A 72,089-nucleotide genomic window follows, 5' to 3' on the forward strand; every position below is an offset into this window, starting at 1 on the left:
TAAATTTAGCCCCAACCCTAACCCTAAATTTAGCCCCAACCCTAGCCCTACCCCTAACCTAACCCTACCCCTAACCTAACCCTACCCCTAACCCTACCCCTAACCTAACCCTACCCCTAACCCTACCCCTAACCTAACCCTACCCCTAACCCTACCCCTAACCTAACCCTACCCCTACCCCTAACCTAACCCTAACCCTACCCCTAACCCTACCCCTAACCTAACCCTACCCCTAACCCTACCCCTAACCCTACCCCTAACCCTACCCCTAACCCTAACCTAACCCTACCCCTAACCCTACCCCTAACCCTACCCCTAACCTAACCCTACCCCTAACCCTACCCCTAACCCTACCCCTAACCCTAACCTAACCCTACCCCTAACCCTAACCTAACCCTACCCCTAACCCTAACCTAACCCTACCCCTAACCCTACCCCTAACCCTACCCCTAACCCTACCCCTAACCCTAGCCCTACCCCTAACCCTAACCCTACCCCTAACCCTACCCCTAATTTTAGCCCCAACTGCTGTTCTCCTGCCGGCCGGCACATGGAGACAGATGGCGGGCGCACTGGGCATGCGTCCGCCATGTTCTGCTGCCGGCGGCCAGGAGGAGCAGCAAGAGGATCCAGGGACCTAGGTGAGTATGCTAGGGTCCCCGAATCCCCCTATTTCTCTGTCCTCTGATGTGCGATCACATCAGAGGACAGAGAATTACACTTTACTTTTTTTTTTTTTTTTTTTGCGGTCGCCGGTAAACAGTTAATTACCGGCGATCGCAAAACAGGGGTCGGTAATACCGACCCCGATCGTGCTCTTTGGGGTCTCGGCTACCCCCGGCAGCCGAGACCCCAAAGATTCTCCCGGTGCCGGCCGGCGGGCGCACTGCGCATGCGCCCGCCATTTTGAAGATGGCGGCGCCCACCGGGAGACACGAGGAGCATCGGGGGAGCTAGGTGAGTATTGGGGGGCCACCTGGGACCCCTTTTCTCTGTCCTCCGATGTGCGATCACATCGGAGGACAGAGAAATTAAAAAGAGATCGCTTTTTTTTTTTTTTTTTCTTGCGATCGCCGGTAAACGGTTAATTACCGGCGATCGCAAATGCGGGGTGGGTTAAAAACCCCCCGAATCATGTTCTCTGGGGTCTCGGCTACCCTCGGCAGCCGAGACCCCGGAGAAAATCGGCCTCTGGGGGGCGCTATGGACTTTTTCCACAGCGCCGTTAATTAACGGCGCTGTGGTTTAAGTACCCTTAGCGGCCGCCGTTAAATGGCGTATCGGCGGTCGCTAAGGGGTTAAATTGGTTCCAGGGGTACACGGGCAGCAGTGGTGTGGTCAGTGGAGGCCTAGTGGAAGGAGTGACCGCAGACAGGCATCGAAGGCCTAAAATAATAACACATGGCTGTAGGCAATTTTAAATTGGTTCCAGGGGTACACGGGCAGCAGTGGTGTGGTCAGTGGAGGCCTAGTGGAAGGAGTGACCGCAGACAGGCATCGAAGGCCTAAAATAATAACACATGGCTGTAGGCAATTTTAAATTGGTTACAGGGGTACACGGGCAGCAGTGGTGTGGTCAGTGGAGGCCTAGTGGAAGGAGTGACCGCAGACAGGCATCGAAGGCCTAAAATAATAACACATGGCTGTAGGCAATTTTACATTGGTTCCAGGGGTACACGGGCAGCAGTGGTGTGGTCAGTGGAGGCCTAGTGGAAGGAGTGACCGCAGACAGGCATCGAAGGCCTAAAATAATAACACATGGCTGTAGGCAATTTTAAATTGGTTCCAGGGGTACACGGGCAGCAGTGGTGTGGTCAGTGGAGGCCTAGTGGAAGGAGTCACCGCAGACAGGCATCGAAGGCCTAATATAATAACACATGGCTGTAGGCAATTTTAAATTGGTTCCAGGGGTACACGGGCAGCAGTGGTGTGGTCAGTGGAGGCCTAGTGGAAGGAGTGACCACAGACAGGCATCGAAGGCCTAAAATAATAACACATGGCTGTAGGCAATTTTAAATTGGTTCCAGGGGTACACGGGCAGCAGTGGTGTGGTCAGTGGAGGCCTAGTGGAAGGAGTGACCGCAGACAGGCATCGAAGGCCTAAAATAATCACACATGGCTGTAGGCAATTTTAAATTGGTTCCAGGGGTACACGGGCAGCAGTGGTGTGGTCAGTGGAGGCCTAGTGGAAGGAGTCACCGCAGACAGGCATCGAAGGCCTAAAATAATAACACATGGCTGTAGGCAATTTTAAATTGGTTACAGGGGTACACGGGCAGCAGTGGTGTGGTCAGTGGAGGCCTAGTGGAAGGAGTGACCGCAGACAGGCATCGAAGGCCTAAAATAATAACACATGGCTGTAGGCAATTTTAAATTGGTTACAGGGGTACACGGGCAGCAGTGGTGTGGTCAGTGGAGGCCTAGTGGAAGGAGTGACCGCAGACAGGCATCGAAGGCCTAAAATAATAACACATGGCTGTAGGCAATTTTAAATTGGTTCCAGGGGTACATGGGCAGCAGTGGTGTGGTAAGTGGAGGCCTAGTGGAAGGAGTGACCGCAGACAGGCATCGAAGGCCTAAAATAATAACACATGGCTGTAGGCAATTTTAAATTGGTTCCAGGGGTACACGGGCAGCAGTGGTGTGGTCAGTGGAGGCCTAGTGGAAGGAGTCACCGCAGACAGGCATCGAAGGCCTAAAATAATAACACATGGCTGTAGGCAATTTTAAATTGGTTACAGGGGTACACGGGCAGCAGTGGTGTGGTCAGTGGAGGCCTAGTGGAAGGAGTGACCGCAGACAGGCATCGAAGGCCTAAAATAATAACACATGGCTGTAGGCAATTTTAAATTGGTTCCAGGGGTACACGGGCAGCAGTGGTGTGGTCAGTGGAGGCCTAGTGGAAGGAGTGACCGCAGACAGGCATCGAAGGCCTAAAATAATAACACATGGCTGTAGGCAATTTTAAATTGGTTACAGGGGTACACGGGCAGCAGTGGTGTGGTCAGTGGAGGCCTAGTGGAAGGAGTGACCGCAGACAGGCATCGAAGGCCTAAAATAATAACACATGGCTGTAGGCAATTTTAAATTGGTTCCAGGGGTACACGGGCAGCAGTGGTGTGGTCAGTGGAGGCCTAGTGGAAGGAGTCACCGCAGACAGGCATCGAAGGCCTAAAATAATAACACATGGCTGTAGGCAATTTTAAATTGGTTCCAGGGGTACACGGGCAGCAGTGGTGTGGTCAGTGGAGGCCTAGTGGAAGGAGTGACCGCAGACAGGCATCGAAGGCCTAAAATAATAACACATGGCTGTAGGCAATTTTAAATTGGTTCCAGGGGTACACGGGCAGCAGTGGTGTGGTCAGTGGAGGCCTAGTGGAAGGAGTGACCGCAGACAGGCATCGAAGGCCTAAAATAATAACACATGGCTGTAGGCAATTTTAAATTGGTTACAGGGGTACACGGGCAGCAGTGGTGTGGTCAGTGGAGGCCTAGTGGAAGGAGTCACCGCAGACAGGCATCGAAGGCCTAAAATAATAACACATGGCTGTAGGCAATTTTAAATTGGTTACAGGGGTACACGGGCAGCAGTGGTGTGGTCAGTGGAGGCCTAGTGGAAGGAGTCACCGCAGACAGGCATCGAAGGCCTAAAATAATAACACATGGCTGTAGGCAATTTTAAATTGGTTACAGGGGTACACGGGCAGCAGTGGTGTGGTCAGTGGAGGCCTAGTGGAAGGAGTGACCACAGACAGGCATCGAAGGCCTAACATAACAAAAATGTCAATACAATGGTATTGTCAGTGGCAGGCATTGAAGGATGTCAGCGCATAGACTAAACATTGGTGGAGCTGTGAGATAATTTTGCAAGTGGTAGAGCACTGTTTGAGCTGGGGTGGGGGGAAACTGTCTTGTGGCCGGCGGTACAGGCCCAGGGCCCCTCATATTACAACGGTGTGTCTGACGTTGGGTGCGCACCACCACCGCCAGAGACACTTTATTGTACTAGGAGGGACCCAGTGGCAGTGCCGTCGACCAAAAGCGGGCTCACCCACCTCTTCAGACAAACTGCACTCTCACGGGTGCTGTCGCCAAGTGTCGATACCACGGCCCCGTGTGGGGAGTTTGGCCATTTAGTGAGGTGTAAACATGTCGTATGCTGGACAATCAGGTGCAGAAAATTACGAGATTGGAAAAGGCATTCAGAATAGTCCACAGGCAAGACCTTTTCATAGGAAAGCTAGGGGTCAGCCGGGCAAGGTGGGGCAAAAGATTTCGAAATCCAGTTGTGGTTCATTTTAATGAAGGTTAGATCATCTACATTTTGGGTAGCCAGACGAGTCCTTTTTTCTGTTAGTATTGAACCTGCAGCACTGAATACTCTTTCTGATAGGACACTAGCTGCCGGGCAAGCAAGCTCCTGCAATGCATATTCTGCCAATTCTGGCCAGGTGTCTAATTTTGATGCCCAGTAATCAAATGGGAATGACGGTTGAGGGAGAACATCGATAAGGGATGAAAAATAGTTTGTAACCATACTGGACAAATGTTGTCTCCTGTCACTTTGAATTGATGCTGCAGCACCTGTCCTGTCTGCGGTCATAGCAAAATCACTCCACAACCTGGTCAGAAAACCCCTCTGGCCAACGCCACTTCTGATTTCTGCCCCTCTAACTCCTCTGGTCTGCTGGCCCCTGCAGCTCGTGTGAGAACGATCACGGGCGCTGTGTGCAGGGAATGCCAGAAGCAAACGGTCAACAAGAGTTGATTGTTTGGTTGCTAATATTAGTTCCAAGTTCGCATGTGGCATTATATTTTGCAATTTGCCTTTATAGCGACGATCAAGGAGGCAGGCCAACCAGTAATCGTCATCATTCATCATTTTAGTTATGCGTGTGTCCCTTTTGAGGATACGTAAGGCATAATCCGCCATGTGGGCCAAAGTTCCAGTTCTCAAATCTGCGGTTGTGCTTGGTTGAGGGGCAGTTTCAGGCAAATCCACGTCACTTGTGTCCCTCAAAAAAACAGAATCTGGCCTTGCCGCGCCACCAATTTCCAGTGGCCCCGGAAAAGCTTCCTCATTAAAAATATAATCATCCCCATCATCCTCCTCGTCCTCCTCCTCCTCTTCGCCCGCTACCTCGTCCTGTACACTGCCCTGGCCAGACAATGGCTGACTGTCATCAAGGCTTTCCTCTTCCTCAGCTGCAGACGCCTGATCCTTTATGTGCGTCAAACTTTGCATCAGCAGACGCATTAGGGGGATGCTCATGCTTATTATGGCGTTGTCTGCACTAACCAGCCGTGTGCATTCCTCAAAACACTGAAGGACTTGACACATGTCTTGAATCTTCGACCACTGCACACCTGACAACTCCATGTCTGCCATCCTACTGCCTGCCCGTGTATGTGTATCCTCCCACAAAAACATAACAGCCCGCCTCTGTTCACACAGTCTCTGAAGCATGTGCAGTGTTGAGTTCCACCTTGTTGCAACGTCTATGATTAGGCGATGCTGGGGAAGGTTCAAAGAACGCTGATAGGTCTGCATACGGCTGGAGTGTACGGGCGAACGGCGGATATGTGAGCAAAGTCCACGCACTTTGAGGAGCAGGTCGGATAACCCCGGATAACTTTTCAGGAAGCACTGCACCACCAGGTTTAAGGTGTGAGCCAGGCAAGGAATGTGTTTCAGTTGGGAAAGGGAGATGGCAGCCATGAAATTCCTTCCGTTATCACTCACTACCTTGCCTGCCTCAAGATCTACAGTGCCCAGCCACGACTGCGTTTCTTTCTGCAAGAACTCGGACAAAACTTCAGCGGTGTGTCTGTTGTCGCCCAAACACTTCATAGCCAATACAGCCTGCTGACGTTTGCCAGTAGCTGCCCCATAATGGGAGACCTGGTGTGCAACAGTGGCAGCTGTGGATGGAGTGGTTGTGCGACTGCGGTCTGTGGACGAGCTCTCGCTTCTGCAGGAGGACGAAGAGGAGGAGGAGGGGGTGCGAACGGCTACAGCCAATTGTTTCCTAGACCGTGGGCTAGGCAGAACTGTCCCAAACTTGCTGTCCCCTGTGGACCCTGCATCCACCACATTTACCCAGTGTGCCGTGATGGACACATAACGTCCCTGGCCATGCCTACTGGTCCATGCATCTGTTGTTAGGTGCACCTTTGTGCTCACAGATTGCCTGAGTGCATGGACGATGCGCTCTTTAACATGCTGGTGGAGGGCTGGGATGGCTTTTCTGGAAAAAAAGTGTCGACTGGGTAGCTCGTAGCGTGGTACAGCGTAGTCCATCGGGGCTTTGAAAGCTTCGCTTTCAACTAACCGGTAGGGCATCATCTCTAACGAGATTAGTCTAGCTATGTGTGCGTTCAAACCCTGTGTACGCGGATGCGAGGCTAAGTACTTCCTTTTTCTAACCATAGTCTCATGTAGGGTGAGCTGGACTGGAGAGCTGGAGATCGTGGAACTAGCGGGGGTGCCGGTGGACATGGCAGACTGAGAGACGGTGGGAGATGGTATTGTTGCCACCGGTGCCCTAGATGCAGTGTTTCCTACTACGAAACTGGTGATTCCCTGACCCTGACTGCTTTGGCCTGGCAAAGAAACCTGCACAGATACTGCAGGTGGTGCGGAAAATGGTGGCCCTACACTGCCGGAAGGGATGTTGCGTTGCTGACTAGCTTCATTGGCCGAGGGTGCTACAACCTTAAGGGACGTTTGGTAGTTAGTCCAGGCTTGCAAATGCATGGTGGTTAAATGTCTATGCATGCAACTTGTATTGAGACTTTTCAGATTCTGTCCTCTGCTTAAGGTAGTTGAACATTTTTGACAGATGACTTTGCGCTGATCAATTGGATGTTGTTTAAAAAAATGCCAGACTGCACTCTTTCTAGCATCGGATACCTTTTCAGGCATTGCAGACTGAGCTTTAACCGGATGTACACGCTGTCCTCCAACAGGTTTTGGCTTTGCCACGCGTTTTGGGCAAGATACGGGCCCGGCAGATGGAACCTGTTGCGATGTTGATGCCTGCTGCGGCCCCTCCTCCTCCGCTTCAGAACTGCTGCCGCCTGCACCCTGTTCCCCCAATGGCTGCCAATCGGGGTCAAGAACTGGGTCATCTATTACCTCTTCTTGTAGCTCGTGTGCAACTTCGTCTGTGTCACCGTGTCGGTCGGTGGTATAGCGTTCGTGATGGGGCAACATTGTCTCATCAGGGTCTGATTCTTGATCAGCACCCTGCGAGGGCAATGTTGTGGTCTGAGTCAAAGGACCAGCATAGTAGTCTGGCTGTGGCTGTGCATCAGTGCACTCCATGTCAGATTCAACTTGTAATGGGCATGGACTGTTAACTGCTTCACTTTCTAAGCCAGGGACGGTATGTGTAAAGAGCTCCATGGAGTAACCCGTTGTAACTGCATTCTTCTCTGTTGTTGTTTTTGCTGAAGAGGACAAGGAAGCGACTTGTCCCTGACCGTGAACATCCACTAACGACGCGCTGCTTTGACATTTACCAGTTTCACGAGAGGAGGCAAAAGAGCTAGAGGCTGAGTCAGCAAGATAAGCCAAAACTTGCTCTTGCTGCTCCGGCTTTAAAAGCGGTTTTCCTACTCCCAGAAAAGGGAGCGTTCGAGGCCTTGTGTAGCCAGACGACGAACCTGGCTCCACAGCTCCAGACTTAGGTGCAATATTTTTTTTCCCACGACCAGCTGATGCTCCACCACTACCACTACCCTCATTACCAGCTGACAATGAACGCCCCCGGCCACGACCTCTTCCACCATACTTCCTCATTGTTTTAAAAATGTAAACAAACTAACGGTATTTGTTGCTGTCACACAAATTACACGGTGAGCTATAACTTCAGTATGATTTAGCTACCCCTTTACAGGTGAGTGAGACCACAACGAAAATCAGGCACAATGTTACACACTCTGTTGTTGGTGGCAACAAATGAGAGAGATGCCACACACGCAGGACTGTCACTGAAGCACAAATGTAAATATCCAGGTGCGATGATCAAGGATGTGACCGATAGGATACCAAAGCTCTTCAGCTCCAAGGACGTCCACCCATTTCTTCTGATACATGTTGGCACCAATGACACGGCAAGGAAGGACCTACCGACAATCTGCAAGGACTTTGAAGAGTTGGGGAAGAAAGTAAAGGAACTGGATGCACAGGTAGTTTTTTCTTCTATCCTTCCAGTAGACGGGCATGGCACCAGGAGATGGAACAGGATCCTTGATGCAAACATCTGGCTAAGACGATGGTGCAGACAACAAGGATTTGGATTCCTGGACCACGGTGTGAATTACTGGTATGATGGACTCCTCGCCAGAGACGGACTACACCTCAACAAACCTGGGAAACACACATTCGCCAGAAGACTCGCTACACTCATCAGGAGGGCGTTAAACTAGAAGAAGAGGGGACGGGAAGAAAAACATTAGACTCGAACAAAGACGACCCAGGAAAACATACTCAGAAGGGAGGTAAGAACATTTCTAAAACAATCCACAGTGAGGAGATTGGAACAAAACAAAATCCTCTGAACTGCATGCTCGCAAACGCCAGAAGCCTGACAAACAAGATGGAAGAACTAGAAGCACAAATATCTACAGGTAACTTTGACATAGTGGGAATAACCGAGACATGGTTAGATGAAAGCTATGACTGGGCAGTTAACTTACAGGGTTACAGTCTGTTTAGAAAGGATCGTAAAAATCGGAGAGGAGGAGGGGTTTGTCTCTATGTAAAGTCTTGTCTAAAGTCCACTTTAAGGGAGGATATTAGCGAAGGGAATGAGGATGTCGAGTCCATATGGGTTGAAATTCATGGAGGGAAAAATGGTAACAAAATTCTCATTGGGGTCTGTTACAAACCCCCAAATATAACAGAAAGCATGGAAAGTCTACTTCTAAAGCAGATAGATGAAGCTGCAACCCATAATGAGGTCCTGGTTATGGGGGACTTTAACTACCCGGATATTAACTGGGAAACAGAAACCTGTGAAACCCATAAAGGCAACAGGTTTCTGCTAATAACCAAGAAAAATTATCTTTCACAATTGGTGCAGAATCCAACCAGAGGAGCAGCACTTTTAGACCTAATACTATCTAATAGACCTGACAGAATAACAAATCTGCAGGTGGTTGGGCATTTAGGAAATAGCGACCACAATATTGTGCAGTTTCACCTGTCTTTCACTAGGGGGACTTGTCAGGGAGTCACAAAAACATTGAACTTTAGGAAGGCAAAGTTTGAACAGCTTAGAGATGCCCTTAATCTGGTAGACTGGGACAATATCCTCAGAAATGAGAATACAGATAATAAATGGGAAATGTTTAAGAACATCCTAAATAGGCAGTGTAAGCGGTTTATACCTTGTGGGAATAAAAGGACTAGAAATAGGAAAAACCCAATGTGGCTAAACAAAGAAGTAAGACAGGCAATTACCAGTAAAAAGAAAGCATTTGCACTACTAAAGCAGGATGGCACCATTGAAGCTCTAAAAAACTATAGGGAGAAAAATACTTTATCTAAAAAACTAATTAAAGCTGCCAAAAAGGAAACAGAGAAGCACATTGCTAAGGAGAGTAAAACTAATCCCAAACTGTTCTTCAACTATATCAATAGTAAAAGAATAAAAACTGAAAATGTAGGCCCCTTAAAAAATAGTGAGGAAAGAATGGTTGTAGATGACGAGGAAAAAGCTAACATATTAAACACCTTCTTCTCCACGGTATTCACGGTGGAAAATGAAATGCTAGGTGAAATCCCAAGAAACAATGAAAACCCTATATTAAGGGTCACCAATCTAACCCAAGAAGAGGTGCGAAACCGGCTAAATAAGATTAAAATAGATAAATCTCCGGGTCCGGATGGCATACACCCACGAGTACTAAGAGAACTAAGTAATGTAATAGATAAACCATTATTTCTTATTTTTAGTGACTCTATAGCGACAGGGTCTGTTCCGCAGGACTGGCGCATAGCAAATGTGGTGCCAATATTCAAAAAGGGCTCTAAAAGTGAACCTGGAAATTATAGGCCAGTAAGTCTAACCTCTATTGTTGGTAAAATATTTGAAGGGTTTCTGAGGGATGTTATTCTGGATTATCTCAATGAGAATAACTGTTTAACTCCATATCAGCATGGGTTTATGAGAAATCGCTCCTGTCAAACCAATCTAATCAGTTTTTATGAAGAGGTAAGCTATAGGCTGGACCACGGTGAGTCATTGGACGTGGTATATCTCGATTTTTCCAAAGCGTTTGATACCGTGCCGCACAAGAGGTTGGTACACAAAATGAGAATGCTTGGTCTGGGGGAAAATGTGTGTAAATGGGTTAGTAACTGGCTTAGTGATAGAAAGCAGAGGGTGGTTATAAATGGTATAGTCTCTAACTGGGTCGCTGTGACCAGTGGGGTACCGCAGGGGTCAGTATTGGGACCTGTTCTCTTCAACATATTCATTAATGATCTGGTAGAAGGTTTACACAGTAAAATATCGATATTTGCAGATGATACAAAACTATGTAAAGCAGTTAATACAAGAGAAGATAGTATTCTGCTACAGATGGATCTGGATAAGTTGGAAACTTGGGCTGAAAGGTGGCAGATGAGGTTTAACAATGATAAATGTAAGGTTATACACATGGGAAGAGGGAATCAATATCACCATTACACACTGAACGGGAAACCACTGGGTAAATCTGACAGGGAGAAGGACTTGGGGATCCTAGTTAATGATAAACTTACCTGGAGCAGCCAGTGCCAGGCAGCAGCTGCCAAGGCAAACAGGATCATGGGGTGCATTAAAAGAGGTCTGGATACACATGATGAGAGCATTATACTGCCTCTGTACAAATCCCTAGTTAGACCGCACATGGAGTACTGTGTCCAGTTTTGGGCACCGGTGCTCAGGAAGGATATAATGGAACTAGAGAGAGTACAAAGGAGGGCAACAAAATTAATAAAGGGGATGGGAGAACTACAATACCCAGATAGATTAGCGAAATTAGGATTATTTAGTCTAGAAAAAAGACGACTGAGGGGCGATCTAATAACCATGTATAAGTATATAAGGGGACAATACAAATATCTCGCTGAGGATCTGTTTATACCAAGGAAGGTGACGGGCACAAGAGGGCATTCTTTGCGTCTGGAGGAGAGAAGGTTTTTCCACCAACATAGAAGAGGATTCTTTACTGTTAGGGCAGTGAGAATCTGGAATTGCTTGCCTGAGGAGGTGGTGATGGCGAACTCAGTCGAGGGGTTCAAGAGAGGCCTGGATGTCTTCCTGGAGCAGAACAATATTGTATCATACAATTATTAGGTTCTGTAGAAGGACGTAGATCTGGGTATTTATTATAATGGAATATAGGCTGAACTGGATGGACAAATGTCTTTTTTCGGCCTTACTAACTATGTTACTATGTTACTATGTATTAATCTCCCACTGATTTGATTTTTTTTTTTTTTTAAGGGAGACTTTAGGAAAAAAAAATAATAGAATAAAATGATTTTTCAGGAAGAATTTAGAAACCAAATAAAATAAAATGATTTTTTCAGGGAGAATTTAGAAAACAAATAAAACAAAAAAAGGCTTTCTATGGCCCACTGAGTGAGAGATGACGCACACAGGAGTCAGGAGTGGCACACAAGCCCAGAGGCCAATATTTATCTCCCACTGATTGATGTAGTGATTTTTTCAGGTAGATTTTGGAACCCAAATCAAGCTAAAAAAAATAATAGGCTTTCTATGGCCCACAATTGGAGAGAGAGAGAGAGATGGCACACCCAGGAGTCAAGACTGGCACACAAGCAGAAAGGGCAATATTAATCTCCCACTGATTTGTTTTTTTTTTGTTTTTTTTTTCAGGGAGACTTTAGGAAAAAAAAAAAAATAGAATAAAATGATTTTTTCAGGAAGAATTTAGAAACCAAAGAAAATAAAATGATTTTTTCAGGGAGAATTTAGAAAACAAATAAAACAAAAAAAGGCTTTCTATGGCCCACTGAGTGAGAGATGACGCACACAGGAGTCAGGAGTGGCACACAAGCCCAGAGGCCAATATTTATCTCCCACTGATTGATGTAGTGATTTTTTCAGGTAGATTTTGGAACCCAAATCAAGCTAAAAAAAATAATAGGCTTTCTATGGCCCACAATTGGAGAGAGAGAGAGAGATGGCACACCCAGGAGTCAAGACTGGCACACAAGCAGAAAGGGCAATATTAATCTCCCACTGATTTGTTTTTTTTTGTTTTTTTTTTCAGGGAGACTTTAGGAAAAAAAAAAATAGAATAAAATGATTTTTTCAGGAAGAATTTAGAAACCAAAGAAAATAAAATGATTTTTTCAGGGAGAATTTAGAAAACAAATAAAACAAAAAAAGGCTTTCTATGGCCCACTGAGTGAGAGATGACGCACACAGGAGTCAGGAGTGGCACACAAGCCCAGAGGCCAATATTTATCTCCCACTTTTTTTTTTTTGTTCCAGGGAAAATTTATAAACCCAATAAAAAAAATAATAAATAGGCTTTCTATGGCCCACTATCTGAGAGACAGAGAGAGATGGCACGCTTAGGACTGGCACACAAGCCCAAAGGCCAATATTAATCTCCCTTTTTTTTTTAAGGGAGAATTTATAAAACCAAAAAAAAATAAATAAATAGGCTTTCTATGGCCCACTATTTGTGAGAGAGATGGCACGCTCAGGACTGGCACACAAGCCCAGAGGCCAATATTAATCTCCCACTTTTTTTTTTTTTTTCCAGGGAAAATTTATAAACCCAATAAAAAAAAATAAAAAATAAATAGGCTTTCTATGGCCCACTATCTGAGAGAGAGAGATGGCACGCTTAGGACTGGCACACAAGCCCAAAGGCCAATATTAATCTCCCACTGATTGATTTATTGATTTTTTCAGGTAGAATTTGGAACCCAAATCAAGCTAAAAAAAATAATAGGCTTTCTATGGCCCACAATTGGAGAAAGAGAGAGAGATGGCACACCCAGGAGTCAAGACTGGCACACAAGCAGAAAGGGCAATATTAATCTCCCACTGATTTGTTTTTTTTTTTTTTTTTTCAGGGAGACTTTAGGAAAAAAAAAATAGAATAAAATGATTTTTTCAGGAAGAATTTAGAAACCAAATAAAATAAAATGATTTTTTCAGGGAGAATTTAGAAAACAAATAAAACAAAAAAAGGCTTTCTATGGCCCACTGAGTGAGAGATGACGCACACAGGAGTCAGGAGTGGCACACAAGCCCAGAGGCCAATATTTATCTCCCACTGATTGATGTAGTGATTTTTTCAGGTAGATTTTGGAACCCAAATCAAGCTAAAAAAAATAATAGGCTTTCTATGGCCCACAATTGGAGAGAGAGAGAGAGATGGCACACCCAGGAGTCAAGACTGGCACACAAGCAGAAAGGGCAATATTAATCTCCCACTGATTTGTTTTTTTTTGTTTTTTTCAGGGTGACTTTAGGAAAAAAAAAATAGAATAAAATGATTTTTTGAGGAAGAATTTAGAAACCAAATAAAATAAAATGATTTTTTCAGGGAGAATTTAGAAAACAAATAAAACAAAAAAAGGCTTTCTATGGCCCACTGAGTGAGAGATGACGCACACAGGAGTCAGGAGTGGCACACAAGTCCAGAGGCCAATATTTATCTCCCACTGATTGATGTAGTGATTTTTTCAGGTAGATTTTGGAACCCAAATCAAGCTAAAAAAAATAATAGGCTTTCTATGGCCCACAATTGGAGAGAGAGAGAGAGATGGCACACCCAGGAGTCAAGACTGGCACACAAGCAGAAAGGGCAATATTAATCTCCCACTGATTTGTTTTTGTTTGTTTTTTTTTTCAGGGAGACTTTAGGAAAAAAAAAAATAGAATAAAATGATTTTTTCAGGAAGAATTTAGAAACGAAAGAAAATAAAATGATTTTTTCAGGGAGAATTTAGAAAACAAATAAAACAAAAAAAGGCTTTCTATGGCCCACTGAGTGAGAGATGACGCACACAGGAGTCAGGAGTGGCACACAAGCCCAGAGGCCAATATTTATCTCCCACTTTTTTTTTTTTGTTCCAGGGAAAATTGATAAACCCAATAAAAAAAATAATAAATAGGCTTTCTATGGCCCACTATCTGAGAGACAGAGAGAGATGGCACGCTTAGGACTGGCACACAAGCCCAAAGGCCAATATTAATCTCCCTTTGTTTTTTAAGGGAGAATTTATAAAACCAAAAAAAAATAAATAAATAGGCTTTCTATGGCCCACTATTTGTGAGAGAGATGGCACGCTCAGGACTGGCACACAAGCCCAGAGGCCAATATTAATCTCCCACTTTTTTTTTTTTTTTTCCAGGGAAAATTTATAAACCCAATAAAAAAAATAAAAAATAAATAGGCTTTCTATGGCCCACTATCTGAGAGAGAGAGATGGCACGCTTAGGACTGGCACACAAGCCCAAAGGCCAATATTAATCTCCCACTGATTGATTTATTGATTTTTTCAGGTAGAATTTAGAACCCAAATAAAGCAAAAAAAAAAAAAAATGGGCTTTCTATGGCCCACTGAGTGAGTGATGATGCACACAGGAGTCAGGAGTGGCACACAAGCCCTGAGGCCAATATTTTTCTCCCACTGATTGATGTAGTGATTTTTTCAGGTAGATTTTATAACCCAAATCAAGCAAAAAAATAAATAGGCTTTCTATGGCCCACTGACCGAGAGATGGCACACACAGGGATGGCACTCTAGCAGAAATGTCAATCTTAATCTCCCACAAAAAAAAAAAAAAAAAAACAGGGAGTGTCCTGCAATTACTATCTCCCTGCAGTAATCTCAGCCAGGTATGGCAGGCAGCAATAAGGAGTGGACTGATGCACAAATTAAATAAAAAGTGTGTACAATCCAAAAAGATAGCTGTGCAGAAAGGAAGGAACACGAGGATTTGTGCTTTGAAAAAAGCAGTTGGTTTGCACAGCGGCGTACACACAGCAATGCAGCTATCAGGGAGCCTTCTAGGGCAGCCCAATGAGCTACAGCGCTGAGGGGGAAAAAAAAAAATGTAGCTTCCACTGTCCCTGCACACCGAAGGTGGTGTTGGGCAGTGGAAATCGCTACAGCACAAGCGGTTTGGTGGTTAATGGACCCTGCCTAACGCTATCCCTGCTTCTGACGAAGCGGCAGCAACCTCTCCCTAAGCTCAGATCAGCAGCAGTAACATGGCGGTCAGCGGGAACGCCCCTTTATAGCCCCTGTGACGCCGCAGACAGCAAGCCAATCACTGCAATGCCCTTCTCTAAGATGGTGGGGACCAGGACCTATGTCATCACGCTGCCCACACTCTGCGTTTACCTTCATTGGCTGAGAAATGGCGCTTTTCGCGTCATTGAAACGCGACTTTGGCGCGAAAGTCGCGTACCGCATGGCCGACCCCGCACAGGGGTCGGATCGGGTTTCATGAAACCCGACTTTGCCAAAAGTCGGCGACTTTTGAAAATGAACGACCCGTTTCACTCAACCCTACTGAAAACTGCTGTTCACAAACGATCTCCATCAAACCTCACAGAGCTCGAGCTCGAGGAAGAATGGGCGAGAATTTCAGTCTCAAAACAAAACTGATAGTGACAAACCCCAAGTGACTCGTAGCTGTAATCGCAGCAAAAGGTGGCGCAACAAAGTATTAAGTTAAAGGGGTCGAATAATATTGCACGCCCCACTTTTCAGTTTTTGAATTTCCACAAAAATTTAAAATAACCAATAAATTTCGTTCCACTTCACAATTGTGTTCCACTTGTTGTTGATTCTTCACCAAAAATTTACATTTGGTATCTTTATGTTTGAAGCAGGATATGTGGGAAAAGGTTGAAAAGTTCCAGGGGGTGAATACTTTGACAAGGCACTCTATGTGCCTCTGATGCTAAAGAAAACCGTGATTCTGCTTCTCACGCTCACTCTTCCACTCACCTAATCCAATAAGCTTACATTGAGTTAAGCGAACACCACAGCCAGTTCTTAGATCCACCACACATTTCTTTGTCATCAGTTAACATTTTGATAGATCAATGAAATGTCTGCACTGGGTCACACATTAGCACACACACCCATCCAGCTTTCCTGTGCACCTGGTAGGTACTCTTCTTGCACTCCAGCATACACAGGGTAAGACAACCAGGCTATCCTCGCCTTCTTCAGGGTTTGTGGTTATGTTTAGAAGCAACAAACTTATTGCATTATGCATTTAATATGCAAAAAATGTACCGTGCATAAAAAAGGTTACAAAAGATTAAATGATAAAAAATACATAAATACAGTCAAAAACAGTAAAAATAAAAGGGATAAAATACCGATAAGCCTTAGAAATTTAATCTGTAGGTGTTAGTGATGAGCGAGTATACTCGTTACTCGAGATTTCCCAAGCATGCACGGGTGGTCTCTGAGTATTTGGGTGTGCTCGGAGATTTAGTTTGTGTTGCTGCAGCTGCATGATTTGCGGCTGCTGGACAGCCTGAATTCATGTGGGGATTTCCAAACAAACAAGCGATACCTGCAAGTGTTCAGGCATGATTTGCAGCTGCGTTGACACAAACTTAATCACCGAGCACGCCAAAATACACGGAGACCTCCCGAGTAGGGTTGAGCGAAACGGATCGTTCATTTTCAAAAGTCGCCGACTTTTTAATCGCAGCAGGTCCATTACCCCTCCACAGAGAGAGAGAAATTTAGTCTAAGAAGAGGTTTCACAGGTACCCATTCAGATGAAGACGTTTGTTCTCAGCAGGGAAAGCGTAGGACCTGGTATTCGAGAGATACCGTAAAGTGGCTACCAGGTACACGTAAATTGGCCAATTTTTGCGCTAAACGCTCTCATTTTTCATATTTTTAGTGCAGTAATGCAGTCTAACTTTCATATTTTACGTTTGCATGATTTGGCGCTACAGTGTGCTGCTTTATTTGTTTGACTGTATACGAGTTGGTGACTCTAGGTTCAGCACCTGTTCACACTTGATCTATGTTTGGATGTGATGGTCAGTTTTTTTAAATTTGCATTTACTAGCCTTCTGACCGAGCACTCCGCCTCTTAGCCACAGACAGGTGTTTTAATCATAGCAGGTCCATAAGGCTAGTTTCACACTAGCGTCATACGACGCACGTCGCAATGCGTCGTTTTGGTGAAAAAACACATCCTGCAAAGTTGGCTGCAGGATGCGTTTTTTCCCCATAGACTAACATTAGCGACGCATTATTACGCATTGCCACACGTCGCAACCGTCGTGCGAAGGTTGCGTCGTGTTGTGGCAGACCGTCAGAACAAAAAAAAACGTTACATGTAATGTTTTTTTGTGCGTCGTGTCTGCCATTTCCGACCGCACATGCGCGGCTGGATCTCCGCCCCCTCCTCCCCGCAACTCACAATGGGGCAGCGGATGCGTTGTAATAATGCATCCGCTGCCCCAGTTGTGCTGCGTTGTCACAGGATGTGTCGGTACGTCAGCCCGACGCACTGTGACGGGTCGACGCCAATGCTATTGTGAAAGTAGCCTTAGCCCTCCACAGAGAGAGAGAAATTTAGTCTAAGAAGAGGTTTCACAGGTACCCATGCAGATGAAGACGTTTGTTCTCAGCAGGGAAATCGTAGGACCTGGTATACGAGAGATGCCGTAAAGTGGCTACCAGGTACACGTAAATTGGCCAATTTATGCGCTAAACGCTCTAATTTTTTCATATTTTTAGTGCCTTAATGCAGTCTAACTTTCATATTTTATGTTTGCATGTTTTGGCGCTACAGTGGGCTGCCTTGTTTGTTTGACTATATACGAGTTGGTGACTCTAGGTTCAGCACCTCCTCACACTTGATCTATGTTTGAATGTGACAGTCAGTTTTTTGAAATTTGTATTTACTAGCCTTCTGACCGAGCACTCCGCCTCTTAGCCACAGACAGGTGTTTTAATCGCAGCAGGTCCATTACCCCTCCACAGAGAGAGAGAAATTTAGTCTAAGAAGAGATTTCACAGGTACCCATTGTTAGGGTTGGCGAAACGAACCAAATATATTATTTATTGAATGGAATTGGTGCGTTCGCAACCCGGGATCCACCGTGCAGGAAAGTACCTGCTGCTAAATAATGGCGGCTCTATATGGCGGTATATACCAACTCTGTTAGCTTCACAGAGTAACCGCGAGAGGAAAGCTCTGTGCCCTGTTAGACTTTCACAGAGGCACAGGCCAACTACCCAGATGTGAGCAGTGAGTGGTCATGCATGCATACAAAACTCCTCGCCGGAGATGCCAGCATTCTAGGGGCTTATTTCAGCCGGGTCCCTGAACACACTTAAACACAATCTCCTCGCAAGAGGTGCCAGCATTCCAGGGGCTTATTTCAGCCGGGTCCCTGAACACATTCAAACGCATGACCACATTGGCGCAAAGCATATAACATAAGACGATACTAGCGCATGGCCGTGCGGCCATGCAAGCCTTAAATAGCTGGCACGAAAGTCTTGCCCGGGGGCACAGACTCTAGCGAAACCGGAGCTACAGTTCTCAGGCAATCAGAAGGGACAATAATCCGAGGCTCCTCCTCCTCCTCCTCAGACGACACTACGGAGCGGGAGAGAGCGTCGGCATGAACGTTCTTCTCCCCGGAGAGAAAATGGAGGGTAAAATGGAACCGGGAGAAGAACAGGGACCATCTAGCCTGGCGAGAATTCAGCCGCTGGGCCGTCTGTATATACACCAAGTTCTTGTGGTCAGTGAAGACTTGGAAGGGAAAGCGAGCTCCCTCCAAGAGGTGTCTCCACTCTGAAAAAGCCAACTTCATGGCTAGCAACTCCCTGTCCCCGATGGAATAATTCCTCTCCGCTGGTGTGAAGGTCTTGGAGAAGAAGAAGCAAGGATGCTTCCGACCTTGAGCATCCTTTTGGAAAAGGACTGCTCCAGCACCAACGGATGAGGCATCCACCTCCAAGATAAATGGTTTATCTACATCGGGGCGATGTAGGATGGGAGCGCTAGCGAAGTGTGACTTAATCGAGAGAAAGGCTTTGGAGACCTCCTCTGACCACAACTTGGGATTTGCTCCCTTCTTGGTGAGGGCAACCAAGGGAGCTACCAAAGTTGAGAAGTGTGGAATGAACTGGCGATAATAATTAATGAACCCCATAAAGCGCTGCACCGCTTTAAGAGAATGGGGTTCCTGCCAGTCCATTACAGCCTGTAGCTTGGCAGGATACTGTACATAGCCAAACCCTGAGCAGAGATGATATAACCAAGGAAAGGCAAGGACTCCTGCTCAAACACACACTTCTCCAACTTGGCGTAGAGGGAGTTTGCCCGTAAGAGGTCGAAGACTTTGCGAACATCTCTCCGATGGGAGTCAATATCTGGAGAGTAGATGAGGATATCATCCAGATAGACTACGACCGAGGTGGTGAGCATATCTCGGAAGATGTCGTTCACAAAGTCTTGGAAAACGGCTGGGGCATTACAGAGCCCGAAGGGCATCACCAGATATTCATAGTGCCCATCCCTGGTGTTAAAAGCCGTCTTCCATTCATCCCCCTCACGGATGCGAATCAGGTTGTAAGCACCCCGCAGATCTAACTTTGTAAATACCCTTGCTCCCCATAGCCTATCAAAAAGCTCAGATATCAGGGGTAATGGGTACTTGTTCTTAACGGTGATGGCGTTAAGACCCCTGTAGTCTATGCATGGACGTAAGTCTCCAGTCTTCTTCTGTACGAAGAAGAAACCAGCCCCTGCCGGTGACACTGACTTCCTAATGAATCCTCTTGCCAGATTCTCTTGGATGTACTGAGACATTGCCTCCATCTCCGGGAGAGATAACGGATAGACTCGACCCCGGGGAGGCTCAGCACCAGGCAAGAGGTCAATAGGACAGTCATAGGGGCAGTTAGGAGGAAGGGTCTCCGCAGCCCTTTTGGAGAACACGTCTGCATAGGGCCAATACTGCTTGGGGAGAGAAGAAAGATCTGCGGGTATTTGTGTAGTAGCAACCTGAACGCACTCCCTCAGACATCTACCCTCGCAGGATTTACTCCAACCCAAAATTCTCCCAGAGGACCACTCAATATGAGGAGAATGGTAGCGAAGCCATAGTATCCCCAACAGGACATCATCAATTCCCTCAGGAATGACTAATAGGGAGATTATCTCCTGATGTGATGGAGACACAGAAAGCGTGAAAGGAATTGTTTGGTGGGTAATCTGTGAGGGTAGTGTCGACCCATTTACCACTCGAACGGTTACTGGCTTGGCGAGCATCACCAAGGGTATTACGTGACGCTGGGCAAAAGCGGAAGACATAAAGTTACCCTCTGCCCCAGAATCCACGCATAGCTCGACTATAAGAGTGGATGGGCCTATGGTAATTGTCCCCTTGAAGGACAACTTTGAGGCAAACGTCACCGTGTCTAGTGTACCTCCTCCAACTGCCACTAGACGCTGACGTTTCCCCGACCACTGAGGACCCTTGGAGGCAAGATGTCCTGACTGCTGGCAAACATGACGAACCTTATGTGCACGGGCGGACTGAGACTTGGATCCCGCTCGTGTCACCTCTAAGGCCTCATGTGACTCGGACGCCTGGACAGGAGATTCCAAAGGTTTGGCGAAGGTGGGAGCCAGCCGAAACCTCTGCCTACACTGGACTCGCTCCAACCTTCGCTCGTGAAAACGAAGGTCTATGCGAGTGGATACGGCTATGAGCTCCTCCAGTGTGGCGGGAATCTCCCTAGTGGCCAAAGCGTCCTTCACATGGTCAGCCAGCCCACTCCAAAATACGGGAATTCCAACTCAGATGCTAATGTCCGGAAGTGAACAGCAAAATGGCTGACCATGGTTGAACCCTGAGTCAAAGCCAGCAGTTGGAGCGCTGTATCATGGGTGACCTGAGGTCCTAAAAAGACCTGTTTCAGAGTGTCCAGAAACAGAGGAACACTCCGCACCACATGATCGTTGCGCTCCCACAGCGGCGTAGCCCACTCCAACGCTCTGTCCGACAAGAGAGAGATTATGAATCCCACCTTTGCCTGCTCAGTAGGGAAACGTGCAGCCAGGACCTCGAGGTGTATACCACATTGGCTGACGAAACCCCTACAGGACTTACTGTCCCCAGAGTATCTCTCAGGCAAAGGAAGGTGAGATAGGGTCGGAACAGAGGTGGCAGTGGGTAAAGCTGCTGCAGCCACGCTAGCAGCCTGAACAGCTATTGCGGTAACTTCCACCGCCGAGGTTGCACGCTCAAGAGACGCCAACCGGCCCTCCAGCAGCTGGATGTACCCCTGCAATCGCTGTTTATCCGCCATTACTTAGCCAGATTCTGGTGCTAGTATACTGTTAGGGTTGGCGGAACGCACCAAATATATTATTTATTGAATGGAATTGGTGCGTTCGCAACCCGGGATCCACCGTGCAGGAAAGTACCTGCTGCTAAATAATGGCGGCTCTATATGGCGGTATATACCAACTCTGTTAGCTTCACAGAGTAACCGCGAGAGGAAAGCTCTGTGCCCTGTTAGACTTTCACAGAGGCACAGGCCAACTACCCAGATGTGAGCAGTGAGTGGTCATGCATGCATACAAAACTCCTCGCCGGAGATGCCAGCATTCTAGGGGCTTATTTCAGCCGGGTCCCTGAACACACTTAAACACAATCTCCTCGCAAGAGGTGCCAGCATTCCAGGGGCTTATTTCAGCCGGGTCCCTGAACACATTCAAACGCATGACCACATTGGCGCAAAGCATATAACATAAGACGATACTAGCGCATGGCCGTGCGGCCATGCAAGCCTTAAATAGCTGGCACGAAAGTCTTGCCCGGGGGCACAGACTCTAGCGAAACCGGAGCTACAGTTCTCAGGCAATCAGAAGGGACAATAATCCGAGGCTCCTCCTCCTCCTCCTCAGACGACACTACGGAGCGGGAGAGAGCGTCGGCATGAACGTTCTTCTCCCCGGAGAGAAAATGGAGGGTAAAATGGAACCGGGAGAAGAACAGGGACCATCTAGCCTGGCGAGAATTCAGCCGCTGGGCCGTCTGTATATACACCAAGTTCTTGTGGTCAGTGAAGACTTGGAAGGGAAAGCGAGCTCCCTCCAAGAGGTGTCTCCACTCTGAAAAAGCCAACTTCATGGCTAGCAACTCCCTGTCCCCGATGGAATAATTCCTCTCCGCTGGTGTGAAGGTCTTGGAGAAGAAGAAGCAAGGATGCTTCCGACCTTGAGCATCCTTTTGGAAAAGGACTGCTCCAGCACCAACGGATGAGGCATCCACCTCCAAGATAAATGGTTTATCTACATCGGGGCGATGTAGGATGGGAGCGCTAGCGAAGTGTGACTTAATCGAGAGAAAGGCTTTGGAGACCTCCTCTGACCACAACTTGGGATTTGCTCCCTTCTTGGTGAGGGCAACCAAGGGAGCTACCAAAGTTTAGAAGTGTGGAATGAACTGGCGATAATAATTAATGAACCCCATAAAGCGCTGCACCGCTTTAAGAGAATGGGGTTCCTGCCAGTCCATTACAGCCTGTAGCTTGGCAGGATACATAGCCAAACCCTGAGCAGAGATGATATAACCAAGGAAAGGCAAGGACTCCTGCTCAAACACACACTTCTCCAACTTGGCGTAGAGGGAGTTTGCCCGTAAGAGGTCGAAGACTTTGCGAACATCTCTCCGATGGGAGTCAATATCTGGAGAGTAGATGAGGATATCATCCAGATAGACTACGACCGAGGTGGTGAGCATATCTCGGAAGATGTCGTTCACAAAGTCTTGGAAAACGGCTGGGGCATTACAGAGCCCGAAGGGCATCACCAGATATTCATAGTGCCCATCCCTGGTGTTAAAAGCCGTCTTCCATTCATCCCCCTCACGGATGCGAATCAGGTTGTAAGCACCCCGCAGATCTAACTTTGTAAATACCCTTGCTCCCCATAGCCTATCAAAAAGCTCAGATATCAGGGGTAATGGGTACTTGTTCTTAACGGTGATGGCGTTAAGACCCCTGTAGTCTATGCATGGACGTAAGTCTCCAGTCTTCTTCTGTACGAAGAAGAAACCAGCCCCTGCCGGTGACACTGACTTCCTAATGAATCCTCTTGCCAGATTCTCTTGGATGTACTGAGACATTGCCTCCATCTCCGGGAGAGATAACAGATAGACTCGACCCCGGGGAGGCTCAGCACCAGGCAAGAGGTCAATAGGACAGTCATAGGGGCAGTGAGGAGGAAGGGTCTCCGCAGCCCTTTTGGAGAACACGTCTGCATAGGGCCAATACTGCTTGGGGAGAGAAGAAAGATCTGCGGGTATTTGTGTAGTAGCAACCTGAACGCACTCCCTCAGACATCTACCCTCGCAGGATTTACTCCAACCCAAAATTCTCCCAGAGGACCACTCAATATGAGGAGAATGGTAGCGAAGCCATAGTATCCCCAACAGGACATCATCAATTCCCTCAGGAATGACTAATAGGGAGATTATCTCCTGATGTGATGGAGACACAGAAAGCGTGAAAGGAATTGTTTGGTGGGTAATCTGTGAGGGTAGTGTCGACCCATTTACCACTCGAACGGTTACTGGCTTGGCGAGCATCACCAAGGGTATTACGTGACGCTGGGCAAAAGCGGAAGACATAAAGTTACCCTCTGCCCCAGAATCCACGCATAGCTCGACTATAAGAGTGGATGGGCCTATGGTAATTGTCCCCTTGAAGGACAACTTTGAGGCAAACATCACCGTGTCTAGTGTACCTCCTCCAACTGCCACTAGACGCTGACGTTTCCCCGACCGCTGAGGACCCTTGGAGGCAAGATGTCCTGACTGCTGGCAAACATGACGAACCTTATGTGCACGGGCGGACTGAGACTTGGATCCCGCTCGTGTCACCTCTAAGGCCTCATGTGACTCGGACGCCTGGACAGGAGATTCCAAAGGTTTGGCGAAGGTGGGAGCCAGCCGAAACCTCTGCCTACACTGGACTCGCTCCAACCTTCGCTCGTGAAAACGAAGGTCTATGCGAGTGGATACGGCTATGAGCTCCTCCAGTGTGGCGGGAATCTCCCTAGTGGCCAAAGCGTCCTTCACATGGTCAGCCAGCCCACTCCAAAATACGGGAATTCCAACTCAGATGCTAATGTCCGGAAGTGAACAGCAAAATGGCTGACCATGGTTGAACCCTGAGTCAAAGCCAGCAGTTGGAGCGCTGTATCATGGGTGACCTGAGGTCCTAAAAAGACCTGTTTCAGAGTGTCCAGAAACAGAGGAACACTCCGCACCACATGATCGTTGCGCTCCCACAGCGGCGTAGCCCACTCCAACGCTCTGTCCGACAAGAGAGAGATTATGAATCCCACCTTTGCCTGCTCAGTAGGGAAACGTGCAGCCAGGACCTCGAGGTGTATACCACATTGGCTGACGAAACCCCTACAGGACTTACTGTCCCCAGAGTATCTCTCAGGCAAAGGAAGGTGAGATAGGGTCGGAACAGAGGTGGCAGTGGGTAAAGCTGCTGCAGCCACGCTAGCAGCCTGAACAGCTATTGCGGTAACTTCCACCGCCGAGGTTGCACGCTCAAGAGACGCCAACCGGCCCTCCAGCAGCTGGATGTACCCCTGCAATCGCTGTTTATCCGCCATTACTTAGCCAGATTCTGGTGCTAGTATACTGTTAGGGTTGGCGGAACGCACCAAATATATTATTTATTGAATGGAATTGGTGCGTTCGCAACCCGGGATCCACCGTGCAGGAAAGTACCTGCTGCTAAATAATGGCGGCTCTATATGGCGGTATATACCAACTCTGTTAGCTTCACAGAGTAACCGCGAGAGGAAAGCTCTGTGCCCTGTTAGACTTTCACAGAGGCACAGGCCAACTACCCAGATGTGAGCAGTGAGTGGTCATGCATGCATACAAAACTCCTCGCCGGAGATGCCAGCATTCTAGGGGCTTATTTCAGCCGGGTCCCTGAACACATTCAAACGCATGACCACATTGGCGCAAAGCATATAACATAAGACGATACTAGCGCATGGCCGTGCGGCCATGCGAGCCTTAAATAGCTGCAGCACATATAGGACCTGTGAAAGAAGGACCAATGGAATTGCTGCAGCACCTGAGCACGTGACCCCAGACCTCCACTGAGAGATCCTGCCCTGGGCATGCTCAGTGTGCAAAGCAGAACTGGTCCTAGTACCTGCAGGACCTTCCATGAGAAGGACCAATGGGAGTCGCTGCAGTACCTGAGCATGTGACCCTAGACCTCCACTGAGAGATCTTGCCCTGGGCATGCTCAGTGTGTGTAAATAAGGACTTAGTCCCAGAGAAGCCTGCTCGCCGCAGATCAGTGCAGGGTACAATAGGAGAGCCAGAAAAGGCAGTAGTGACCCTATGCACAGAATCAGCCTCAGCGAGACGCTGGGAGCGACGTCTCCGCTGAGCAGACCCCACTGCGGCCGATGCAGAATGGGAGACCGCAGCAGACACGGATCGAGATTCCCCCTGTGCAGCAGAGGAAACTCGACTCCTAACACCCATTCAGATGAAGACGTTTGTTCTCAGCAGGGAAAGCGTAGGACCTGGTATACGAGCGATGCCGTAAAGTGACTACCAGGTACACGTAAATTGGCCAATTTATGCGCTAAATGCTCTCATTTTTTCATATTTTTAGTGCAGTAATGCAGGCTAACTTTCATATTTTATGTTTGCATGTTTTGGCGCTGCAGTGTGCTGCCTTGTTTGTTTGACTGTATTTCCTGACAGTGACCTGAGGGCGCAGCTACGGGGCCCACAGTGACAAGCGAGGACCCCTGAGTGTGACAAGTAAACTGCTCAGTGTGTGTAGCATTGCTACTGCAGAATGACTGCCAGGCTAATATACAGAGACTGTGCAGCAGAGTGGCTGTGTTACTTCCTGCTTCCAGCTTCACTGGGAGAAAAGAGTGCACAGACTTAACCCCAGAGTCTCCAGTTCCCAGGAGACAGAGGAGAGACTTCAGGATCTCAAGCGCTGCTGGTGACTGTACCCACGTTGGAATAAGCACCCTCCAGTCAGGACCTCCCTGGACTGATAAGTTACAAGAGCACTCATTAACCATTTCAATTCTGCTTAACTGTTTACTGTTTGCTTTATCTCTATTAACCCCCTGTTTACTACCTGCGAGGAGAATCTTACTCTTGTTAATAAATTCCCCTCAACGGTTGGTCTGTCTGTTCCGTAGTGACATACTGAACCCTGCACTCTATTACACTTGATGTAGTCGGCAGGATGTCACACGGTAGCGTGGAAAGGGCAGACCAAGCAGTTGGGGGAGGCCCCAGGTCTAGCATTTCCCTGGGAGCCATGTTAGTTAACCTGCCAAAATTCTCGGGGAGCAATGTCATGTTGTTGAGTTGGACAAAGAGCATCCGAGGGATGATGCGGATGCATCCTATGATGCCAGCTCTGCAGGCAGAAATAGCTGTTATGGCCCTAGAGGGGGATGCATGGGACTCTGTTATGCCCAGACCCTCCCAGGCGAGAGATACCCTGGACAAAGTATTACGTATTCTTGAGGAGACGCATGGGGATCCCACTGACGTAGAGGAGCTGCGCATGCGACTGTTTTGCCGGGTACAAAGAGAGGGGGAGACCGTGACGCAATATATGAATGCACTGCAGGTGCTTCATACTGCTATTATACGGAAGGATGGCGTAGGTGTGGGTTCAGTTGACGTTGTGCTGTGAGACCAACTGGTGACAGGCTTGCGAGATGTGTTGATGAAACAGGCCCTGCAAGAGCGCATGCGCGTAAAGCCAGATATGACCTTCTCTGAGGTTGGGAGTGAGGCACGCACGTGTGAGCAAGAGCAAGGGGTGGTAGTGCCAGTGGGAAAGATATGGAGTGGGGAGGTAACAGCCCCTCAATGGGTAGAAGACTTGAAGAAGGAGGTTAAGCGGGTCCGTGAGGAAGTGGCTGAATATAAGAAGACCACTGCTGCTGAGTACAGCCCTCTGGTGCGAGAAAGAGAGACCGCCCCCCAAAGTGAGACTAGTGCCACTCGGCGAAGAAGACTGCCGACATGCTACAATTGCGGAGCACCCAGTCAGAATGAAGAGGAGATAACATGGACCCAGGATTCCCGGTTGAAGATAAGAAGAATCTGGTAAGAGATTGAGAGTCTGGGGAAAGCCCTGACTGCCGTTTTGGGGACCAGCGGCATACCCTGAGGTAACATGCGGAAGCAGCCAGAAAAAGATAGCGGAGAGGTGCGTAGCATGAAGAAGGCTTCAGTTGTGGCCCCAGAGTGTAACTCCGTATCCTGGGGTGAAGAGCAACCGGAGATGAGAGATGTCTCCCGCCGACGTCGACGAACCAGACTAAAGCACCCTCCAGACAGACGCAGATGTGAGTGCTGGTCATGCAGAAGGGTGGGACACATATCCAGAAATTGCCCTACCCGAGAAGAGCAGTGGCAGAGATCCGCTCACCCCTCTGAGGGTCCTGCTAACTGAAGGAAGCAATGTAGTGAATAAACGTGTGCACAGCCTCAGAATGTGGTGCCCAGGTAGGTTCCAACACCTCAGTAATATATAACAAAACCTGGCACTCAACTTGTATGCAAGTGGTTTTATTTTACAGCAACAAAAATGTTTAGGTCAGAAATTTTGACCTTCATCAGTTACTGTGAATAGAATATAATATTACTAAATATACAAAGAAAAACCAAATAAAATAAAGTATATACAAGATGGACTAGCTAGTAAGCATATAGCAACTATATGGCATAACGTTTTGGTACAATATCAGAATACATAAAGAAAAGAAAAGAAGAAACAACTGATCCTGGCACAACATTGGTAATAGAGTATAGAAGGGTGATGAGGTAGTATAGAAGGGGTCACATACCGTTTTGTGGGTGGTACCTGTGGAAAGCCTATAATATTAGGCAGATATTGTGGCGTTTCTGTAATGTAGAATAAGATATGCATAGGAGAAAGAACCTGACTGTGCGTAGTCATATGGGGTTAACGACATACCCTTAATCCATGCGGGGAATGTATACAGAATAGCGGCCTGTTGAGATGTAAATAGATGTGATGAGATACCGGCCTCCCTCTGTGTTCGTGAGGAGGAGGGTGAGGATGTCTTACCCTTGCTGTGCAGCCGTTTGACGCGGTGTCCGCCGCTTGTCTGGCTTGCCGCCGGCAGCCGCGTGTGTTGAATGCGCCGAGGAGAAGACCGGAAGTAGGCGGGAATTGCCAAACCGGAAGTGGGGGTGTTAAGCACGGGGCTGTGTGGGAGTGACATCATCGCACTGGTAGTGCATCTCAAAGCATGGTATTTGCGTTCCACCTTAGATGGATGTATGAACGGCAGCACTGACGTCCCACCTCTATACGAGATAGGAGACTAAGGGACGAGTTGTATTAGAGCCCCAGAGAAGAAGGGAAGGAGAGAGAGGGGAAAAGAGGCAACATACAATATAATCCCAGGAGGGATGCATGCAAGTGGATTGTGATGAGCCATGGGTAGTGAGTGCTCTAAAAGGATTTCGATCCTTGTGTGTCAATAAAGCCGACTCTAAAGAGATGGAAAAGACATAGTTAGATACTTGGCATGATATTACACAAAATCACATATTTTATTTAGATGAAGGCAAGTAGGTCATAGTCCCTATTTAACCCCTTAGGGTGTAGAGTCTGTAGGGTACGGATCCAGTACGCTTCTCGTTTTTTTAGAAGCGAGATCCTGTCACCCTTCCGTTGTTGTGGGGGAACTGAGTCAATAATCTGGAATCTAAGCTGTGAGATAGTGTGTCCATGCGTTGTGAAATGATGGGGAAGGGGTAACAGGAGATTGCCACAGCGAATGGTGGACTTATGCTTGCATATCCTGTTCCTTGCAGTCTGGGTGGTTTCCCCAATGTACAGCAAACCACATGGACACTTGATCAAATAAATACGAAAGGATGACTCACACGTGTACTGTAGTATTCCTTAATTTGAAAACTTCTGCCTGTATGGGGGTGGTGGAAAGTGTTACCCTTTTGCACATTACCACACTGAGCGCAGTGTAGGCAGGGGAATGTATCCATTTTGGGTTGTGATAGGAATCTGGATTTCTTTGGGTGGGCAGAACCAATATCTGCCTTCACCAGATTGTCCCTAAGATTGCGCAACCTTTCTACTGACTGATTGCCTAAGTGCATGGACAACGCAGTCTTTGACATACTGGTGGAGGGCTGGGATGGCTTTTCTCGCAAAGAAGTGTCAACTGGGTAGGTCATAGCGTGGTACTGCGTAAGCCATCAGGGCTTTGAAAGCTTCGCTTTCAACCAACCGGTAGGGCATCATCTCTAACGAGATTAGTCTAGCAATGTGGCCATTCAAACCCTGTGTAGGCGGATGAGAGGATGAGTACTTTCTTTTCCTATCCAGAGTCTCATGTAGGGTGAGCTGTACTGGAGAGCTGCATATGGTGGAACTAGCGGTGTTGGTGGTGGACATGGCGGATTGAGAGAGGGTTGGTGATGGTATTCTTGATGTTGGCCTACATACAGTGTTTCCTACCAAAAACCTTGTGATTCCCTGACTGCTTTGGCCTTGCGACGATACCTCCACATTTGCTGCTGGTGGTGTCCTAACCGGTGGGCTTACAGTGAGGGAAGCAATGTAGCGTTGCTGATTACCTTCATTCTGAGCAGGTGCACCAATGGTACGGGACGTTTGGTAGTTAGTCCAGGCTTGCATGTGCCTGCTGGTTAAATGTCTAAGCATGCACGGTGTATTTAAATTTTGAAGATTATTCCCTCTGCTAAAGGTCTTGGAGCATTTCTTACAGATAACTTTTGACTGATCATTCAGATCTTGGTTAAAAAATTGCCACACTGCCCTCTTCCTACTATGGAATACCCTTTCAGGCATTGCACGCTGTGCTACTTTCACCAGATGGCCACGCTGTCCTAAAACTGTTTTTGTTTTTGACAAACGTTTTTGGCCAGATACGGGCCTGCCAGATGACAGCTTTTGCGATGTAGATGGCTGCTGCGGATCATCCTCCTCCGCTTCTGAGCTACTGGCCGCTGCACCCTCTTCCCCCAATGGCTGCCAATCTGGGTCAACAACTGGGTCATCTATCACCTCCTCTTCAATGTCATGTGCACCTTCCTCTGTGTCACCGTGTAAGGTGCTATATCGTTCGTGATGGAGCACCATAGTCTCAGCAGGGTCAGATTCTGGCTCAGTACACTGGCTGATATACGACAAACTAACAGGACTTCAGTATATCCACTTTGTGAGAATTTGAATCTCACCCATTTTTTGGGGATACTGAACCAAAACTCAGGCCCAGAGTATAGAACAACGCAAACTAAGTGGCAGAAAGTGGCTGGAAGATATATGAAAAATACAAGGACTGTAGTACAATTTCAATCTCCCTACAATGATCTCAGGACAAGTATGGCAGTAAGGACTGCTGCACACAAAAGTGTGGACCAATGAACAAGATAACTGTGCAGAAAGGAGCAACAGGATTTTTGCTTTGAAAAAAGCAGTTGGTTTGCACAGCGGCGTACAAACAGCAATGCAGCTATCAGGGAGCCTTATAAGGCAGCCCAATGAGCTACAGAGCTGATGCACAAAAATATAAACTCCACTGTCCCTGCAAACAAATGGTGGTGTTGGACAGTGTAAATCGCAACAGCACAAGCGGTTTCAGGGTTAATCTTCCCTCCCTAACTATATCCCTTCTGATGAAGCTGCAGCAACCTCTCCCTATGCTAAGATCGGCAGAAGTAAGATGGCGGTCGGCGTGCACACCCCTTTATAGCCCCTGTGACTCCGCAGAAAGCAAGCCAATCACTGTCATGCCCTCTAAGATGGTGGGGACCGAGACATATGTCATCACGCTGCCCACACTCTGCGTGCTCCTTCAATGGCTGAGAAAGGGCGCTGAAAGCATCATACGAAAAGCGACTTTGGCGCGAAGATCACCGACCTCATGGCCGACCTCACACTAGGATTGGGTCGGGTTTCACGAAACCCGACTTAGCCGAAAGTCGGCGATTTTTTAATTTGTCCGATCCGTTTCGCTCAACCCTAACCCAGACCACTACATTCCCCTTGCACTCTACACAGCCAGAATCTGACCCTGCTGAAAGTCAGGTTCCCCTTCCCGCATACTATACCACCTTACACGGGGACAAAGAGGAAGGTGCAGATGAAAGTGCAGGTTCCTTCATCAGGTGAGGGGGGCATACTCGATGGCACTGGCACAGGGCCCCTCATAGTATGCAAAAGTGTCTCTGGCAGTGGGAGGCGCCACCCACCGTCAAACACACCGCCGTACTATGAGGGGCCCTGTGCCAGTAACAACGAGTGGGCCCCCCTGCTTGCTCAGGATCACAGCACTTACAAAGTTGAAATATCTACCTCTCCCTGCTCCACCGCCGTGACGTATTCCGCCTTTCCTGGGCCCACGAAAATCTTGAGCCAGCCCTACCCCCCCACAACTTTAGCCAAATGACCCCCTGTTTTCAATGCCTAACTATTATTATAAAGTAAATTAAGATTGATAAGCTTAAGAAATAAGAATTGATGTTTTTGGCATTAAAATGGGCACTGTAGGTGTTTTCCTGGCCTCCACTCACTGCCGACTTTGATTCCCCATTGACTTGCATTGGGTTTCGTGTTTCGGTCGGCCCCCGACTTTTCGCAATAATCGGCCGATTTCGCCCGACCCGACTTTTGACAAAGTCGGGTTTCGCAAAACCCGACTCGATCCGAAAAAAGTAAAAGTCGTGGAAGAAGGTGATCTGGTCAGATGAACATTTTGGGATAAATGCAAAACACTATGTGTGGGAGAAAACTAATACTGCACATCACCATGAAAACATCATGCTCACAGTCACACATGGTGGTAGCAGCATCCTGCTCTGAGGAGGTTTTTCTTCAGCAGTGAAAGGGAAGTTGATCATAGTTGATAGGAATATGAATTGCACTAAATACAGGGCAATCCTGGTGGAAAACCTGTTAGAGGCTGCAAATGACTTGAGACTGAGACATAGGTTCACTTTCTAGTATGACAACACTCCCAGAGCAACAATGGAGGGTTTAGATCAGAGCAGATGCAGGTGTATTCACAGTCCAGACTTAAATCCCATTGTGAATCTGTGGCAAGACTTGAAAACTAAATCTCACTGAGAGAGACCAAGTGTGCAAACAAGGGGCAAAAATGTCACCTCTAGACCTGCAAAGTTGGTAGAGACAGACCCCCACATGATTTCAGCAGTAACTGCAGTGAAAGGTGGTATTACAAAGTATTGAACACAAAAGCACATCACAATTTTTACATTTATGTTTAGAAAACCTTGTATCATTTCATTTACACTTCTAGTTGCTATTTTGTGTTGACATATCACATTAAACTCCAATAAAATATATTTAAGTTTGTGAGTGTAACATGAAAAAATTTGGAAAGGCTTTGGTTGGACCGCTAGAGATAAGTGAATACATTCAAGTGAAATTGAATCACACAATATATCAAAATAAGATTTTTTTTTATAATTTTCTTCCTCACGAAATCAGCAATATGGTGTCCAGTTACTGACATTTTTGTGAATCGTAAAGGGCCATGAAAATGTTGAAAAATAAAAAAAAATCCCTATACTCACCTTACCCCACGCCTCAGTAGGAACTGATGGAAAACTCTCCAAATGCTCTTCAAAAATGCAAAACTCCTTAATTACTTGTAGTTTTCACTCACGACTCCAAAAACACAGGAAAAAACTTAGTGTGCAAATATCCAAATTTTGAATTAGAAGACAGAAATTTCGGGCAGCAAAATAGTGGAAAAAGTGTATAACATTGTTGGGTCACAGTCCTGAAGTCCCGGGTTCAAATCCCACCAAATGCAAATTCTGAAAGGAATTTTGTATGTTCTCCCTGTGTTTGGATGGGTTTTGTCCCAATCTCCAAAGTCAAACTGATAGGACATTTAGATTGTGAGCCCCAATGGGAACAGTGATGACCATGTGCGTAAAGTTCTGTAGAATATGATGGCGTTCTATAAACCTTGCATAAAAATTTAGTGAGAGAAAAAAGATGTTCAGCATGAACATTTACAGTGGGGAAAAAAAGCTATTTAGTCATCAACCAATTGTGCAACTTCTCCCACTTAAAAAGATGAGCGAGGCCTGTAATTATAGGTAGACCACAACTATGAGAGTCAAAATGAGAAAACAAATCCAAAAAATCACCTTGTCTGATTTTGAAAGATTATTTTTTTTGCAAAATATAGTGGTAAATTAGTATTTGGTCACTTAAAAACATGCAAGGTTTCTGGCTCTCACAGACCTGTAACTTCTTTTTAACCCCTTAGTGACAGAGCCAATTTGGTACTTAATGACCGGGCCAATTTTTGCAATTCTGACCACTGTCACTTTATGAGGTTATAACTCTGGAACGCTTCAACGGATCCCGCTGATTCTGAGAATGTTTTTTCGTGACATATTGTACTTCATGTTAGTGGTAAGATTTCTTCGATATTACTTGCGATTATTTATGAAAAAAATATGGCGAAAATTTTTAAAATTTTGCAATTTTCAAACTTTGTATTTTTATGCCCTTAAATCAGAGAGATATGTCACGAAAAATAGTTAATAAATAAGATTTCCCACATGTCTACTTTACATCAGCACAATTTTGGAAACAAAATTTTTTTTTGTTAGGGAGTTATAAGGGTTAAAAGTTGACCAGCAATTTCTCATTTTTACAACACCATTTTTTTTTAGGGACCACATCACATTTGAAGTCATTTTGAGGGGTCTATATGATAGAAAAAAATGAAGTGTGACACCATTTTAAAAACTGCACCCCTCAAGGTTCTCAAAACCACATTCAAGAAGTTTATTAACCCTTTACGTGCTTCACAGGAACTGAAACAATGTGGAAGGAAAAAATGAACATTTAACTTTTTTTTGCAAACATCATAATTCAGAACCATTTTTTTTATTTTCACAAGTGTAAAAACAGAAATGTAACCATAAATTTTGTTACGCAATTTCTCCTGAATACGCCAATACCCCATATGTGGGGGTAAACCACTTTTTGGGTGCATCGCAGAACTTAAAAGTGAAGGAGCACCGTTTTAGTTTTTCAATGTAGAATTGGCTGGAATTGAGATTGGACGCCATGTCGCGTTTGGAGAGCCCCTGATGTGCCTAAACAGTAGAAACCCCCCACAAGTGACACCATTTTGGAAACTAGACCCCTTAAGGAACTTATCTAGGTGTGTGACGAGCACTTTGAACCCCCATGTGCTTCACAGAAGTTTATAACGTAGAGCCGTGAAAAAAAAAAATTGCATTTTTTCTACAAAAATGATCTTTTGCCCACAAATTTTTATTTTCACAAGGGCAACAGGAGAAATTAGACCACTAAAGTTGTTGTGCAATTTCTCCTGAGTATGCTGGTACCCCATATGTGGGGGTAAACCACTGTTTGGGCGCACCGCAGAGCTTGGAAGAGAAAGAGTGCCGTTTTACTTTTTCAATGTAGAATTGGCTGGAATTGAGATCGGACGCCATGTCGCGTTTGGAGAGCCGCTGATGTGCCTAAACAGTAGTAATCCCCCACAAGTGACCCCATTTTGGAAACTAGACCCCCCATGGAACTTATCTAGATGTGTGGTGAGAACCTTGAATACCCAAGTGCTTCACAGGAGTTTATAATGCAGAGCCGTGAAAATAAAAAATATTTTTTTTTTCCACAAAAAAGATTTTTTAGCCCCCAAGTTTTTATTTTCACAAGGGTAACTAGAGAAATTGGACCCCAAAAGTTGTTGTCCCATTTGTCCTGAGTATGCTGGTACCCTATATGTGGGGGTAAACCACTGTTTGGGCGCACGGCAGAGCTCGGAAGGAAGGAGCGCTGTTTTGGAATGCAGACTTTGATAGAATGGTCTGCGGGTATTATGTTGCGTTTGCAGAGCCCCTGATGTACCTAACCAGTAGAAACCCTCCACAAGTGACCCCATTTTGGAAACTAGACCCCCCAAGGAACTTATCTAGATGTGTGGTGAGAACTTTGAATGCCCAAGTGCTTCACAGAAGTTTAGAATGCAGAGTCGTGAAAATAAAAAATATTTTTTTTTCCACAAAAAAGATATTGTAGCCCCCAAGTTTTTATTTTCACAAGGGTAACAGGAGAAATTGGACTGCAATAGTTGTTGGCCAATTTATCCCGAGTACGCTGATGCGCCATATGTGGGGGTAAACCACTGTTTGGGCGCACGGCAGAGCTCGGAAGGGAAGGAGCGCCTTTTTGGAATGCAGACTTTGATAGAATGGTCTGTGGGCATTATGTTGCGATTGCAGAGCCCCTGATGTACCTAAACTGTAGTAACCCCCCACAAGTGACCCCATTTTGGAAACCAGACCCCCCAAGGAACTTATCTAGATGTGTGGTGAGAACTTTGAATGCCCAAGTGCTTCACAGAAGTTTAGAATGCAGAGTCGTGAAAATAAAAAATATTTTTTTTTCACAAAAAAGATATTGTAGCCCCCAAGTTTTTATTTTCACAAGGGTAACAAGAGAAATTGGACCCCAGAAGTTGTTGTCCAATTTATCCCGAGTACGCTGATGCCCCATATGTGGGGGTAACCCACTGTTTGGGCGCACGGCAGAGCTCAGAAGGGAGGGAGCACCATTTGACTTTTTGAGCGCAAAATTGGCTGTCGTGTTTGGAGACCCCCTGATGTACCTAAACAGTGGAAACCCCCCAATTCCAGCTCCAACCCTAACCCCAACACACCCCTAACCCTAATCCCAACCTGATCCATAATCCTAATCACTAACCCTAACCATAATCACAACCCTTACCCCAAAACAGCCCTAATGTCAACCCTAACCATAACCCTAATCAAAACCCTAAATCCAACACATTCCTAATCCTAATCTCAACCCTAACCTCAAACCTAACCCTAATCCCAATACACCCCTAATCACAACCCTAACCTGAACCCTAATCCCAAACCTAACCCTAATCCCAAGCATAACCCTAATGCCAACCCTAACCCTAATACCAACCCTAATCCAAACCCTAATCCCAGCTCTAACCCTAACTTTAGCCCCAACCCTAGCCCTAACTTTAGCCCCAACCCTAACCCTAGCCCTAAGGCTACTTTCACACTTGCGTCGTTTGGCATTCCGTAGCAATCCGTCGTTTTGGACAAGAAACGGATCCTGCAAATGTGCCCGCAGGATGCGTTTTTTGCCCATAGACTTGTATTGCCGACGGATCGTGACGGATGGCCACACGTCGCGTCCGTTGTGCACTGGATCAGTTGTGTTTTGGCGGACCGTCGGCACAAAAAAAGTTCAATGAAACTTTTTTTGTACGTCGCATCCGCCATTTCTGACCGCGCATGCGTGGCCGTAACTCCGCCCCCTCCTCCCCAGGACATAGATTGGGCAGCGGATGCGTTGAAAAACTACAGCTGCTGCCCACGTTGTGCACAATTTTCACAACGTGCGTCGGTATGTCGGGCCGACGCATTGCGACGGCCCCGTACCGACGTAAGTGTGAAAGAAGCCTAACCCTAAATTTAGCCCCAACCCTAACCCTAAATTTAGCCCCAACCCTAACCCTAAATTTAGCCCCAACCCTAGCCCTAACCCTAACCCTAGCCCTAATCCTAGCCCTAACCCTAACCCTACCCCTAACCCTACCCCTACCCCTACCCCTAACCCTACCTCTAACCCTACCCCTACCCCTAACCCTACCCCTAACCCTACCCCTAACCCTACCCCTAACCCTAATCCTACCCCTAACCCTAACCCTACCCCTAATTTTAGCCCCAACTGCTGTTCTCCTGCCGGCCGGCAGATGGAGACAGATGGCGGGCGCACTGCGCATGCACCCGCCATTTTCTTCTGCCGGCGGCCAGGAGGAGCAGCAAGAGGATCCAGGGACACAGGTGAGTATTGTAGGGTCCCCGAATCCCCCTATTTCTCTGTCCTCTGATGTGCGCTCACATCAGAGGACAGAGAATTACACTTTACTTTTTTTTTTTTTTTTTGCGGTCGCCGGTAAACAGTTAATTACCGGCGATCGCAAAACAGGGGTCGCTAAAACAGACCCCGATCATGCTGTTTGGGGTCTCGGCTACCCCCGGCAGCCGAGACCCCAAAGATTCTCGCGGGGCCGGCCGGCGGGCGCACTGCGCATGCGCCCGCCATTTTGAAGATGGCGGCGCCCACCGGGAGACACGAGGAGCATCGGGGGAGATAGGTGAGTATTTGGGGGCTACCTGGGACCCGTTTTCTCTGTCCTCCGATGTGCGATCACATCAGAGGACAGAGAAATTAAAAAGAGATCGCGTTTGTTTGTTTTTTTTGCGATCGCCGGTAAACGGTTAATTACCAGCGATCGCAAATGCGGGGTGGGTTAAAAAACCCCCGAATCATGTTCTCTGGGGTCTCGGCTACCCCGGCATCTGAGACCCCAGAGAAAATCCCACTCTGGGGGGCGCTATTCACTTTTTCCACAGCGCTGTTAATTAACGGCGCTGTGGTTTAAGTACCCTTAGCGGCCGCCGTTAAAAGGCGTATCGGCGGTCGCTAAGGGGTTAAGAGGCTCCTCTGTCCTCCACTCATTACCTGTAGTAATGGCTCCTGTTTGAACTTGTTATCAGTATAAAAGACACCTGTCCACAACCTCAAACATTCACACTCCAAACTCCACTTTGGTGAAGACCAAAGAGCTGTCGAAGGACACCAGAAACAAAATTTTAGCCCTGCACCAGGCTGGGAACACCGAATCTGCAATAGGCAAGCAGCTTGGTGTGATGAAATCAACTGTGGGAGCAATAATAAGAAAATGGAAGACATACAAGACCACTGATAATCTCACTCGATCTGGGGCTCCACGCAAGATCTCACCCCGTGGGGTCAAAATGATCACAAGAACGGTGAGCACAAATCCCAGAACCACACGAGGGGGGACCTAGTGAATGACCTGCCTAGAGCTGGGACCACTGTAACAAAGGCTACCATCAGTACCACACTACGCCAACAGGGACTCAGATCCTGCAGTGTCAGATGTGTCCACCTGCTTAAGCCAATAGATGTTTGGGCCCGTCTGAAGTTTGCTACAGAGCATTTGGATTATCCAAAAGAGTATTGGGAGAATGTCATATGGTCTGATTAAACCAAAGTAGAACTGTTTAGTATAAACAAAACTCATCATGTTTGGAGGAGACAGAATGCCAAGTTGCATCCAAAGAACACCATACCTACTGTGAAGCATGGGGGTGGCAACATTATGCATTGGGGCTGTTTCTCTGCAAAGGGAAAGGATGACTGATCTGTATACATGAAAGAATGAATAGGGCAAAGTATCATGAGATTTTGAGTGCAAACCTCCTTCCATCAGCAAGGGCAATCGATTTCAGCATGATAATGAGCCCAAGCACACCACCAGCGCAATGAAGCAGTGGCTTTGTACAAAGTATATGAAGGTCCTGGAGTGGCCTAGCCAGTCTCCATATCTCAACCCCATAGAAAACCTTTGGAGGGAGTTGAAAGTCCATGTTGGTCAGCGACAGGCCCCAAACATCACTGCTCTAGAGGAGATCTGCATGGAGGAATGGGCCAACATACCACCAACAGTGTGTGCAAACCTGGTGAAGACTTACAGAAAACGTTTGACCACTGTCATTGCCAACAAAGGATAAATAACAAAATATTGAGATGAACTTTTGTTAATGACCAAATACTTATTTTCCACCATAATTTGCAAAATAAATCTTCCCAAATCAGACGCGGTGATTTTCTGGATTTGTTTTCTCATTGTGACTCTCATAGTTGTGATCACCTGTGATGTCAATTACAGGCCGCTCTCATCTTAGTGGGAGAACTTGCACAATTGGTGGCTGACTAAATACTTTTTTTCCTTTCTAAACTCTTCTTTCAGCTTTTGGCAATAAAGCACACCACAAGCAAATGTAACTATATTTGTTATTTATTGATTTGCAGACAAATGTTATGCAAAATATGAAACCAAAAACTCAATACCTCTTCCCTTCTAGCATCAGCTAAAGTCGTTGTCCATACAGACCGGTTCGTCCATAATACAAGCAGGAGATCTGACGTTGGCTTTTTTAGAGAGAATCATAGATTTCAGAACATGATCCTTGGATATAAGATGCCTCCTGAAATATTACTTCTTGTGTCAATTTCTAGCCTTGTGGTCGTCATCGGGCTTTTGTTAAATGGATTTATTGTTGCTGTAAACTTATTTCGGTGGATGAAATATCAAACTCTTCAGACCATCGATGTTCTTCTTACCAGCTTGGGACTAGTGAGGCTCGCACTTCTCATTGTATGCGTAGAGGAAATTATTTTTTACGTATCTGGTTGGTCTTTCCTGCAAATATATGATACTAATTGTGAACAAATGGCTTTCATGTGTATAGACTTCTGCAGTCTGTGGTGGGGCTCGCTGCTTAGTGTCTTCTACTGTGTGAAAATCACAAACTACGGCAACAGACTCTTCATCAGACTCAAGACGAACATCTCCAAGTTGGTCCCTTGGATGCTTCTCATCTCCCTGGTCATCTCCTTTCTTTCCAGCTTGCCTCATAGGTGGAATACGTTTATTATTCAACATCATAATGGCACTATCCATAAAAATAGAACCCAAGAAATAAATGTCAATTTGTTCATCATCCTTTTTGCTGGATCCATCATACCATTCTTGATATTTTGTTTCTCCATTTATCTCATCATTGCATCGCTCCTGAGACACACCAGAAATATGAGCAGCCAAGACTCCGGCTTCAGGGACTCTCAACGAGACATTCATATCGGTGTCATTCGGAATATGGTCTCTTTCCTGGTGTTTTATATCATTCATGCAGTAGCTTATATAAACATACCTATATTTCTACAATTTAGGATATATACTTTTAATATTTTTTGTTTTATTTGCATATCTGCCTACCCAAGTCTACACTCAATTTCTTTAATTATTGGCAACAAAGAGCTAAAAAAATCCTTCCTTGCTAACTTCTCATGTACTTGGTTAAGAAATTTAAAATTACAAAACAAATAATGTCACCCGTTATGTCTGTATTGTCATTTACTGTATAGAAATGTGATATTAACTCTCCTGTCGATTTTGTTAACAGGAGAGATACATTTACTTTACAGGAATCAAACTTGAATGCTATTATTAAGAAAACCTTTTTGTACCAAAAATTATGGTAATAAATGAGGCAGGCAAGCATCGTCAAGGAAGAAAAAAAAGGAAAACACACAAAAATATGTTTTTTTGTAAATAATAATAACTTTTAATAACAATTTTTATTTCTATAGCGCAAACATATTCCGCCGCACCTTGTGACTTATTGGCTGCTTTCTCTCTATAACTCCTCCCACACCACTTATTGGCTGCTTTCTCTCTATAACTCCTCCCACACCACTTATTGGCTGCTTTCTTTCTATAACTCCTCCCACACCACTTATTGGCTGCTTTCTCTTTATATCTCGTCCCACACCACTTATTGTCTGCTTTCTCTCTATAACTCCTCCCATATCAGTTATTGGCTGCTTTCTCTCTATAACCCCTCCCACACCACTTATTGGCTGCTTTCTCTCTATAACTCCTCCCACACCACTTATTGGCTGCTTTCTCTCTATAACTCCTCCCACACCACTTATTTGCTGCTTTCTCTTTATATCTCCTCCCACACCACTTATCATCTGCTTTCTCTCTATAACTACTCCCACACCACTTAGTGGCTGCTTTCTCTCTATAACTCCTCCCACATCACTTATTGGCTGCTTTCTCTCTATAATCCCTCCCACACCACTTATTGTCTGCTTTCTCTCTATATCTCCTCCCACACCACTTATTGTCTGCTTTCTCTCTATAACTCCTGCCACATCACTTATTGGCTGCTTTCTCTCTATAACCCCTCCCACACCACTTATTGGCTGCTTTCTCTCTATAACTCCTCCCACACCACTTATTAGCTGCTTTCTCTCTATAACTCTTCCCACACCACTTATTGGCTGCTTTCTCTTTATATCTCCTCCCACACCACTTATTGTCTGCTTTCTCTCTATAACTCCTCCCACACCACTTATTGGCTGCTTTCTCTCTATAACTCCTCCCACACCACTTATTGGCTGCTTTCTCTCTATAACTCCTCCCACACCACTTATTGGCTGCTTTCTCTCTATAACTCCTCCCACACCACTTATTGGCTGCTTTCTCTCTATATCTCCTCCCACACCACTTATTGTCTGATTTCTCTCTATAACTCCTCCCACACCACTTATTGGCTGCTTTCTCTCTATAACTCTTCCCACACCACGTATTGTCTGATTTCTCTCTATAACTCCTCCCACACCACTTATTGTCTGCTTTCTCTCTATAACTCCTCCCACACCACTTATTGGCTGCTTTCTCTCTATAACTCCTCCCACACCACTTATTGGCTGCTTTCTCTCTATAACTCCTCCCACACCACTTATTGGCTGCTTTCTCTCTATAACTCCTCCCACACCACTTATTGGCTGCTTTCTCTCTATAACTCCTCCCACACCACTTATTGGCTGCTTTCTCTCTATATCTCCTCCCACACCACTTATTGGCAGCTTTCTGAGTACATTGTATAGTGACTCCTCATACTCTCCCATGTGGGTGATATGAGAATGTGTGGCTTCTTTTGTCTCCCCTATTTACCATATATTTGACATTGAGAAAGCAAATAAATTGTTACATCTGGATAATCTATGACAGATAAACAGAAATGTGTCCCACTGTGGGTTTTATACCTCTTTGCATCTTCATCAAGATGTTTTCGAGATGGATGCATGTCTCAGCGGTGGAAAACACATCTATCATACTTTTATTGTACATGCTAATATGGGGACATAAATTGCCCAAACAGGAACACCTACTTAAAGAAGAGCTAGATTAAAATCAACCTGTTTTTCTCATATTATGTATATTTTTTAATTAGCTATATGGTTCCAAAGGGTTGGCCTTTAAATTATTTCATATTTTTATGATCTTTACCAAGGGGAAAGTAAGACCAAAAACTGTCAGCGTTTACATGGTGATAAGGCAAAATCTTGAAAATTGTCCACTACTTCGATCCTATTGAAGCATAGGTAAAAGACATCAGATCTATGGGGCAAAAAATTGGAATCTCCACTGATGAGCTGTGAAGCTTACAATGTTTGGTGGCTTCTAAGCTCCTATTGAAAAGAAAAAGCTACCAAAAAATGTAGAATCAAACATACTGCTGCGGTAAAATACCTAATCTAAAAAAAAAAAAGAATCTCTGTACTGCTTATCTCTAGCTGCAATGCAGTTGACTAAAGCAGAAGCCCTCCCCAAGGAGGAGCATTTCCTCTCAAGCCCGGTTTTATTCCAGCTGTTATTGTTTTCATGGTCTACAATTCTATTACACTGGTCATATTTTTAGGAAAAGAAAAGAGAGGAATGGCAAAGAAAGTGAATTGCTAAATTTTGTTCATAAAGTTGTAAAATTCTGTAGCTTTTGTTTGAAAAGTGAAATTGTTAGAATATATGATTTTATATTTGTAAGATTTATCTCAGACCTTACTTTATGCTGACGTGATATCCTTTATTGTGTTATGTCCTTACTTAATCACATTATATCTACTTCATGTAGAAACTGATGAGTAAATTATTATAACAAAGTGTAGAAACAATTGTGCCCTGAAATTTTGTAAATGTTTTTAAATAAATTATACAATTATACAATTTATACAATTTCTCAATTTAGTTTTACAAATCAATGAATAAAAGAGGCAGAAAAGAAGTGGTTAACCTGTCAGCTATAAATGATGCATAAGCCAATCAGGAGAGTCAGTCCCGAAAGATATATGATTTTCACAGTTTATCCTTTGTATACCATAATTAACATTGATCATGACAAACAAAGAGAAAGACCAAGACGTGTCGGGGACACCATACAAATGGACCAGAGTCCAATAAAACAACCCAAGACATTCTGACCATTTTCACTGTATTCTGTTAGTGATTAGAATGGTTGTCCACATCTTGGGAACCCCTTTTTAAATATTATATACACCTGTGTGTAATAAAAATAACAGGTATTCACCTTCCGCAGCAGCATCGTTTCAAAACGCTACTCAAACACCTCAAATTAGGGGCAGACACCAGGAAAATTGACATCAATTGTTAAAGAGTATATATAGTATAATTGCGCATCATGGATGCATGGGACAGGGCTTGGACCAACATTTCTAGCTGAAACATAGAACCTGACTCCACGGTACAGTCCATGTGCGCCTCTGGTATCTTAGGGTCATCAGGATCACCTCCAACCAAATGATTAACGTGTGGTGATGAGGGTCTGGATTCTGCTCGGATCCTACCTCGTCCAGCCCCGAAAATTTTCTACATCGATGAAGAAGCTTTTCTCCTCTGGATTCTGTGATTCTTTGGAGTTGGAGTGTATATAGGGCTTGGGAGTTTGAGCAGCGGTAACCCTGATGAAGAAGAGCGCAGCCTCTTTGAAACGCGTTGGTTAATCTCCGTCTCTTTCCCCCTTGTTTTTGAGCGCCTCAGCGCTCCATACTGAGTGACGTCACTGGTAGGAGGAGTCAATCGGCCATTTTTTTCTTTTCACTCCTCGTGGTTTCCGGGACGCGCTACCGGCTGGAGCGCCCCTTGTTACCACACTGCGCCTCACCACCGGGCACCGACAGAGCCGCATCTCCGGTATCTGCTACTTGCAACAGCAAAGGATATACAATTCCCCAGCAGTGCACTGCACGCCACAGCTTCCAACGTATATAGGTAAGTCATCAGCTATCGGCCCCTCTTAGGGGTTAGCTTCATCATATCACTGTGTTGGCAGTCTGCTGTATTTCAGTTCCACGATCTCTTATTACTATTTCACCAGTGGGAGTAGTACTGTTGTTTTTTTGGGACACTCATCGTTGGGGTCATTTTATTTTATTGCATTTGTCCCGTATTGTTTCTTTGTCTCTCCTCAAGCGCGGTTTCTATTTGATTTTATTGAGCTTTATGTACATGGGTGGGCACTACCCTGTTTGATTCCAGCAGCTGAGGAGGACTGATCTTCAGGGCGAGCGCCAGTGTTATCCCAGTATCTTAATTCATCCAAACATGGTCGTGTGTGACCATGGCTGTGACCTGGTATTAGCTTTGAAGCTTGGCAACCCTGCCTACGTACCATGTCTGGCCCATGTGCTGAATTTAGTGGTTCAGTGGTTTCTCAAAACCTATCCAGATCTGACTGAGCTTCTTTTGAATGTATGCCACATGTGTGCCTATTTCCGCAAGTCGACCACAGCTGTTGCTGCCCCAGCAGTGCTGCAGAAGCATCTGCAGCTTTCAGCTCACTGTGAGCAATGCCACAATGCATTCAAACTCAATGTTACATATGTTGGCAAGGCTTTGTGAGCAGCAGAGGGCAGTAGGTGAATACCAGCTACACCTTGCCTGTTGATATTCCAATCAACCTCCGCACATAAGAGCGGATGAGTGGACATTGATGTCTGACATATGTGCCATTCTCCAAAACTTTGAGGACTCGACCAAGATGGTGAGCGGCGATGATGCCATAATCAGCGTTACCATCCCTCTTTTCTGTTTCCTGAAATGCTCGCTGCTCACAATTAAAGAGGAGGCTTTGCAGACAGAGTACGTCGAGTTGGAGCAAGAAACTATACAGGGTGATGCTACCCAGCCCAGCCTCATCTCATCTTCTCAATTCAAATTGGATGATAATGAGGAGGAGCAGGAGAAAGAGGAACAGAAGCTGGTTGCCTGTGCTAGAGATGGTAGAATCTATGCCACCATCATCCCATCTGTTCAGCATGGCTGTCCTGAAGACGAGGAGGAGAGGGAGAATGAGGAGGAGGATGAGAAGTACAACATGGACAGTCATCCTCTTGGTGGGGACAGGGAAGTCTTGTCCGTTGGCCATGTGGCACACATGGCGGAGTTTATGTTCCCGTGACCTTTGTGTTGTACACATTTTGGCCAACAGATCCTTGCTACAAGGAAAAATGTACAGCTCTCATTCCTGTGGTGGAGAGGTCTAATAAAATGTTGCGGTACCAGAAAGCCATGGTTGAAGAATTATTAAAAAAAAAATCCCATCTGACAATGCTGGCAGCAGAGGTCACAGTTCCTTGGACAACCAAGGAGTAGAGATGAGGGAAACACACACCAGGTGCAGCAGTGGCAGGGAACACTCCCAAAGGTCTGAGACAGTTTTCTCAGACTCTCCCATTGCCCAGGCCCTCATGCATGGGGTACTCTTTAAAGGAGGTAAAAGTTTTGGAGGATGCTGAAGGAAGGAGAATCTTGCTAACTTTATCAGCGTCCTTCGTGATTCCTCTGTACTTTACAACTATTGGATATCTAAGCTAGATATGTGGCATGAATTGCCTCTCTACTCCTTGGAGGTCCTGGCTTGCCCTGCCACTAGCCTTTTGTCAGAGCAGGTTTTTAGTGCCGCCAGGGTATTATAACTGATAGTTGCATCCGCCTGTCAATTAAAAATGCTGACAGGCTGACTCTTATCATAATGAACAAGAGCTGGATTGGCCCAGGCTTATGTTCACCACCGGATGACAGCAGTGGAACATAAACTAAAAGGCAGTGATTTTTTTTTTATGGTGTATTCCCATACACCCCTTCCCACCCAAACATTGGTATATGCTTCAGGATTTTGTCCTTATTTGTGCTACCCTCCTCCTCCACCACCATATCAACATGGTGATCATGGAACACTCACTATACATTTTTTAAAGGTATTTATAATGCCCGCATTAACAATTTTTAGAGGCCTACCTTGAATATTCATTTATATATATGAATACCCCTCGGGGGTAAATGTTTTTCAGCCAATGAACTTGCATGGGCATTAACAGTCTAGTATACCCACTCCTCAGTAGGAGAAAAATGTTTTCTGAGGCCCTCCACTATGTCTCTTCAAAGGGGTATTGGAGTGCCTCCTCCTAATTTTTGGAATCACTTGAACTTAGTGCATATGCTTTACCAATCTAAGAGACCCACTCCTTAGTAATGGGAAAAAAAAATATTTTCTGAGGATTCACCTTCTAATTGAGGGAAAAAAATTTAAAACAAAAGAGTCGGTGGGTTGTATTAGTATATTCATATGATCCAGTGCCTTTTTGTGGGCTGTCAGGTGGTCATCACATAGGAAGTTCTAACAATGCATACAGGATTTCACAGATGGGACTGGAGAGTGTGTACAGTAAGTACAAAAGATCCTGGTATCCTCCATATCCGGCTGAATAGCTGCAAAACGCTCCATTACATTCCCCAGAAGGGTTGATGAAATAACAGTCCTTGATGCTGCTACATTAAACTTTTTCAGGGCTAATTATATTCTGTTATAATAATACCACTCACATCTGCATTTAGTCTACAATGATATTCATCAATGCTGGCAGTGTCACTTGCATTCCTCCAGAGTTTGTTGCTTCCACATAAAAGAAAAAATCTTTTCAAGGCCGGCTCAAATCCCTTCTGTATTCTACAATAATACCGCTCTTATCTGCAATTCGTCTACGGTGAGGTGTTGCAGTAGTTCTAACACATGACAGGCATCTAGTCAGGGATGGGATTAGTGCCTTATAATTTCTAGGCCTTGCTGTTGCTTTTTTTCGATGGACTGATCTACGGATTCATGTTTTTTATGGTGATCTCTACACAGAAATTCATCAAAGCAGGTGAAATTAACTGATTTAATGTGTCCATTCATAGTTTCCATCTAACATCTGTATGTAAGAAGTAGTGGTGGGACACATTACGTTACTGGAGCTGGAATTACCTCTTCTGAATAGGGTTGAGCAACTTTAGTTTTTTTAGGGTCGGGTCGGGTTTCACGAAACCCGACTTTCTCAAAAGTCGGGTCGAGGGAAATCAGCCGATCCTATAGAAAAGTCGGGGTCGGAGTCGGCCGAAACACGAAACCCAATGCAGTGCAATGGGATACTAATGGTTCCCAGGGTCTGAAGGAGAGGAAACTCTCCTTCAGGCCCTGGGATCCATATTTATGTGTAAAATAAAGAATTAAATTAAAAAATAGGGATATACTCACCCTCGGACGCGCCCTGGTACTAACCGGCAGCCTTCCTTCCTAAGAATGAGCGCGTGAAGGACCTTCGATGATGACGCGGCTTGTGATTGGTCGCGTGACCGCTCATGTGACCACTCACGCGACCAATCACAAGCCGCGACGTCATCGAAGGTCCTTCACGCGGTCATTCTTAGGAATGGAAGCTGCCGGTTACAGCGGTTAGTACCAGGGCACGTCCGAGGGTGAGTATATCCCCATTTTTTATTTTTATTCTTTATTTTACACATAAATATGGATTCCGATACCGCAAATATCGGCCGATATCCGATACTTGCGGTATCGGAATGAAACGCGACTTTTGTGCGAAGATCGCCGACCTCATGGCCGACCCCACACAGGGATCGGGTCGGGTTTCATGAAACCTGACTTTGCCAAAGGTCGGCGACTTCTGAAAATGGCTGACCCGTTTCGCTCAACCCTACTTCTGAACTCTTAAGTGTTTTGTTTCCATCCATTTCTGGGTGTTTCTTTAAGTATGTTTTGGGCCATGGTCCTGCTAGAAGTCAAGGCACCCAGAGCCAGAGGCAACAAAACAACCCCAAAATATCTTTGAACCTCCACCATATTTAACTGTAGCTACTGTGTTCTTTTATTTGTAGGCCTCATTCCATTTACAGTAAACAGAATGATGTCCTTTACCAAAAAGCTCTATCTTGGTCACATTAGTCCACAAGACTCCTGCTGGCCCTCTAAAACTAGTGGGGGCTGCCTGCTGTCCCTCTATAAATTATGAGAGCTGCCTGCTGGCCCTCTAAGTTTCAAACTTTACAGTATTAATAGGAAAAAGAAAATTTGCCCAACTCAGATGTATAAATTATATTGCAATAGCAATATATGACTATGCAAAGCATAGCTGTCTGCTGGCTCTCCATAAATAATTAGTTAGGGTTTGCTACTGGCCCTCTAAAATTAGAGTAAGGTCCGCCTGATTGCCCTCTACAAATAGTGATGACCGCCTAATGACCCTGAAACAAAAATTGCGTGACTTTCCTTCATAAATTAAACAGGATGTGTCTAATTATGTCTTACACACCACATGGACAGATAAGGTAGTAAAATGATAACGTTACATTTTCTGTTGAATGCTTTTTTTCACTATTGAAAGCAATGCAAAGTGCAAAAAGGCATCAAAAACACTCTGTGTGACCATAGCCCAAAGTGTCGAGAAGCATTTTTTTCTTTTATTTATTTTATTTTAAATACAAGTCACTGTCCTGCAAAGAAAGTTTCCTAACATTTTTTCCAGTGAAATCCATTTTAACTGCGATTTTGTATGTTTTATTGTCAGTCCGTAAAATTGATGTAATACTCTGACAACCTTGTTCCCAACAGAGACCTGGGATTCAAAGATGCTTCCAGGGGTCTTACCCATGCTATTGCCATGCCATTTCAGTCCTGATTCCATCATTTTAATTAATTTTTAGACTCCCTACAGATCTCCATGGGGGGGCAACAAAAAATAACTTGCGTTTCCCATTGACATCGAATATACTCTTTACTCAGATCAAGCACCAGAGCATTATGATTTTCTCGACTTGAGTCACGACTCAAAGTACCTGGGCATTTTTGAGCTCGCTCATCACTAATGGTGAGTTCTCCTTCAATGGAAGCCTTCAAACAGAGGCTGGGCAGACATCTGTCTGAGATGGTTTAGTGAATCCTCCATTGAGCAGGAGGTCACTTCCAACTCCAACATTCTATGATTCCATGAAAACCTAGATCCACATAAATGCTGATATCAACATTATTTGGCCCTAGACCACTAGGGACATGTTAGTATGACATCACTAGACCACCAAGAATCCCAATATTTGCTTTCAACTGTTAACTTCAAACTAATAGGACACGGAGTATTCCATTTTCTGCCCTCGGTAAACGGCTTTGAAGATTATTATAACTAGTGCAAAACTTAAGAGTAATCATCATCTACAATACAGTCTTACGGGGTGGCCAAGGTGTTCTACCATTTATAAATTAGTTTGTAGACTCCTTTTCATGTTTTTGACTTGTGAAACATTTTACATGTAAATCCAACTATATTCGATATTTTTAGATTTGCAGACAAATAATATGCAAAACATGAAACCAATAAACCAAGGTCTCTTCCGCCTTGGTATCACTGTAAGCCATCATACTGTAGACACAGACTGACTTGTCTATAATTCACACGGGTGATCTGGTGTTGGCTTCTCCACGAAAATCAGATATCATTCAGAACATGATCCTTGAATATAACTCGCTTCCAGAAACATTAGTTCTTTTATCCATTTCTCTCCTCATAATCATCATCGGAATGCTACTAAATGGATTTATTGTCATAATAAACTTGTTTTGGTGGATTAAACGTCAAACTCTTCAAGCAAAGGATGTCCTCATTACCAGCTTGGGACTGGTGAGACTCATACATCTATTTGTGTATATGGAGCTTATGATTTTTATCATATCTGATTTTTATGTTTTTCAAATATATAAACTCGAATACAGAGAAACAGTTATTATCTTTATAGACTTCTGCAGTCTGTGGTGGGGCTCGGTGCTAAGTGTCTTCTATGGTGTGAAAATCACGAACTACAGCAGCAGACTCTTCATCAGACTCAAGATGAACATCTCCAAGTTGGCCCCCTGGATGCTTCTCATCTCAATGGTCATCTCCTTTCTTTCCAGTTTGCCTTATAGATGGGTTCTGTTTTCTAATCGGAATATTAATGGCACTGATTGTGGAAAAAGAACCATGGAAATAAATGTCAAACTGTTCATTATCATCTTTGCTGGATCCATCATACCATTCTTGATAGTTTGCGTCTCCATTTCGCTCATCATTTTGTCACTTCTGAGACACACCAGAAACATGAGCAGTCGAAACTCCAGCTTCAACGACGCTCAAAAAGACATTCACATCGGTGTTATTCGGTGTATGATCTTATTCTTAGTGTTTTATACTCTGCATTTAGTAGTTTATATCTATTCACCATTAGTTAGTTTCTTGAGAACATATGGTTTTAATTTCATAACTGTTACTTTCATGTGTGCCTACCCAAGTCTACACTCAATTTCTATAATTTACTGCAACAAAGAGCTCAGAAAATCGTTCCTTGTTGTCTTTTCTTGTGCTCGGTTAGGAAATTTTAAGCAGGAAACTCCATAATGTCACTTAGTGTTTCCATCCATCGCATTTGTATTGCCTTTAACTCTATGGAGAGATGGTTTCAACTCTCCTGACAACTCAACAGTAACATTCATTTCGATGGAACCAATTCTGATGATCATTACTAAACTTTTGACAATAAAAATTTATGAAATGAAGAAGGAAGACAAGAATTTGAGAACCACTGGTGATACATATGTGCTAGCCACCTTAGGGAGACACCCAAGTTGGGCTAAATGTAGCGGGACGAAAGAGACCGAAAAGCCCTCTACTTAAAGGAAATACATAGTGGATGCTTTCCTGAAATGGAAAGTACTTGCAAGCAGCATAATACAAAGAATAGCAGGTTTACCCAGAATCCTCTGCAGTAGGCGGAGCTATGCAAATCATCACTGGTGAGAATCCAAAATTTATTTAACCAAAAACTGACAAGCCATAGCAATTAGAAAGAATTTTTCTATGTATGTCCTAGGAGATCAGCCATGTACTCCGTTCTTCATCTAAACTTCACTGATATGAATAGGTCCCTTTTCTCCAAATTAGTCCACAGCCTGCAGCTGGCTACAATTTGATGCTGATTGCTTATTGTGCTGTAGCCCATCCCAGCCTTGTTCAAGTCTACAATTTTATCCCTGGCGTCTTTAGACAGCTCTTTGGCCTTGGCCATGGTGGAAAGGTTAGAGTGTAATTGATTGAAAGTGTGGACAGGTGTCTTTTTGACAGATAAAGATTTCGTTCGGTGATCAAATACTTATTTCATGCTATAAAATGCAAAATAATTATGTAAAAATCCTACAATATGATTTTCTGTTTTTTATGTTTACATTCTCTCTCTCACAGGTGAAGTGTACCTATGATTAAAATTACAGCTCTCTCTATTCTTTGTATTTGGGAAAACATACAAAATCGGCAGTTGATCAAATACTTATTTCCCCCACTGTATATATTTGGACAACCCCTTCAAGCTCTTTTATTTGCAAATGTAACTATGGGTAAATACAGTTAGGTCCATATATATTTGGACAGAGACAACATTTTTCTAATTTTGGTTATAGACATTACCACAATGAATTTTAAACAAAACAATTCAGGTGCAGTTGAAGTTAAAAACAGGGTGGTGCATGTTAAGGAGCTGAAACTCCCAAACCCTTCATCCAATTTTAATGTGGATACCCTCAAATGAAAGCTGGTAGGCTGAACTTCAACTGCATCTAATTGTTTTGTTTAAAATTCATTGTGGTAATGTCTATAACCAAAATTAGAAAAATGTTGTCTCTGTCCAAATATATATGGACTTAACTGTACATACAAATTACAGGTTATCTGATAAGAAATCCAGGATTAAAGATAGAAATGGGTTCCACCAAATATGACTTTTATGACATATCCTACTGTTATTCAATAAAAGTTCCATATGGGAACACTTCTTCTAGAAACACCAGCCTAATCTGGAAAATAAACAAGTTTAAGACCGGGACATTGTTCCTCTAGTCATGACCTGGTAGATTTTTTGTGTTTGTGTTTAGTACATGATGTTTTGTTTGAAGAGCTTTCTTTCTCATTTGTTTTGCTTCTTTTTTTTTGGGGGGGGGGGGGATGCGTGAGGTTTAATATTTATGTAATTAAAAATGTAACAATTAAATCTTAAAATTTTATTATATTATGCATGTAAAAGTCAATATATGTCTGTTTTTCAAATATTTTAATTTTAGAAAATTGTGGTGTTGTTAAGTAATTAATTAAAATACTTATTTGGTAGTTACTATTAATATGTAATATATTAAGAGCATTTGCATTGCTTTATTCGATTTGATAGAGCTTGAAAGCTTGATTTTTCTGTGCAATGTAAACAAGTTGCTCTGACAAGGAATCTGTTGTAGAAAAATTGACATCTTATCCCTACTTGACTCTGGCTACGGGAAAACTGACTGAAGCAGGTAAACAGAAATGTTGACCAGTTTTCCAATGCCTATTCCTCTTCCGCTTCCTGCAAGCCAAACAATAAAATAATTTTAAAGAAATCACTTGTGATCTTTGTAAGGTTTCTACAATAATGCGTCAAAAACTGTAGACTTTATTTATTTTATTGATTTTATGGTTTAATATTTCTTTAAAGAGAACCTGTGATGTTCAGAAAACACTATTTACTGGATATGAGGGAATCAATCCTCGCAGGATCGACTTCAAGTATAATTTACTCAAATTCTGAGGTCTCCACGAATTCGAACAATTTGTAAGTTGATTAGCGAGAATTGAAAAAGAAAAAGCTCAGCGCCATTTTAAAAACAGTTGAACACTCAGCGAGCAAGCCAGTAATTTCAGCAACCAAATACTGAAAGTGTGAACGTGGCCATACTGCATTAGCAGTACCTTAATAACATTTTTGAAATTTTTCACACACAGCAAAAAAATACCTGATGTGTTGGAGTCCTCTCAATGGTTGTTTAATACTCACCTTATGAAATTTTAATAAAATGGCGTCTTCTGTGCTTCTGGGTGCTTCGAGGCGGGACAAGGGGGCAGGTTCTTCTTCTCATTCTCTGCCCCCACCTGCTTCCTCTGCTTCTTGTTCAGGTCACTGCCTTTTTTTTAAATTCCATGCCACCGCCATCATTGAGCAAGCAGTGCATTCGTAGTGGGAGGCGGCGTACTGTGTGCAATCCTGCTGACTGGTCCTCTTTAATGCTATTTACCTTCATAGTGACTCCTATACCTACAGGTCAATAACGTTTTTGGCCAGGAAACATTATTAGTAACTTTCAGGGATGTAATATTTGTCAGGACTTTCTCAATCCCTCAAATCCCTGATATCACAGGCCGGGAAGGCCACGAGTACCAGCGGCTTTCAAGCAAACCACTTTCTGCTGCCCCCTATCGTCCGGACAATTACACGATTGGCCGATGATCAACGTAGAAGGTCCTAGCCTGTTAGCAACACTAGGCTGGCTATCGGAAAATTAACAGTGAGCACTCGGCATATACACCTCCGGATTCCAACACATGGAATATGTGTACACACCCCGGTACGTTCACAGCTAACTCTCCGATAACCCCAGACTACTCGCTGCCACCACTAATCTGTTTTGGTCGATTAGACGCCGTCCTGTAGCTATCACTTCGAGGCGCGGTTTACAGAATAGAAGGAACAGAACTATTAAATGTTATACTTAATCCAAAGGGAGACCGTGTTTATGAAAAATGTAGAAAAAAATTTACAAGGGGGACAAAACAATACAGCATAAAAAGTTACATAAAATATAAGGAGAACTTACTACACCGATCGTAGAGATGAATCAGTTTAGCCGAGGGTGCGGCATTGCTCGCACTCCTGTGCATTTATATATTTATACTTAGTTTCCTTACACACCCAGTTGTGGTGTAGTGCCAGCGAGGGTCTAATCGGACTTCAATCCCAGTTGGGGTTAAGTACGCTGACTACTCGCTCGCGCTTTAGGTGCGGTACCGCGATCCTGTGACGCAACAGGATTGCTCCCTTCACGCTGGGTGAGGTTGAACCTTTAGTGTACCGCCATATAGTCTGTATTTACTAGCAGCAGGTTTTCACCTGCACGGTGGACCCCGGACTGCGAACGCATCTATATCACCTTTCTTGGTGCGTTCCGCCAGTCCTAACAGAATACTAGCGCCAGGGTCTGGCTAGTAAATGATGGACGATCAGCGTTCACAGCGGTACTGTTATGTTTGCTAATGACAGGTGTTATGAAGGCAATCCAGAAACACAGTGTGCAAAGCGATCAGAGCGCACACAGTGATCTGACAAATACCCAAAAATACAAGAACGAGCTCTGAGACGTGGAAACTCTGTAGACTGCACACCTGATCCTATCCTAAACACAACTAAAAGCGGCTGTGGATTGCGCCTAACAACTACCTAGGCAACTCGGCACAGCCTAAGAAACTAGCTAGCCTGAAGATAGAAAAATAGGCCTGACTTGCCCCAGAGAAATTCCCCAAAGGAAAAGGCAGCCCCCCACATATAATGACTGTGAGTAAGATGAAAAGACAAAACGTAGGGATGAAATAGATTCAGCAAAGTGGGGCCCGATATTCTAGGACAGAGCGAGGACAGTAAAGCGAACTTTGCAGTCTACAAAAAACCCTAAAGCAAAACCACGCAAAGGGGGCAAAAAAAACCCACCGTGCCGAACTATTGGCACGGCGGTACACCCTTTGCGTCTCAGAGCTTCCAGCAAAACAAAAGACAAGCTGGACAGAAAAAAAGCAACAAAAAAGCAAAAAGCACTTAGCTATACAGAGCAGCAGGTCACAGGAACAATCAGGAGAAGCTCAGATCCAACACTGAAACATTGACAAGGAGCAAGGATAGCAGCATCAGGCGGAGTTAAGTAATGAAGCAGTTAACAAGCTCACCAGAACACCTGAGGGAGGAAGCTCAGAAGCTGCAGTACCACTTGTGACCACAGGAGTGAATTCAGCCACAGAATTCACAACAGTACCCCCCCCTTGAGGAGGGGTCACCGAACCCTCACCAGAGCCCCCAGGCCGACCAGGATGAGCCGCATGAAAGGCACGAACAAGATCGGAAGCATGAACATCAGAGGCAAAAACCCAGGAATTATCTTCCTGAGCATAACCCTTCCATTTAACCAGATACTGGAGTTTCCGTCTAGAAACACGAGAATCCAAAATCTTCTCCACAATATACTCCAATTCCCCCTCCACCAAAACCGGGGCAGGAGGCTCAACAGATGGAACCATAGGTGCCACGTATCTCCGCAACAACGACCTATGGAATACATTATGTATGGAAAAGGAGTCTTGGAGGGTCAAACGAAAAGACACAGGATTGAGAACCTCAGAAATCCTATACGGACCAATAAAACGAGGTTTAAATTTAGGAGAGGAAACCTTCATAGGAATATGACGAGAAGATAACCAAACCAGATCCCCAACACGAAGTCGGGGACCCACACGGCGTCTGCGATTAGCGAAAAGTTGAGCTTTCTCCTGGGACAAGATCAAATTGTCCACTACCTGAGTCCAGATCTGCTGCAACCTATCCACCACAGAATCCACACCAGGACAGTCCGAAGACTCAACCTGTCCTGAAGAGAAACGAGGATGGAACCCAGAATTGCAAAAAAATGGAGAAACCAAGGTAGCCGAGCTGGCCCGATTATTAAGGGCGAACTCAGCCAACGGCAAAAAGGACACCCAATCATCCTGGTCTGCAGAAACAAAACATCTCAGATATGTTTCCAAGGTCTGATTGGTTCGTTCGGTCTGGCCATTAGTCTGAGGATGGAAAGCCGAGGAAAAGGATAGGTCAATGCCCATCCTACCACAAAAGGCTCGCCAGAACCTTGAAACAAACTGGGAACCTCTGTCAGACAATATTCTCAGGAATGCCATGCAACCGAACCACATGCTGAAAGAACAAAGGTACCAAATCAGAGGAGGAAGGCAATTTAGCCAAGGGCACCAGATGGACCATTTTAGAAAAGCGATCACAGACCACCCAAATGACTGACATCTTTTGAGAAACGGGAAGGTCAGAAATGAAATCCATTGAAATATGTGTCCAAGGCCTCTTTGGGACCGGCAAGGGCAAAAGCAACCCACTGGCACGAGAACAGCAGGGCTTAGCCCTAGCACAAATCCCACAGGACTGCACAAAAGTACGTACATCCCGTGACAGAGATGGCCACCAGAGGGATCTAGCCACTAACTCTCTGGTACCAAAGATTCCAGGATGACCAGCCAACACCGAACAATGAAGTTCAGAGATAAGTTTATTAGTCCACCTATCAGGGACGAACAGTTTCTCTGCTGGACAACGATCAGGTTTATTCGCCTGAAATTTTTGCAGCACCCGCCGCAAATCAGGGGAGATGGCAGACACAATGACTCCTTCCTTGAGGATACCCGCTGGCTCAGATAAACCTGGAGAGTCGGGCACAAAACTCCTAGACAGAGCATCCGCCTTCACATTTTTAGAGCCCGGAAGGTACGAAATCACAAAGTCGAAGCGGGCAAAAAATAACGACCAACGGGCCTGTCTAGGATTCAAGCACTTGGCAGACTCGAGATAAGTCAAGTTCTTATGATCAGTCATTACCACCACGCGATGCTTAGCTCCTTCAAGCCAATGACGCCACTCCTCGAATGCCCACTTCATGGCCAGCAACTCTCGATTGCCCACATCATAATTACGCTCAGCGGGCGAAAACTTCCTGGAAAAGAAAGCACATGGTTTCGACTGAGGGGCGATCTAATAACCATGTATAAGTATATAAGGGGACAATACAAATATCTCGCTGAGGATCTGTTTATACCAAGGAAGGTGACGGGCACAAGGGGGCATTCTTTGCGTCTGGAGGAGAGAAGGTTTTTCCACCAACATAGAAGAGGATTCTTTACTGTTAGGGCAGTGAGAATCTGGAATTGCTTGCCTGAGGAGGTGGTGATGGCGAACTCAGTCGGGGGGTTCAAGAGAGGCCTGGATGTCTTCCTGGAGCAGAACAATATTGTATCATACAATTAGGTTCTGTAGAAGGACGTAGATCTGGGGATTTATTATGATGGAATACAGGCTGAACTGGATGGACAAATGTCTTTTTTCGGCCTTACTAACTATGTTACTATGTTACTATGTTACTATGTTACTATGGTTTCATCACTGAGCAATCAGAACCTCTCTGTGACAAAACCGCCCCTGCTCCAATCTCAGAAGCATCAACCTCGACCTGGAACGGAAGAGAAACATCTGGCTGACACAACACAGGGGCAGAACAAAAACGACGCTTCAACTCCTGAAAAGCTTCCACAGCAGCAGAAGACCAATTAACCAAATCAGCACCCTTCTTGGTCAAATCGGTCAATGGTTTGGCAATGCTAGAAAAATTACAGATGAAGCGACGATAAAAATTAGCAAAGCCCAGGAACTTTTGCAGACTTTTCAGAGATGTCGGCTGAATCCAATCCTGGATGGCTTGGACCTTAACTGGATCCATCTCGATAGTAGAAGGGGAAAAGATGAACCCCAAAAATGAAACTTTCTGCACACCGAAGAGACACTTTGATCCCTTCACAAACAAAGAGTTAGCACGCAGGACCTGAAAAACCATTCTGACCTGCTTCACATGAGACTCCCAATCATCTGAGAAGATCAAAATGTCATCCAAGTAAACAATCAGGAATTTATCCAGATACTCACGGAAGATGTCATGCATAAAAGACTGAAACACAGATGGAGCATTGGCAAGTCCGAACTGCATCACTAGATACTCAAAATGACCCTCGGGCGTATTGAATGCAGTTTTCCATTCATCTCCTTGCCTGATTCTCACCAGATTATACGCACCACGAAGATATATCTTAGTGAACCAACTAGCCCCCTTAATCCGAGCAAACAAGTCAGATAACAATGGCAAGGGATACTGAAATTTAACAGTGATCTTATTAAGAAGGCGGTAATCAATACACGGTCTCAGCGAACCATCCTTCTTGGCTACAAAGAAGAACCCTGCTCCCAGTGGTGATGACGATGGGCGAATATGTCCCTTCTCCAGGGATTCCTTCACATAACTGCGCATAGCGGCGTGTTCGGGCACGGATAAATTAAATAATCGACCTTTAGGGAATTTACTACCAGGAATCAAATTGATAGCACAATCACAATCCCTATGCGGAGGTAGAGCATCGGACTTGGGCTCTTCAAATACATCCTGATAATCAGACAAGAACTCTGGGACCTCAGAAGGGGTGGATGACGAAATCGACAAAAATGGAACATCACCATGTACCCCCTGACAACCCCAGCTGGATACCGACATGGAATTCCAATCCAATACTGGATTATGGGTTTGTAGCCATGGCAACCCCAACACGACCACATCATGCAGATTATGCAACACCAGAAAGCGAATAACTTCCTGATGTGCAGGAGCCATGCACATGGTCAGCTGGGCCCAGTATTGAGGTTTATTCTTGGCCAAAGGTGTAGCATCAATTCCTCTCAATGGAATAGGACACCGCAAAGGCTCCAAGAAAAACCCACAACGTTTAGCATAATCCAAATCCATCAGATTCAGGGCAGCGCCCGAATCCACAAACGCCATGACAGAAAACGACGACAAAGAGCATATCAAGGTAATGGACAGAAGGAATTTGGACTGTACAGTACCAATGACGGCAGACCTAGCGGACCGCTTAGTGCGCTTAGGACAATCAGAAATAGCATGAGTGGAATCACCACAGTAGAAACACAGACCATTCAGACGTCTGTATTCCTGCCGTTCAACTCTAGTCATAGTCCTATCGCACTGCATAGGCTCAGGTTTAACCTCAGGCAGTACCGCCAAATGGTGCACAGATTTACGCTCGCGCAAGCGTCGACCGATCTGAATGGCCAAAGACAAAGACTCATTCAAACCAGCAGGCATAGGAAATCCCACCATGACATCCTTAAGAGCCTCAGAGAGACCCTTTCTGAACAAAGCTGCCAGCGCAGATTCATTCCACTGAGTGAGTACTGACCATTTCCTAAATTTCTGACAATATACTTCTAGATCATCCTGACCCTGGCACAAAGCCAGCAAATTTTTCTCAGCCTGATCCACTGAATTAGGCTCATCGTACAGCAATCCGAGCGCCAGGAAAAACGCATCGACACTACTCAATGCAGGGTCTCCTGGCGCAAGAGAAAATGCCCAGTCTTGAGGGTCGCCGCGCAAAAAAGAAATAATAATCAAAACCTGTTGAATAGGATTACCAAAAGAATGAGGTTTCAAGGCCAGAAATAGCTTACAATTATTTTTGAAACTTAGAAACTTAGTTCTATCTCCAAAAAACAAATCAGGAATAGGAATTCTTGGTTCCAACATAGATTTCTGATCAATAGTATCTTGAATTTTTTGTACATTTATAACGAGATTATCCATTGAAGAGCACAGACCCTGAATATCCATGTCCACACCTGTGTCCAGAATCACCCAAATGTCTAGGGGAAAAAAAAAAAAGTGAACACAGAGCAGAAAAAAAAAAAAATGATGTCAGAACTTTTTCTTTCCCTCTATTGAGAATCATTAGTTGGGCTCCTTGTACTGTTATGTTTGCTAATGACAGGTGTTATGAAGGCAATCCAGAAACACAGTGTGCAAAGCGATCAGAGCGCACACAGTGATCTGACAAATACCCAAAAATACAAGAACGAGCTCTGAGACGTGGAAACTCTGTAGACTGCACACCTGATCCTATCCTAAACACAACTAAAAGCGGCTGTGGATTGCGCCTAACAACTACCTAGGCAACTCGGCACAGCCTAAGAAACTAGCTAGCCTGAAGATAGAAAAATAGGCCTGACTTGCCCCAGAGAAATTCCCCAAAAGAAAAGGCAGCCCCCCACATATAATGACTGTGAGTAAGATGAAAAGACAAAACGTAGGGATGAAATAGATTCAGCAAAGTGGGGCCCGATATTCTAGGACAGAGCGAGGACAGTAAAGCGAACTTTGCAGTCTACAAAAAACCCTAAAGCAAAACCACGCAAAGGGGGCAAAAAAAAACCACCGTGCCGAACTAACGGCACGGCGGTACACCCTTTGCGTCTCAGAGCTTCCAGCAAAACAAAAGACAAGCTGGACAGAAAAAAAGCAACAAAAAAGCAAAAAGCACTTAGCTATACAGAGCAGCAGGTCACAGGAACAATCAGGAGAAGCTCAGATCCAACACTGAAACATTGACAAGGAGCAAGGATAGCAGCATCAGGCGGAGTTAAGTAATGAAGCAGTTAACGAGCTCACCAGAACACCTGAGGGAGGAAGCTCAGAAGCTGCAGTACCACTTGTGACCACAGGAGTGAATTCAGCCACAGAATTCACAACACGGTACATTCAGCAGCTGGAGGGAAGGTTGGCGGCTCTTGAGCGTTCAACTTCAGCTGTGGATGTCACTGCTGTCGCTGTTCAGGCTGCTAGTGTTGCTGCAGCCACTTTGTCCACTGCCGCTCCTGTCCCGACTCTAACTCGCCTCCTGCTTCCAGAGAAATTCTCTGGTGTCAGTAAGTCTTGTAGGGGTTTCGTGAGTCAGTGCTCTATCCATCTCGAGCTTCTGGCCTCTCGTTTCCCTACAGAGCGGGCTAAGGTGGGATTTATAGTGTCTCTTCTGTCGGACAGAGCGTTGCAGTGGGCTACGCCGCTATGGGAGCGTAGCGATCATGTGGTGCAAAGTGCTCCGTTGTTTCTGAGCACTCTGAAACAGGTCTTTTTGGGACCTCGTGTCACCCATGATACGGCGCTCCAATTGTTGGCATTGACTCAGGGCTCGTCCTTGGTCAGTCATTTTGCCGTCCACTTCCGCACCTTAGCATCTGAGCTGGAGTGGTCGGATAAAGCCCTCATTCCAATATTTTGGAGGGGGCTGGCTGACCACGTTAAGGATGCCCTGGCCACTAGGGAGATTCCCGCCACACTGGAGGAATTAATTACTCTATCCACTCGTATTGATCTCCGTTTTCACGAGCGGAGGTTAGAGCGAGCCCAGTGTAGGCAGAGGTTTCGGCTGGCTCCCACCTTCGCCAAACCTTTGGAATCTCCAGACCAGGCTCCTGAGCCCCATGAGCCTGTGGTAGAGTCTCGAGCAGGATCTAAGTCCTGGACCGCTCGTGCACTCCAGATTTGTCATCTTTGCCAACAGTCTGGACATCTTGCCTCCAGATGTCTCCAGCGGTCGAGGAAAAGTCAGCGTCTAGTGGTAGTTGGTGGAGGTGCACTAGACACGGCGACGTTTGCCTCCAAATTGTCCTTTAAGGGGACAATAACATTGGGCTCATCCTCTCACTCGGTGGAACTCTGCGTGGATTCTGGGGCGGAGGGCAATTTTATGTCTTCAGCCTTTGCCCAGCGTCACGCAATTCCTCTGGTCATGCTATCTCAACCAGTAACGGTACGAGTGGTGAATGGGTCGACACTGCCCACACAGATTACACATCAAACTATCCCTTTTACTCTGTCCATGTCACCATCTCATCAGGAGATTATATCTCTACTCGTCATTCCTGAGGGAATTGATGAGGTTCTCTTGGGGATACCTTGGTTACGGTACCACTCTCCTCACATCGAGTGGTCCTCAGGCAGAATTCTGGGATGGGGTGAATCTTGTGGGAACAGGTGTCATCGAGAGTGCGTTCAGGTTACTACTACAGAAGTACCCGCAGATCTCTCCTCTCTCCCCAAGCAATATTGGTCTTATGCAGACGTGTTCTCCAAAATGGCAGCGGAGACTCTTCCGCCCCATCGCCCCTATGACTGTCCTATTGATCTCTTGCCTAGTGCTGAGCCTCCCCGGGGTCGAGTCTATCCATTATCTCTCCCGGAAACGGAGGCAATGTCTCAGTACATACAAGAGAATCTGGCAAGAGGGTTCATCAGGAAGTCAGTGTCACCTGCTGGGGCAGGGTTCTTTTTCGTGCAGAAGAAGAATGGAGAACTACGTCCATGCATAGACTACAGGGGTCTTAATGCTATCACAGTTAAGAACAAGTACCCATTGCCGTTGATATCTGAGCTTTTCGATAGGCTTCGGGGAGCTAGAGTGTTTACTAAACTAGATCTGCGGGGTGCTTATAACCTGATTCGCATCCGTGAGGGGGACGAGTGGAAAACAGCATTTAACACCAGAGATGGGCACTATGAGTATCTGGTGATGCCCTTCGGGCTCTGTAATGCACCTGCCGTTTTCCAAGACTTTGTCAACGACATCTTCCGGGATATGCTTTCCACCTTGGTTGTAGTCTATCTGGATGATATTCTCATCTTTTCTCCAGATATTGACTCCCACCGGAGAGATGTTGGCAGAGTCTTCGACCTCCTACGGGCAAACTCTCTTTATGCAAAGTTGGAGAAGTGTGTGTTTGAGCAGGAGTCCTTACCTTTCCTGGGCTATATCATCTCCGCCCAGGGATTGGCTATGGATCCTGCCAAACTACAGGCTGTGATGGACTGGCAAGAGCCCCATTCTCTTAAAGCGGTGCAGCGCTTTATGGGGTTCATAAACTATTACCGCCAGTTCATTCCCCACTTCTCAACTCTGGTAGCTCCCTTGGTAGCCCTCACCAAGAAGGGAGCGAATCCCAAATTGTGGTCTGAAGAGGTCTCCAAGGCCTTCACTTCTATTAAGTCCCACTTTGCTAGCGCTCCCATCTTACATCGTCCCGATGTGGATAAGCCATTCCTAATGGAGGTGGATGCCTCGTCCGTTGGTGCTGGAGCAGTCCTCTACCAAAAGGATGCTCAAGGTCGGAAGCATCCATGCTTCTTCTTCTCCAAGACCTTCTCGCCAGCGGAGAGGAACTACTCCATCGGGGACAGGGAGTTGCTAGCAATGAAGTTGGCCTTTTCGGAGTGGAGACACCTTCTGGAAGGTGCGCGGTTTCCCTTCCAAGTTTACACAGACTACAAAAATTTGGTCTATTTGCAGACAGTCCAGCGGCTAATTCTCGCCAGGCCAGATGGTCCCTGTTCTTCTCCCGGTTCCACTTCTCCCTTCATTATCTCGCCGGGGAGAAGAATATCCGTGCTGACGCTCTCTCTCGCTCCCTTATGTCAACTGAGGAGGAGGAAGAGGAGCCTCGGCTTATTGTCCCTTCCGAGAGCCTGAGAACCGTGGCGCCGGTTTCGCTAGAGTCTGTGCCTCCGGGCAAGACTTTTGTGCCCATTAATTTGCGACCAGAGGTTCTCTCTTGGGCTCATTCGTCCAGGGTGGGTGGACACTTTGGGACAAAGATGACATCTGAGCTACTGGCGAGGACGTACTGGTGGCCGCATATGGTCCGGGATGTCAGGGATTATGTTCTGGCGTGTGTTTCCTGCGCCAAAAATAAATCTCCGCGTCAAAGGCCAGCTGGTTTGCTCTATCCCTTGCCGGTGGCAGATAGGCCCTGGGAGATGGTCGGGATGGACTTTGTTGTGGGTTTGCCCAAGTCTCGCGGCTGTACCATCATTTGGGTCATCACCGATCATTTCTCAAAAATGGTACATTTGGTGCCGCTGCCGTGGTTACCTTCTGCACGGGCCTTGGCAGCATTGTTCATTAGACATATCTTCCGCCTGCATGGTATGCCAGACAAAATTGTCAGTGACCGGGGTCCCCAGTTTGCATCTCGGTTCTGGAGAGAGCTCTGTCGTCTTCTCAGTATTGAGTTGAATCTCTCTTCCGCTTATCATCCCGAGACGAATGGGTTGGTAGAGAGGGCCAACCAGACCTTGGTCACATACCTGCGACATTTTGTTTCAGCCAGGCAGGATGACTGGGCATCCTTGCTATCATAGGCAGAGTTTGCACTGAACAACGCCGTAGCCGACTCCACTGGACAAACCCCATTCCTCCTCAACTATGGTCAGCATCCACGGGTGCCTGTGCCTATGCCCGTGTCTTCCGCCGACTCCAGGGTGGCAGACTGGGCTGTAGAGGCACGGGATATTTGGGACCGCACTCAGGATGCCATTCTGGCCTCTAAGGAGAGAATGAGGTCCTCCGCCGATGCTCATCGGCGCCCCGCTCCGACCTTTGCTCCTGGCGACTTGGTGTGGCTCTCCACCCGTAACATCAGGCTGCGAGTTGAGTCCACTAAATTTGCTCCTTGCTACTTGGGCCCATTCAAGGTCCTCGAGCAGGTTAATCCTGTGGTCTATCGTTTGGCCCTTCCGCCACGCCTGGGTATCACCGACACCTTTCATGTGTCCCTCTTGAAACCCGTGTATATGTCCCGGTTTTCCGAGTCATCTGCTGGGACATCGGGTTCGTCTACGGACGATTATGAGGTGAACGCTATCTTGGGGTGCAAGGTGGTGCGTGGTAAAAAATTTTATTTGGTATACTGGAAGGGTTATGGCCCCGAGGACAGGTCCTGGGAGCCTGTTGAGCACATTCGGGCTCCGCAGCTCATTGCTGCCATCGAACGTAGCGAGGCCCAAGGAGGGGGGCCATGTTAGGAGTCGAGTTTCCTCTGCTGCACAGGGGGAATCTCGATCCGTCTCCGCTGCGGTCTCCCATTCTCCTCCAGCCGCAGTGGAGTCTGCTCAGCAGGGACATCGATCCCAGCGTCTCGCTCAGTCTCACTCTGTGCGAAGAGTTGCTGCTGCTTCTCCAGTCTCTGCCATTAAAGTCAGTGCTGGTCAGCAGCGAGCGGACTTCTCTGGGACTAAGTCCTTGTCTGCACGTACTGAGCATGCCCAGGGTAAGATCTCCCGTTGGAGATCGAGGGTCATGTGCTCAGGCTCTGCAGCACATTCCATTGGTCCTCTTGGCAGTTCTTGGAAGGGCAAAAGTGCTGTAGCCACTTCCTGTGCTGCAACTATATAAACTGCGCATGACCGCACGGCCATGCGCTAGTATTGTCTCATAATGTTATATGTGTGTGTGTAGATGAATGTATGTCGATGGATGAAAGCTCCTAAATATCCCTCCCTAGAGTTGTTGTCTGCTCGCGGATGTTGGTAGCTATCTAGCGCCCGACTAATCATCTGCACGATACACACATTACAGCGTCCTCTTGCTGTGTCCGCCTGTACGGCGCCGTGCGCTTGCCTTGCGCTTTCCATACTCAAGCCAGTGTGGTTGGTGGCGTCCGTCAGTGCGGCATTGCTCGCACTCCTGTGCATTTATATATTTATTCTTAGTTTCCTTACACACCCAGTTATGGTGTAGTGCCAGCGAGGGTCTAATCGGACTTCAATCCCAGTTGGGGTTAAGTACGCTGACTACTCGCTCACGCTTTCGGTGCGGTACCGCGATCCTGTGACGCAACAGGATTGCTCCCTTCACGCTGGGTGAGGTTGAACCCACGTGTATATACTTTAGTGTACCGCCATATAGTCTGTATTTACTAGCAGCAGGTTTTCACCTGCACGGTGGACCCCGGACTGCGAACACATCTATATCACCTTTCTTGGTGCGTTCCGCCAGTCCTAACAGAGGGAGAGCGCTTCGATTTGGCTGTCGATAAACAGTGCCCCTGCATACATACATGAACGACATGTAGCTCTCTGCAAGAACACTGAGGATAATTGGGATTGATATTTTATCAGACCATGAGTCCCACAATCACAATTTATGCAATAACTCCTCATAGTGTGATCACAGAAGGTCGAGACTGATGTCATCTTTCGAATTGGGATATTATCTTCGCTTAGAGCCTGAACATGGCCTAGTTTCTGGTGGGTATACGGGCCCTATGGATTTGGAGCCTTTTGGTGGGGGTTATAATTATGAGAAAAAATATGGGTATTTTGCCTAGTTATCCCAGTGCCAATAATGTATGTCTCATTATTATTGGATGTATAGAAATTCCAATATTCCATATTTTCTCCCAGAGCCAAACTGTCTGCTCTCTCATTGTACTGTGACCATGGCTAGCGGTAAAAGGTGTCAGATGTTCTTTGATCCACTTCAGACCCTAATAAGACCTTTCTTGTATCCCTCTGTGGACAATACACATCCTCTTCAGTCATCTTCAGTCATCTGGACATAAAGAGGGATCCTGACATTTTAATTATTCTGCTTAACAGCTCTGTCACTGCCATTTTACATAACGGCATCCATCATTTGTCTCCTCATGATAACTGACAGATGAAAGAATAAAAGGGAGGGGGATATGAGGGACCTCAAGGATTGTTAATACTTTCTTTGACTACTTACATTATTAGTACAGATCAAAATAGTATTAGTGATGTCAAAAGTTATTGATAAAATTGTAAAGTCAATTTTTAAAAAGTTAATATGTTAAGAATCATGTTTGATCTGGTTTGGGCTTTAGTAATCTCTGTAAAAGTCTTCATTATATCCCTATGTAGTCGCATTTTACGGTATCTAGACATTGTAAAAACTGATGTGTAACATTGACATTTGTGCTCATATATTTACATATAGTAACATAGTAACATAGTTAGTAAGGCCGAAAAAAGACATTTGTCCATCCAGTTCAGCCTATATTCCATCATAATAAATCCCCAGATTTACGTCCTTCTACAGAACCTAATAATTGTATGATACAATATTGTTCTGCTCCAGGAAGACATCCAGGCCTCTCTTGAACCCCTCGACTGAGTTCGCCATCACCACCTCCTCAGGCAAGCAATTCCAGATTCTCACTGCCCTAACAGTAAAGAATCCTCTTCTATGTTGGTGGAAAAACCTTCTCTCCTCCAGACGCAAAGAATGCCCCCTTGTGCCCGTCACCTTCCTTGGTATAAACAGATCCTCAGCGAGATATTTGTATTGTCCCCTTATATACTTATACATGGTTATTAGATCGCCCCTCAGTCGTCTTTTTTCTAGACTAAATAATCCTAATTTCGCTAATCTATCTGGGTATTGTAGTTCTCCCATCCCCTTTATTAATTTTGTTGCCCTCCTTTGTACTCTCTCTAGTTCCATTATATCCTTCCTGAGCACCGGTGCCCAAAACTGGACACAGTACTCCATGTGCGGTCTAACTAGGGATTTGTACAGAGGCAGTATAATGCTCTCATCATGTGTATCCATATACACATAAACATAAACATATGTATATTTGTTACATATGTTTAAATAAATGATAACATTTTGAAGCAATGTTCTTGGTATATTTGTACAAAACAATGAATGAAAAAGAGAAAACAATACCCTGCAACACATGCAAAATATGCTAATCATGAGGATCAGTTCAAAGAAATATCTGATTTTCCCAATTTTTTTCAAATTTTTCACATGTGCTCAGAGTGAACCTCCTCTCATCCATGAACAGCATAGGGCGCAAATGTTGAATAGGGGAGCGGTGTAAGCCTTCTTAAGTGGGAGACCTCACACCTCATGCAACACCCCCAACCACACTCAGATGGCACAAAATTCAGTTTCATACAGTAATATTGGTAGAAAAACATAAGGAAAATAACACGGGTAGTTGACTGAAAGTAAATGCAAACCTGTCTGTCCGGGAGCCCTACTTACAAGGGCAACCCACCAGATGGAGACCCAACGTAGAGTCTCCCCATTTCAAAAAATTGTTTGTAACATCAGCAGCAGTAGCAACAACAGGCACAGAAGACACCACAGAGGTTTCACAGACTGCAAGGGGTTAAAAGAATGGTTTAGTAATTCTTCTCCTAGCCATGGACCGAGAATATGTAAATTTGATTTACACCAAGTTGCACTGAGAAATAAAAGCAGCTTTATTCCCCCTTCAAATGCACCAGTTATAGATGCTTTTACTACAACAGTGGGACAGGAATGCTGAAAGTGGTTTCAAACATATGGGTAAAGCAAAGGTTTTGTCTGAACTTGTCCATGATGATGACATTACAGATAAGCCTGTGGATAAAAGCGGAGCTGTCATCGACATGGACAAGGAAATGTATATATCAGAGATCAATAGACAACTTAATGACAGAGAGGTTTGTCAGAAGCTAGATGGGGACCCAAAATTTCACATTATGAGATGTATTAAAAATTGCTCACAAGGGGCATTAAATATGAAACCAATAGATCAGGATTTATTTGACTTCTTATTTATAGGAAATCCAAGAAAACCAGTTCTATATAGCATTCCAAAAATTCACAAGTCCCTAAAACACCCACCAGGATGCCCAATTGCCTCCGAGTGGACTCAATTTTTAGCAGAATGGATATATTTCTTGACAAAATCCATAACACCGTAGCAAAAAATACCACATCATTCAATCATTCATACAAGATATCACAGATTTCCTTAATGAACTACAAAAAATATATCTTAATAGGAAAGTAATAATGGCTTCCTTTGACGTTGTCTCATTTTACACATGACTAGATCATGAGAGGGCGTATTAGAGCTGTAGAGTAAAAACTATTATCTCAGATCATGCTGGTGGAAGGCAGAACATTTATTATAGATATCTTGAATATCATATTGAGACAAAATTATTTCCTATTTGGTTATGAATTTTATCTGCAACAACATGGTACCACCTTGGGTGCCAATATGGCACCAGAGTATGCAAACATAGTAATGAGCACCCTGGAGGAGGATCTTGTCTATGTGTCCCACCACTACTGACATTGGGGTGGTGGAGATACATAGACGACATCTTTCTCCTGTAGACAGGATCCCAGGAAGAACTATGTGCCTTTCATGAATATCTAAATACGATAGACCCAACCATAAAATGTACACTTGTATCTTCAACCTCTTGAGTACAATTCTTGAATGTCTTGATTACACAAGAGAGTAATATACTCAATGCGACCGTTTATGTAAAACAAACAGATAAAAATGATTACTCATTGTATAGCGGACAAAATCCACAAAAAATGATTAGATCTATACAGTTAAGCCGGTTCCTAAAGGTACCGTTACACTTAACAATTTACCAACGATCACGGCCAGCGATACGACCTGGCCGTGATCGTTGGTAAGTCATTGTGTGGTCGCTAGAGAGCTGTCACACAGACAGCTCTCCAGCGACCAACGATGCCGAAGTCCCCGGATAACCAGGGTAAACATCGGGTTACTAAGCGCAGGGCCGCACTTAGTAACCTGATGTTTACCCTGGTTACCATTGTAAAAGTTAAAAAAACACTACATACTCACATTCCTGTTACTTTTTCAATGGTAACCAGGGTAAACATCGGGTTTCTAAGTGCGGCCCTGCGCTTAGTAACCCGATGTTTACCCTGGTTACCAGTGAAGACATCACTGAATCGGCGTCACACACGCCGATTCAGCGATGTCAGCGGGTGATCCAGCAATGAAATAAAGTCCTGATCATTCCCCAGCGACCAACGATCTCCCAGCAGGGGCCTGATCGTTGGTCGCTGTCACGCATAACGATTTAGTTAACGATATCGTTGCTACGTCACAAAAAGCAACGATATCGTTAACGTTATCGTTATGTGTGACGAAAAGAGTGCGACGAAAAATAAGAGAGGAAGAAAATCTAGGTGGGGTCCCAGATACTCTAGTCAAAAAAAATGAAGGATAGGGGATACCTTGAAAAAGTACTGACACTACAAAAAAGTAAGGTAAAAAAAATCTGGATAGAAAATCATTGCTGCGGAATAAAAGCACAAAAAAAGAATTGTTGAGAGTACCAATGGTAACGACTTATACAGAGGAGAGTAAGAACATAGCGGATGTGATAAATAAAGATTGGAATATGCTAACTGAATGTCTTCTAAAGGTTGAGGAATTAAACATCCTTCACTCTTCTCTTATAGAAGAAGTGGGAACCTCAAGGATCAATTGGTACAATCAGACATTGATAGTGTTGAGCATTCCGATACCGCAAGTATCGGGTATCGGCCGATACTTGCGGTATCGGAATTCCGATACCGAGTTCCGATACTTTTGTGGTATCGGGAATCGGTATCGGATCCATATTAGGGTGTAAAATAAAGAATTAAAATAAAAAATATTGATATATTCACCTCTCCGGAGGCCCCTGGACATCACCGCTGGTAACCGGCAGCCTTCTTTGCTTAAAATGAGTGCGTTTAGGGACTTCCATGACGTCACGGCTTCTGATTGGTCGCGGGTTTGATTGTAGAATTCAAAATGAACCCAATAATGTAATATTCACGAGACCCCTTCTGACCCCTTGGTTCTCTCCCATACTCAGCAGTGTAGTGGGAATCTAAGGATCCCCAGGGATACTATACAGAATGTTTTATTACATTTTTTTAATATAATTTTTAAAATATATATTTTTTATCTTCACTTCACTGTGAATCACTTCTATATGGAAATCCCCATGAGGATATGCACTCATCTGGGAATCTGCATTGCTATGTCAAGAAAATGATTTTTATTTTTTTGTAAAAACTATTTTTCTATAAATAATTATTTGTCTGTCATTGCAGCTTGTCAGCCAATATCAGAATAAACATTATTGCTTAAGCAATTCCGATATGACGATTGCAGCATGGGGCAAGATTGGGTTGTGGATTGGCACTATATACACCCAGGTTTACCTTCGTGGTTATTTTGGCCAAGGCATAGACACCCGGAATGGTTTCTTTTTTTGCCCCTGTTACGTGTTACGGAACCACTCAGCACTCAGAATATGTTGTGCAGTTATATGCATGTATAATAGGTTCCATGTGAGATGCATCAGCCCACAGGATGTGCCCCTGGGCAGAGGGAAAAAGTTATCCCCCTTCTGTCCTTCCCCCACCTTTGTAATTCCCACAGTAAATATCGTCAGGCTCCGGCCCCCTGCGGCTATTGTAATGTATGTCTGGCCTGCCCTCTATATCTGTGTGATATATTCAGTGTCCTGTGAATAAAGTGTTGTCAGACTGGAAATACGTGGAGAAGCAGTGATATTTTATATGCTCCAAGGTAACCAAGGAATTCCAGCCAGTGTCCTTCATTCAGACTCCAGCCAAAGCAGAATGGACCTCCTGAAACACGGGGTGGCACTGAAAGAGGTACCCCAGCTTGGTAGACCCTGTTACAGTCCCTAAACTGGGTCGGTTCGAAATACCAGAGTAAGGGTGAGCTGCCACTACCCTTATTTCCATAATGCAACATTAACGTTCACTTATAAATAATCAAGAAACCCACATATCTAATATATAACAAAATATAAACTCTCTAATGTAAATGGACAATCATTATCCCCAAAAATACTGCTGGGAAGGATTCTGTGTATAAGAAGGAAGGTCATAGCAATGTGGATTATTACTACATTGTATTTCTATACAGTAATTATTGTTTGCTGCATGAAGAGTTAAAATGCAATTAATCAGGAGTCATCTTCAGGTTATAACGAGATTTCACTTTAGTAAAATATCAAATTTTGCATTAATGCTCAACCAGAAAAAAAACATTTGTAGCCGGAGAACTTTGCATCGGAAGAGACACGTTAGTCAAATGATTCCTATTAATGGCTTTTATATCCATCACGTGCAATGTTTTCGGCTAGGTAACAGGGTCAAAAAGGAACCAAAGATTTGTTAAAAAGCTTGAAAGTTTCCATATAAAAGATGCAGAGAATTAATATGGAGCCTGGGGCCTGACAGTATGTAATACATAATGGTAACATTTAGAAAAAAAAAATATAAAAATAAAAAAAACATGGAATTCTAAATCTCACTGTAGAGTTTTGTGTTTTGTTTTCTTTTATTGCCCCCTCTTATCCTAAACATTAATGTGTGTGGTGAGTGTATTAAATTATCCCTCGCTGTCTTCTGCTGTTTCCAACGATGATCCAGTCCACTCCTGCCTTTGTTTCTTAGTTATAAACTTACAGCTCACACAACGTTTCACCCGAAGGATTAAAAAACATTAAAACAAATATTATACTTGCTTTACGATGGGGCACTCCTTTCCCACCGATGCAGCTCCTTACCGAGTCCTCTAATGATTTCCTCCTGCAGGCTCCCATATTCTTCTCTTCAGACATCACTTTTCACTGCCTTCATATGTCAATACGTCTCACATCAATAAAGTTTCAATGTCCTTGCCTACAGTGCATAACAAGTCAACAAAGTTAGAAAATGAAGAGGAAGGACACATCTAAGGTACTGTAGATATGGATATCGGTAGGCTGAATAGATCTCGCAAGACAAGGCTGCTAACCTGTGATTTACCTACTCAGCAGTCCATCTTAACACATGGACCCAAAGAAAACCTGACCTTCACCCTTTAACTCCTGTAGTGGAATCTGGGCTTACACAATGCCCCCTGGGTTGAGTCCAAGGT

At 45.1% G+C, this 72,089-nt stretch overlaps 2 protein-coding genes across 2 annotated transcripts; both read left to right on the top strand.

Annotated features, from left to right (window-relative positions):
* The first annotated feature begins 27,271 nt into the window (after positions 1–27,271).
* LOC138637947 (taste receptor type 2 member 1-like) lies at positions 27,272–40,151 on the top strand. The gene is made up of 2 exons (XM_069726867.1): positions 27,272–27,443; positions 39,127–40,151. Exons 1-2 carry the CDS (start codon positions 27,272–27,274, stop codon positions 40,149–40,151), a joined length of 1,197 nt encoding a protein of 398 aa, XP_069582968.1.
* Positions 40,152–49,462: 9,311 nt separating this feature from the next.
* LOC138637948 (taste receptor type 2 member 39-like) lies at positions 49,463–50,389 on the top strand. The gene has a single exon (XM_069726868.1). It carries the CDS (start codon positions 49,463–49,465, stop codon positions 50,387–50,389), a length of 927 nt encoding a protein of 308 aa, XP_069582969.1.
* Positions 50,390–72,089: the final 21,700 nt, after the last annotated feature.

Source organism: Ranitomeya imitator, chromosome 5, assembly GCF_032444005.1.
Source record: "Ranitomeya imitator isolate aRanImi1 chromosome 5, aRanImi1.pri, whole genome shotgun sequence".
NCBI classification, from domain to species: Eukaryota; Metazoa; Chordata; class Amphibia; order Anura; family Dendrobatidae; genus Ranitomeya; species Ranitomeya imitator.

Excerpts from the sequence above, each read along its gene's own strand:
- LOC138637947 (XM_069726867.1), top strand. The coding sequence starts at position 27,272 with ATGCGGAAGCAGCCAGAAAAAGATAGCGGAGAGGTGCGTAGCATGAAG. Across the intron at positions 27,444-39,126 it reads CCCTCCAGACAGACGCAGAT|CATCAGCTAAAGTCGTTGTC; the intron begins GTGAGTGCTGGT and ends CTTCCCTTCTAG.
- LOC138637948 (XM_069726868.1), top strand. The coding sequence starts at position 49,463 with ATGATCCTTGAATATAACTCGCTTCCAGAAACATTAGTTCTTTTATCC.